The following is a 72089-nucleotide window of genomic DNA, read 5'->3' on the forward strand; positions in this document are numbered from 1 at the left end:
AGCATGATAGTCCCACTGCTCTCTCTTTACTATATAAATGGACAAAACCGGATGAGGTAAAAAGCATAATCATTTGTCTTAAATTTTGCAGACCAAAAATGCTCGCAGGAATATTACTAATCTTTCTTTGATTGTATTTTGATTCAAAGATTTCAGTCAATTTGAAGATGAACAAACACAAGGGTGTGTATCTGTAAATAGGAATCTCCTGATATGACTTTCCAGACAAAACTTTAAAATGGGAAACTTTAGATTCAAGAAATACATTTGAAAAGGCTTAAAAACAAAGAATTGCTTAATTTTTAGTAGTAAGAATTTGCTTAATGTTTAGTCATAATATATGCCTGGACATTGGATTGTATCAAAAATGAGTAGGATCTGGCTTTGACTGAGCTTTCCAAATGTTTTGGGCTAGGGTGATCTAGTCGGCATTTTATCTATGAAATCTTATAGGACTCGGGGTTTTCTATGCATCAGATGTCTAAACTTAATTTTTAGTAGTAAGAATTTGCTTAATGTTTAGTCATAATATATGCCTGGACATTGGATTGTATCAAAAATGAGTAGGATCTGGCTTTGACTGAGCATTCCAAATGTTTTGGGCTAGGGTGATCTAGTCAGCATTTTATCTATGAAATCTTATAGGACTCTGGGTTTTCTATGCATCAGATGTCTAAACTAACTTCTAGACAATATCATCCCCTGAAGTTCCGGTCCATGAGAGTATCATCAAATGTGTACAAATACAGTTTCTTTCTAAATACCATATCAGAGTGGAATAACCTCCCATCATCTGTTCTAGAGTCTTAATTGTAGCATTAAAAACTGCACTATGTAATAATGTAACTTAATGTTTAATCTGTATTCACATATAAATATTTGTGTTTTCATCATAGAGGAGCTAGGATTCCACCTGGAAAAGAGGTGAAGCAGGAGAGTTGTACCGGTGGTGGTGACAGACTTTGATTTTGCTGACGACATTGCACTGTTGTCTGAGGAAAACAACAAGAACTACTTCACAGAGTTGAGACTTCAGCTGCAATAGTGGGCCTGAAGATGAATGGAAGTAAAACAAAGTTCATATCTTACAATAACAAGAGAGAAAGCATCACAAGAAATGACGGTGTAGTACTAGAGGAGTCGATTATTTCAAATACCTAGGAGATCTTCCAAAAATAAGCCACAAGATCAGTAGAAGTGAGGAGCCCGCATTAAAAATGGTTCATTGGATACCCAAGCATGGGAGGCAGAAACCTGGAAGACCCACTATAACCTATGTAGACATTCTGAATGATGACGCCTTCGATTGGAAGCAGCAGACTTCAGGATAGCAATGGAGAACAAAAAGTTTGAGGACACCACTCGACATAAGTCAAGTAAGTAAGTTAAGGGATCTGGAATGAGCGTTTTGAGCGTTTCGAAAGTATTTCTTATGGGTCATGAGAGCACATCAGACATATCGAATTGCATTCTAAATACGAAGAATGTCTTTCTGATATCAAATAATTTTCTTTTTTTTGAAATTAGCGATATAATACAAATTTTATGACAAATTATAAAAATTTGATATTTTTCACATTTTTGATATATAACAGTCCTCGAAGTAAATTTTATAAATGTAATGATATATTCTTAAAGTGTATGTAGCTGGGAGGAAAAGCCGATGATCAATTGAAAATTTTGACCTTTCATATTGAAGAAAACAAGTTGTTTAATTGTGTACTCATAACTAAGCCAATGATGCATGTTCTTTACGTGTACAATAATTATGAGCCATGGGTCGTTAAAATTGGGGATCTTTAGGCAGGCTGAGAGGGGTTTCTGGCAGGCCCATAGGGGGTATAACAGTATACAGATATGCCTTTGATTTGATATGACTTTGGTTGGGTTGCATGCCTGATGTTGAACCATGTCATTCCAATAAATCTAATGAGATTTTAAAAGTTGAATGGAAAGATATATTCAAATGGTAAAACTTTTGACAATTGCTTTTTTACAAAAATGAGCAGCAGGTGTTAAATGAATTTTAATGTTCTTTTCTATGTAGACTGTGGAGGTACATGTGAAAACTGAGAATGGCTATTGATGGAAGCGAAGAGGAGCTAGGATTCCACCTGGAAAAGAGGTGAAGCAGGAGAGTTGTACTGGTGGTGGTGACAGACTTTGATTTTGCTGACGACATTGCACTGTTGTCTAAGGAAAACAACAAGAACTGCTTCACAGAGTTGAGACTTCAGCGGCAATAGTGGGCCTGAAGATGAATGGAAGTAAAACAAAGTTCATGTCTTACAATAACAAGAGAAAAGCATCACAACAAATGACGTGTAGTACTAGAGGGGTCGATGATTTCAAATACCTAGGCGCAAGTAACATATGACAAATGCAGACCTATATGGAGATCTTCCAAAAATAAGCCACAAGATCAGTAGAAGTGAGGAGCCGCATCAAAAATGGTTCATTGGATACCCAAGCATGGGGGCGGAAATCTGGAAGACCCACTATAACCTATGTAGACATTCTGAATGATGACGCTTTCGATTGGAAGCAGCAGACTTCAGGATAGCAATGGAGAACAAAAAGTCAAGTAAGTAAGTTAAGTGGAAGATATTTCCAAAATCTTTCACAGGAGGTTTGGATTTTAAATGGAATAGCCCATTGCATGCTTTTACTTTCAACAAAGTGGAGTCTACCACTGATCATGGTTCATGATTACACTCTTGAACCAGTCAGTGAGTGTAGAGGTTTGTTGATCATATTTGTGGCATTGTGTTCATGGACAAATAATTTGTAGAAAAAATAGCAAATTGTGTGGAGCTTTTACACATAAAACACACATGAAACACACAGGAAGAATTCTTTTAACATTATGATACCTAAATCACACAATTTGTGGCAATTTTTTTAGGCATTTTGGTCGCCATTTTGAAAAAGCGCCCTCTATTTGGAGTGTCCCTACATTTGACAAGGTTGCATACAGAATCACTATTTTCACCCCTACTGTACATCCCCAAATAGTATTAAATGCACTTGTGTGCTGTTCCAACAGATCAAAGTTTTCTTCATACATGTGAAGACAAACATTATTTTGGCATGATGATTCATTAATATGCAAAACTATAAGAATTAGCAAATGATTGGCATGGCTGTGGCGCTTCAAAAAAGTACCGTTTTCATTAACATTTCATAGAAATTGCATGGAAAACCTCAAATTTGTGAAATTAAATTATACGCGGGGAAAGGAAAATTTTGTGGTGAACGAATAGCAAGTTTTGCATGCACATAGCTTCCTCATCCATGGAGAAATATGGAGAAAGCCATGCACCTCTAGCAAACTTTGGAATGTTTACATATTTACATACTCAGTGGCAACAACACCACATAATTATATTGGAATCATCAGCCTGTCTTGTATTAAATGTACTTCTATATGGCTACTGACAAACTTTGTATTTTTTTGCCTTGCAGCATTCTTCTACCTGAGAAATTCCATGGGTTCCTATTTTTTGTGTCAAAGTTAATCAAGGCATTATCTATGTATTAGGCCATATATTCCATTCAATATCCACACTACCCCTGTGGAAGATTTTGGAAATATCTACCACAAGGGGGTTATGAATTTCAAATGCCAGAAACATGTACATTAGCAGCTCTATTTGAAACTCATCCTCCTTCAGTGGAAGATTAGTCTACAATCAAAGTGACACTATTTCTATAGCTAACACCAGTACTGATGACAATTTGTGCAATTTGAGACATGGTTATGCCATGTATTCTGACACTGACAATTTATCATTTAGATACAGTCGTGAACAACTTATGGGACTTCGGAAAAAAACAAGAATTTCTGAAGAAACATTTAGTATTGTGCAATGTTTGGGTATACTGCGGCGGGTACGTAGTCGTAGAGGTGGTCAGCATATCAGGAAAAAAATCACTGTTGTATGCGGAGATCGTCATCCCCCACTTCTAGCTCATAATGCTTATGGTTGTGAAGAAACTCGCCCATCATCACTTATTCATATCCCCTGTACACTCAAGTCAACCCCAATCCCAACCAGTCACATCTGAACACAAAACATTACTCCCATCCATCTTTTTAACAAATGCACAGTCATTGGTGAAAAAATTGAAGCAGAAATAATCTTTGATCAACAAGAGGTGGACATTGGTGTTGTAACTGAATCGTGGTTTTCCTCGAACATTCCTGATGAACAGCTGAGCATATAAGTGGTTACAATTTGTTCTCACAATGCCGGGACAGAAGACGAGGCGGCGGAGTTGCTATCTACGTGAGAAATGAGTTACCTGCCAAAGAGATTGATGTTCCTGTTCCTAATGAACTTGAATGCCTCTGGGTCAACATTCGCCCTAATAGACTGCCCGTGGAATTTCTTCTTTAGCAATTTATGCAGTTTATATTGTAACTGACTCCCCTAAGTATCCTGATATTGGTATAGTTATCTTAGGTGACTTTAACAGAATGAATATACAGCAAATTGTTAATGGCAATGACTTATATCAGCTTATTGACTTTCCAACTAGAGGGGATGCAATCCTTGACCTTTTACTCATAAACCACATGCTCAAGACTCACTACAAAAAAACCTGTTCCTTTGTCACCAATTGGTAAGAGTGACCATCTGTGTGTCCTATGGAAGCCAAGTGTTCACACAACAGGTTGAAACACAAAAAAGAGATCCGTGTTTCTCGTCCATTACCCGAGTCTGGTTTACGAGCGTTTGGGGTGTGGGTTCAAGATCAGGATTGGCATGAAATCTTACAGTCTTGTGATACTCAAGAAAAATGCAATGTGTTCTATGAAATGCTTGAACAGGCTAATTTGACTTGTGTTTTCCTCTTGTTAAATCTAAAATGCACTCTAATGATAAGCCATGGCTTACAAGCCGCATTAAAAGTTTGATTTCTCAACGACAAGATGCATTTGCATCAGGTAACCATGAGCTGAGGCGTAAGTTGAGAAATCAGGTTCAACGTGAAATAAAAAAGGCCAAGGAGTCTTACCATGCTAATAGGATCAGGAATTTACAGAAAACTGAACCTAAAAAATGGCACCAGCAAATAAAGGTTGTTACCAACTGCAGTAAAACTAAGCTCAGCATGGACATCCCAGGTATTGACGATTCTGACTTGAAAGGTAAAGCTAATGCCATCAATGCCAAGTTTGCTCAGGTATCTGAGGACCTTGACCCTTTAAATTTTAGTCATCTGCCTGCTTACTTACCTGCTGAAAAACCTCCTGAGGTTTTTGCTGAGCTTGGTAAACTAAAACCTGCCAAAGCAGCGGGGCCTGATCAAATTCCTCCCCGGTTAGTAAAAGAGTTTGCATATGAAATGAGTGTGCCCCTGACTGATATATTAAATAGTTCTTACTCAGAAGGTAAAGTTCCAAAACAATGGAAACAAGCAATAGTTGTGCCTATTCCTAAGCAACTACCCCCACTATTGAAAAACTGAGACCAGTGTCACTCACCTCTGTTTTTGCTTAAGTTGCCGAAGGTTTTGTTGTGGGGTGGGTCCTCGAGGATATTCAGCATAAAATTGATGAGCGCCAATTTGGCAATGTTAAAGGTGTTTCAACATCCCATTACCTTGTTAGCCTTCTTCACCATCTGCATCAAGGCACAGAAGGAAGTCACAATGTTGGAACGGTGGTCCTAACGGATTTTTCCAAAGCGTTTGGACTTGGTCGACCATACCATCCTTGTTGATAAGATAATACGCTTGGGAGTCCGTGGGTCCATCGTTCCATGGATTTGTGATTTCCTTCATGATGGGCAGCAATGTGTTCGCTTTAATGACACTCTTTCAGACTGTTCCACTTCATGGGGAGTACCTCAGGCACGAAACTTCGGTCCCATTGGTTTTCAGATTCTCATAAACGATGCTGCTCAAAATTCCACTTCTAGTTGTTGGAAATACGTGGATGACCTGACATTTGCAGAGAATGTAAATGGATCGCAACCCTCCAGCTTTTACAATCTGATCTTGATCAGTTTACTGAGTGGTCCAAGGGTAATTTGCTAAAACAAAATCACACCAAATGGCAGGCCCTCCAAGTATGCTTCAGTAAAAATAAGCCCCAGGCTGGCGACTTGAGAATCGGCGCAGAACCACTGTCATACGTCACGGAAGCTAAGGTTCTTGGTATTTATCTTCAGGACAACCTCAAGTGGGACACCCAGGTTAATAACATGCTTAAAAAAGCCAATAAGAGGCTGTTTATGCTAAGGTCCCTCAAGAGGTTTGGCTTTGATAGTGAAGAGCTGAGTGTTGTTTACAGTGGTTATGTTAGACCGATTCTCGAGTACGCCAGTGTTGTGTGGCATTCTAGCATTTCAATTAAACAATCCAAAGACCTTGAGTCCCGGGGGTTCTTCAAAAATTTTGTACGGGGGTGCCACGCAGACTTTCGGATGCTGACTTTCTCTATACCTACTTTTTGCTGTTTTTGCTACCCATCAGTATACCAATTTTCAAGAAAAAGCACCCAAAAAGCACCCAAATTTGCCATAATTGGGCGCTTTAATGGCATTTTTGCCAAATCGCCCAATTAGGCGCATTGGTATCCACTGAAAACCCACCCATCGATATACCAAAATCGCTGAAAAGGTACCCCAAAACCGTGGCACATCCCCGTATACCTTCAACCAGGAAGAACCCCGGCTTGAGTCTATTCAAAAAGAGCCTGTAGAACAATCCTGGGAGGAGATTACAGTTCATATCATGATGCGCTGCTCAACTGTAAACTTGACTCCCTGTCTGATAGGAGGGTGCAACACTGTCGTAGGTTTGCTGAAGGGCTGCCTAACAATAAACGAACACAGTCGTTAATCCCTCCTACCAGACTTCAGAGCCATGGTCGCGATTTGCGTAATTCCCACAATTTTAACAAATTCCGTGCCAGGACCGAGCGCTTTCGGCTGAGTCCTATCCCATTTTTTGTTGATCTTTTAAATCAGTAATCTCCTCTTGGGATTGTTCTTCAGTGCCATGAATGCTCATTTTATGGTCTGGTGCAGCTGCTATAATATTTGTAATTCTTTAATGTCAATATTTATTATAATTGTTTTGAAATTTAGTATATTTTGATGTTTTCTAAAAAGATGTGCAATATTTGGTAAAAAGTAATATTTTGTGTGCAATTTTGTTTTTGATGCCTTTGAAGTGTTTAATCTTTTTAATGTTTTAACTGCTTTGTAATTTTACATGTAATTTGGCCATTTGGCCACGATATGTGATATAATAAAATACCGATAAAATAGATTAAATCTTTCTCAGAGGGTGTATGGAATCCAAATGGAGCTGCTGCCGAATGTGTTCATTTCATTTGAAATTCATATCCCCTGTGGAAGATATTTGCAAAATCTAACAGGGGTGGTGTGGATTTGGGTTACTCCTTCATGTAATTATAAACAAAATTAGGGTTAGGGTTAGTTTAGGGTTAGGATTAGGGTTTGGGTTAGGATTAGTGTTAGGATTAGTTTACACGAAATAATTACATGAAGGATCTACCTGGATTTGGATAAAGGTTGCTTTCCAAGTGACTAACATGCAAACTATACCTAATACATAGTACATGCATAAACTTGCTTAATATATTCAGTTTAGCGCTGATGGAGTAAAATATATCAATTCTAAATCATTCCATCCAAACTAAAATCAGAACACTGAATACATTTTTAATTTGTTGAAATATCCAACAAATCAGTTAATGAGGCAAGTGATAATTTATAAATTAAAGTGAAACAATGTCTTCCCCATGGCCAGTCCCTTCAATAAATGAAAAACAAAACCCACAAGAATCATGCAGTTGGTTTTCAAATCCAAGCAATATTTTAAAATTACTTTGTATTATTCAATACATAAGAAAAACATTTGTAAATAAAGCGAAAAAATGCAGTAATGCATCAAGCTAGTGTGGTGTAATTTGTCATTGCTATCAGCAGTAGATAGCAAAAAATACTGCAAATGATACCATGTTAATTAGCTGTTTGCAAAGTCAAAATAGTTTTAAAATGGAAACAAAACAGTTATTATAGCAACTAGTACAAGGATCCAAATTTATGATATATGATACAAAATAAAAATTGTTGATGTCTCCAGAGTGCATCTCTTGATACCTTCCAAGCAAACAAGAATTTTTAAAATGAAAAAGTGGCAAGATTCTTAAAGAAATACATTAGAAAAGGCTAGAAACAGAAAATATATGGTCTTGATTATTGATCCTTATACAAATATGAACTGGATCTGACTTTTTAAAATAAAAATTTGACTAAGCTTTTAAAATGTGTTTTATTTCAGAGATGCCTGGCGTATAGGGTGATCTACATTGTATATAGTTGGCAATTTTCTGCAAACTTCTCTGTTTTTTCTATCATGCATAAGGTGCCTTCACACTGAAAACATTATTTCGTAAGTTCTACTAAATAAAAGTTAGTAAAAACGATGTCTCGTTCTACTAATTAGTGATTTGTAAGGCATGTTTAGCGATGCTATTATATTGGTTGGGTATGCCGAACAAGTCTGCTTTACCAATGAAACTGTTCGTGCGGCATACGCTTTACAATTTCAAACCTGCCGTACTAACGTTATAAGATCGTAAAAACGATGTCTCTTTCTACTAATCTTGGTTAGTTCGACAGGCTCAACAAAGTTTAGAACTCGTTTGTCTGGTCGAACAAATCAATTGTACAAATGTGATATGCTAACAGGTAATATTTCAAGTTATTTCTCTCAAAATGAGCACTAAATATTGTATTGATGGTGTAAGCTTCTTTTCTGTATGATCAGAAATGCTGTGCCACATGTGCAGTGTGCAAAGTCACAACTGCGTCACATCGCATGTAAGCTTACAGCTTTAAGCTTACATGCGATGTGACACAGCATCATGACTTTTAGTCTTTATGACCACACTGTACATGTGGCACAGCATTTCTGATCATACAAAAAGAAGCTTAAACCATCAATACAATATCTAGTGCTCATTTTGAGGGAAATAACTTGAAATATTATCTGTTAGCATAGTTTTCCACTTTCAAGTTTGTCGCTGCACAACCGCTACTCGATCAGTCGTCTGCAAGCACGAGCACATGATCGAAACAGCGGGAATGTTTAAAACATTGTAAAACCACCAGAGATTTGTAAAACCAAATGGTACAACGAGTTCGTTAACGCCGCGATGACAGCGTTTACGAACCATCGATGCTGTACTAAATGTTGCATTGTCGTAGAACTTCCAAATCCAATTGGTAGGACCTACTCCACAACTATTATTCCTTCATTTACGAGTCTCGCATACGTCTGCTTAGTATACATATATCGTAAGACATCGTAAACCTGGTAGCATGCGCTCAAGCAGTTTATTTTACTAATTTAAATTAGTAGAACACAACGAAAAACAAGCTTTTGTTTTCAGTGCACCTGACCTTCATCATTGCAAAAAGTGGAAAGTGAAGTTCTGAAGTGCTGAGAAAGTTAGTCATTGTACGAGTTGTCTGAGTCAGTGCACAAGGTTGAACAACACAAAATAAAAAGGAAATGGTAAGACTGCATGGGAAAAATGCAAATATTTAGGCACTCATCTGGACACATCAGATGATATAAGAGGAGAAAGAGACTGGCCATATGGCAGCAAATGGAGTGAAATAAACAAAACAAGAGACCAAAGTGGTTTGAACATCTAACGAGACTACCCAAAAGAAGCAAATCAAGTCAAGTCAAGTTTTGATTGATCAAAGCAGATGACAAAAGCATTGATCTTTTGACCTCTGACCTAACTGCCAAGAGAGTTGTCATTGGCTGGGATGCCAAGTTGAGTGTAATTGATGATGATTATAGTTGACATTCATGAAAATGAAAGATTTTGAAATAAAGGGTTCATCAGTTCCCTCATAATTGTTTTACCAAATTACCAAATTATTAATTATCATAAGCATTTTTGTCCACACATTGTTTGGTCACAACGGCTCACGTAAGAAAAGTAGCAGTTTTGAAAGTTATACTTTGGTCTGACATAGTGTAGAATACATTCTGCATGCTTTGTGAGATTCAAATGTTCCAAACTTTGATGCAATGTTTGACATTGTGAATTGGACCATTAGCACGTAAAATTCATCATGCCTGGAACTTTTGCGTAACATGGAGGTAGCAGCCAGCTAAACATTACCACTTTGTTCTTATTGCTATAATATCAACTGATTGAGTGGCAATGACAAGCTGACATTCAGAGTGAAAGAATCATGTGAATTTAATGATCTTTAGCTTGTTTTCGTTGTTGAAACTGTTTCGCCGTTGTTCAGGACAGATTAACAACTCACGTCCGCCGCGACTGTGTGGTTTACTATGAGCTAAAGCTGGCCTCGCGAAGTTAACCATGCGGATTCATCATTGTTAATCGGTGATGAACAACAGTGAAACATGATTGAATCCCGCTTTAAATGTATAGTAAACTAGAATTGGTATTCAAGCATTTTAGTATATTTGAAGTAGTTTGGAACATATTTTTGTTAGTTCCTACAACTGACATTAATATCAAAGCCATATTTGTACAATCTTTTAAAATGAATTGGCTAATTTTTTTCAAACCTGATATTTCAGCAGAATTTGTAATGCTAATTGGATTTTGCCAATTTCATTGGACTAGTAGGAAAACAGCCCCTTTTTTGACATGAAAAATTATGGGTCAACCCCATAGAAAAGCATAAACTCAATTTTTCCAGGAAAATTTGTGATCAATTTTTTCAGGCCCCCCTTAGGAGGGTCAAAAATTTTCAGGGCCCCCCTTTTTGCATCAGGCCCCCCCCCTTACAAGTGTTTGTGAACGGTCCCTTACTTGAAATGACCTCTTCAAATGGGTCTGGTATTTATTCCTAGACATTACGATAAAGTCCACGTTATGTCAAGAAATGTCCAATTTCTTGACTTTTTTACTTGATTTTGTCTTGAATTTCCTGCAGAATTTAAGATTTAAGATTGAAGTCAAAAGTCAAGTAATCGACCGTTTCTTGGCAAAAAGGTGGATTTTCTGACTTGCTAGTGGTGGCAGCCAAAAAGTGCATCCCTTTGATATAATTGCAAATTCAAATTGAATAGCCAAGTATGTTCCGATCTATTAAAGTCAGTGGCGCACGTGTGCCATAGAATGATTCCTGATCATGCTGATCTTTCCATTTTGGAGGAGCATTTTGCATTGTCAAAACGTATCCTTTTACACGGCAAATGATGCTGCAACTTTTTGAATCAACCCAAATGTCATTCACGCTTTAATTTCTCAGCGATTCCGATTTCTTTTTAAACATATGTGATATCATGTTGCAACTGACAAAAGTGTGGACTGTTTTAATGTGGTTGTTTTAAAAATACATATGGTTTTAACAAAAGTTGTTAAAGAAAAAGGTTTGTCTCAAAGCTTGCGCGCGCATTTGTAAAACCCAGAGATTTGAAAAAAAAAAAATTATGAAAAAAAAACCAAACATTTTTTAAACATTTTTCCGGAAAAACTTGGCGAAAATCAGACTATTTTTCTCAAAATACCATCAAAATACCGAGTCGGGAATAGTAATAATAATAATTTTAAAGAAAGAAATCACATTTGGCATTTGTTTTCAAACAACTTGTGAGCTTGGAGACAAACCTTTTTGGGCGAAAATCGCGAAGCAATTTTCGACCATATTGCGCTGGGTTTTGTACTACTTACTTCTTCACGGCATTTCAGAATAAAAATGAAATATTCGTGCTGTCTATGTAATCAGGAAACTACAGAGGCGATAGTGTCCATTTAAATTTGTCATTACTATACTTCATGTTGATATTCAAACAGTGCTATAAAGTTGTCTTACCAAGGAATATGTTTGTATTAAAAGAAATAATTGTTTTACAACTTCCATGAACTAGCATTACTTTTATGCAAATCAGAAAATTGCAACAGATATTTTCATTTCTCTCAGACTGAGCGGTATTGCCAGATTATACGCACAGTTGGGCTACATTAATAGCTTCATTATAGTTTTATTGATACTGGCAAAATACTTGCTTGCATGTGCTTGTTGTTTTACTATAGCGTATAGAATATGTTAATGATACTTGGCCTTCACTTGGCTCTGATGCTGATGTAACATCAGTAACGCCCTCACTCAGGCTTGCTGGTTTAACGAGAATCCTTTAATCGGTGTAAATGAATAAGTGGAGCTAAAAGGCAAGGTACCATTCGAAGTAAATTATTATACATGTACCGTGCCAATTGGACTTTCTGAAGGGGGGGTAAGATGAGCTGTAAATCTGTGTATATACTAGATTGAGAGACCTGATACTGCTAATAGGCCTAATATCTGGGTAAACGTGGAAGTTAACTAAAGAACGTCATTTATATTATGACACATTTAAAGCTATAAAGACAAAAATGACATGTGAAAATGTTATTCTGATGAAATTTATTGTTAGAACACAGAGATAAAATAGCATTGAATTGTTAGAAGATTTATGCACTTCTCACAACACACGCAAGTCATTATCATGGTCATCATGATATCAGGTAAATTACACGATTTGATCACGCACTTCTCAATTACAAAAACTTCACACTGTGGAGAGGACATACAACCATGCATGACTCATAGATGGATCGATATGAATATTTAGTAGGTACCGAGATTACCCAATCAGCGCACAATGCCAGTAATTGATCACGCAGCAAGTACCACTGATAATGCACTACTGGTGGTTACATCATGCGTGATTTTCAGTGATAGAGCACGGTGGTTTCCGGTAAATGATAGACACCTAAATATGGTAATTTTGCAAACATCTATTGATTTTTATTGGTTGAAATTGCACATGTGTTGTTTTGTTTAAATGGCCTTTAAAATGAGACAAAATATTTGAGCATGGGAAAGGAATATAGCGGGTTCATTAAAAATATTGGTTCCCAGTGTTGCACAGTGGCTAGGTGACCGTGTTATGGCTATATGTAATTACCAGTTGCTCGGGCTTAATATCAGTTGGAAGATGAGTTAGTAAAATAGTAATATTGCACAGTAATTTCTTATAAAAATTTTAAATACACCTAGTTTTGAGAAGCTGAAGGGTAGAGGTAAAACCTGAATGTGGTGCTGAAGATATACCATAGAGCTAAGTGTGTTAAATCGGGTGAAGTTTTTGGGTCCCTATACGTGCTCTGTGTGTTGCTGTGTGAGTGGGCCAAACATGGCTGAGGCAATTAGTGGAAGATGTCCGCCTAGTTTTCGTAACATGACTTGACTTTCACTTACCTGTGTTTTCATTGGTCAATAATCTAATGACATTCATATTTTGTTATGGATATGACTGATGCACATAAACTTATTTACATAATAATGTCAACGTAATAACTACTGTGTTATGATGGTGCTTTTATGTTATCTCGATCTTTATAAGATTCTTTTTCCAGTATTATTAAAATTACAAAACTACATTGCATGTGTCTGTAGTAATTATTTGTGTTTCTTTTGAACCACCTTTTGACAACAATTGCCTATCAAGAATTATGCAGTGTGTTTTTACTACATGCCCTACTTGTCATTTGACAAACGTACAAACGTGCTTATTATGAACAATCCCATTTATAAAAACAGTTCAGTCGAATAAAATAACTACACCTTTATCTTGGCACTTCCTCAGTGGCTCGCCCTATTCCTTTTTAAAGGAATTTTTATTTGGCCTTATCTGAAAATATTGTTGCATTAATTACAGTTAGGCCTATTATCAACTTCAACAACTAAAAAGATCAACTTTAGTATATAGATTTTTGAGATTATCACCATAATATGTGAAAGGTTTAGAAAGAATAGCTATAATCCGTTTCATTTAGCGTGTTTATATTGAGCACCTTGCATTTCCTCGCTTTCACCGTCACCCGCATTTTAATCCTCTCGCCTTCATCGAGTTGTTTCTACTGCGCTGTAAATGTAGGGTAACAATTCAGTACCCACATATTTAGGGATATTTAAATCTAATACATGATTGGTCCCTAATCACAATCCCTTAAGTCAGTATGCACAAAATAACTTTAAGACCTGATCTAATTATGGAGGTTAGTTCTACGGAGAAGGAACTTTTTGGTACTTACATACCTTATTCCATATTATTGTTCTGTGGAGAAGTAACTTTTTGGTATTTACATACCTTATTCCATATTATTTCTTGTTAAGGGCAAATACATGCAGTTTAATATCAAATGGCTACAGTTTTAATTTTTGGACTTGGTTAGAAAAGAAAAGATTAAAGGGATCCTTCCCCAAGTCTAACCTCCATAGTTTGTTCAGGTCTAAAGTAAGACTTATTTTGTGCATACGGACATTAGGATTTATTTTAAATCCTTGAAATTTAAGAGTATAAACCCTGTTCAATGCGCCTGACCGACCCAGATTTCACATTTTCTGGATTTTTTTTATTCAAGACAGTATTTTTTTTTGCCGAAACAAAACAAACACACAATTTGCATGCTCACAACTTCTATATATTTTGTACATTCCACTGTCAGCTATTCATTTTTTAAAGAGAAAATTAAAGGTAAAGTTAAAATTGTAGTTTTCTTAAATACAGTAATATTGTACAGATGGAATCAAATAAATCAAATAAGTGACTTTTATGAATGAGTTTAATGACTTTAATAAGGTTTTTAGGGTATTATGAAAATTAGAAACAATTTGCTTGGACCTTGGAATATCCTTCGGGCTGTGCCCATCGGGATATTCTTCGGTTCCAAAAGCAAATTTTAGAGTTTTCATAATACCCGCAAAACAAATGATGCACAGTCATTAACGTCTAACATTGTTATAACATCTAAGTAATGAAACCCCAAATTTTATATATTACATGTCCTATACTAATAAAATTGATACTAAGGTATAGCTGTAGGTATCTTCTATCCAGTGATACCAAAATAAGTACAAGCATTCCCCACATGATATTGCTGTGTTTTAATAATGTGAGTGCAATCCTGTGAAATTGGGAAATCATACGCAAAATATAGGCCAATATTGTTATTTTTGCTTTAAAATTCTTGAGTTTATGCTAAACATTACAGAGATGACTATTTTACTTATATAGCAAGTTAAGTCTACATAGCCTTAGGACAACCAGTACTTTCTACACAAAAGCCCCAAATCAAAAATGTGTGCTATGGTTTACACATAGTTGAATGCGTATTCGACCTATCTCTGCGCAGTGGTAGAGACATTTTGGGTACAGCATAAAGCCGAATAGCTGTTAAAACACGTTTTGAGGGATATATCGATTATTTCAGAAATTTTTAGAAGGACCAATGGAATGGTACCGAGATTTTCAAACGCCGTTTACTCGGAACAGCAATTTTGAGTATTCGGCACTCTGCCGTGTTCATAACGAGTTGGGAGTGAATTGTACAAAATAATGCATACATACTGAGATGTTGATGCGTCTAATGTAGGAGTCCCGAAGGTGGGCGTGCATTAAACCCATCACCATCTTCGTACAAGTGCATTGTTTCTTGATTGAGGTGTCATAATGCACAGAAATAAATTCCGCTTCTCTCAAATTTGGCATACAATCAACCGTTTTGGAATAATGGTAATTCATGGTGGGTAATTACTCTTTGGTAGATGTTTATATGATGACTTTTAACTGTAGATAGTAGATACGGCTACTATAATAGAAGTTCATTATGTAAAATCATGTTTCTCCACACATTTCTTGCTTCACATAATAGTACCATACCAAATAGGAAACAAAGCTTCAAAAAGTTTTCCTAAACATATCCATATTTGTATGTAAATGTTTCAAATGCTAACTATCAATATTGCTTGTGTTTATAAATGTTTTATGTAATAAAAATATTCTTGTAAACTTGGCATAATATCCTATTGTGATTCTTATGTAATAAAAATATTCATGTAAACTTGGCATAATATCCTATTGTGATTCTTATGTAATAAAATATTCTTGTAAACTTGGCATAATATCCTATTGTGATTCTTGTCTCGTACGGTGTTGCCTCCAATTTGGAATAATATGCATTTAATATGCATTAAATATGGATAGGTTATCTTCAGTGTTTGAAAAATAAAACAATAATGCAGATTTCTAGGCCCAGTTGGCATAGTTATGTTAATTTCTGCTCATTTTAATGCTTAATTTTTTATTAAATTTTATGCCGATTTTTAGTAATTCGTATGCGTACACCATTCGTATGCAGATTTCTAGGCCCATAATTTTATAAATTTATGCATGAGTGTGCCAATTTTTGCTCATTTTAATGGTTAATTTAATAATAATAAGCCGATTTTGAATAATTTTGTATGCGTACACCATTCGTATTCAGATTTATTGGCCCTTAATTATGTAAATTGATCCATAATTCTGTAAATTTTATCCATAAACATTTAATTTGTACATCATTCATACAGATTTCTATCCCCATAAGTAAATTTATGCATGACTATGCTCATTTCTGCTCATTTTAATGCTTAATTTTAATTGAAATTTTAGGCTGATTTTTAATAATTTGTATGCATACATTCATATACAAATTTCTATCCCCATAATTATGTAAATGTATGCACAATTATGCAAATTTCTGCTCATTTAAATGGTTAATTAAATTGAAATTTTAGGCCGATTTGAATAATTTTGTAAAGTACACCATTCATATTCAGATTTATTGGCCCTTAATTATGTAAATTGATCCATAATTCTGTAAATTTTATCCATAAACATTTAATTTGTACATCATTCATACAGATTTCTATCCCCATAAGTAAATTTATGCATGATTATGCTAATTTCTGCTCATTTTAATGCTTAATTTTAATTGAAATATTAGGCTGATTTTTAATAATTTGTATGCATACATCATTCATATACAAATTTCTATCCCCATAATTATGTAAATGTATGCACAATTATGCAAATTTCTGCTCATTTAAATGGTTAATTAAATTGAAATTTTAGGCCGATTTGAATAATTTTGTGTGCGTACACCATTCATATTCAGATTTATTGGCCCTTAATTATGTAAATTGATCCATAATTCTGTAAATTTTATCCATTAACATTTAATTTGTACATCATTCATACAGATTTCTATCCCCATAAGTAAATTTATGCATGATTATGCTAATTTCTGCTCATTTTAATGCTTAATTTTAATTGAAATTTTAGGCTGATTTTTAATAATTTGTATGCATACATCATTCATATACAAATTTCTATCCCCATAATTATGTAAATGTATGCACAATTATGCAAATTTCTGCTCATTTAAATGGTTAATTAAATTGAAATTTTAGGCCGATTTGAATAATTTTGTGTGCGTACACCATTCATATGCAGATTTCTAGGCCCATAATTATGTAAATTTATGCATGAGTATGCTTATTTCTGTTTATTTTAATTGAAAATTGAATAATTTTTATGCATATATCATTCATACAGATTTCTATCCCCATAACTATGTAAATTTATGCACAATTATGCAAATTTGTACATGATTATGCCAATTTCTACTCATTTTAATGCTTAATCTTCAATTGAAATTTTGGGGTGATTTTTAGAAATGTAAATTTATGCACAATTTGTACATCATTTCTGCTCATTTTAGTAGTTAATTGAAATTTTAGGCCGATTTGGAATAATTTTGTATGTGTACATCATATGCAGATTTCTAGGACAATAATTATGTAAATTTATCTTAAAGGGGCATTTCGTGATCCACAGCCTCATCCCCCCACTTTTCTCAAAAAAAGTTGAGATTTTTATATCACTGGAAACCTCTGGCAGGGCTTCAACTGGCCCTATATTTCCTATATTTTTGAACTTTTCCTATATTTCCCTATATAGTTGCAAAATGCCCTATAATTCCTATATTTCTTTTATCAAAATGTACGTATATGTTTTAACATGCACTGATTTGACCAAATCATTCTTTCTGCTTTATAATATTGTGTCCCAATGAAGACAACTGAGCATGTGCTCTTTTGTACTTTGGCTATTTATGAAATATTTAATTGATATGAAGCTTTGAAACACCACATAACTTGGTATATAGATGGAGAAATATAATTTACTGATATTTTATTTTAAAAATCACTATGATTTTAATTGACTTCCCATCAAATCCTTATTCAGTTTGTGTGTCTTGTCAAGAATACACACAATTTGATTGGTTTCAGCTATTCATTATGACACAACACACAATGCGCACACTGCCACACAATGGAGGCATGCTTGTAGATCTTCAATGATTGCATGATAATGTGTTCGCATAATGTAAGTGTGCGAACTATAAGAACATGTTTCAGCAGCTTAGATGTAGGCAGATTTGGTGAGTTAGTTCATGTCCACATTGTCCATCTGTGATCGTGTTGGTGAGCATCTGGTTGTGGCAGGAATAGTCATTATGGACAAACTGAGCTGCACACCTCTGAATTTAATTGTCATGGGTGTCAATATTGTTTCTCTGGTGAGGATCCCATTATTGTCTGACAATATTCCAACAATTGACAGACAAGTGCTTTTTACTCCATCTCCTTTGTTGACTTGTCATAAGAGGATACGTTTCTTTGAAGAAGTCCCAAAGTTCTGTTTGCTTTTATGGTGATCTGATTTATGTGTCTGTTCCAGGTAAGGGTAATAATCAACTTCGTCAAGCAGACCATATTATACTTGTTGCTCTGGTTTACAATTTGCTTGTTTTTATGAGTGACTCTCATTAAAAAGCATTTGGAGTGATTGAAACCCATTTTCCAATTGGTTTTCCAGTTGCACACTAATATGGTTTATTTCATTTTGAAGAATCCTGAAATCTTCCCAGATTTGATTTCTTGATACATAATGCAGTCATTGGCAAATAATCTCTCTATCGAAGATTGTCAGGCATAAAACCAAATAGTCGTACTGCACTTCCATTATACATTAAGGTATGATTTGAAGATAGATAGATAGAAGGCATAGATCCCGGGGGGGGAGGGAGTGGGGGTAAATCTTCCAATATTTTGCGGGGGTGAGGATGGTCCATTCAATCATCCCCCCAATGTTGACACCCCGGGGTTGACACCTGTATGTGGGTTTCTGACCAAATTAACCTCATATTTGGCCATTTTAGCCCCAAACGTGCCAATTTTGTGTGCGCTTCACACGAATATTCCACTTTTGCACCATATTTCATCATTTTATAGCTTCAATATTTTTGGGCGCCCCATTTGTACCATAAACTTATTTGGTTGCCAAAAGGTACTGGATTCACTATACTTCAAGAAGTTTTTCCAACCCCATCCCCCCATGTCAAAAAGAAATCTACGCCACTGGAAGATACTGTGCAGCAAATTTATGTATCATTCCATACATCAATTTTACTGAAGTCATGTTTCTTCTACATTTTTGTCTTACATATGTACCAGTGTAAGGTCTTACTTTTGTGTGAAACAAAAACAATTTTATCAAAATTTATCCCCAATTCATTGCACATGATCATAGGCTTTCTGAGTGGTGGATAGGAATGGCTGAGGGGAAATGGAGGAGGCCATTACCTGCAAATTATGCGGGCCCGCTCTAGTAAGAAGAAACTGCTAAATACAGTAAATATTGTACAGTTTGTGTAAAAAACGCTGACGAAGTGACGTAATTAATTGGATTAACTACCATAGCAGTAGGTGAAAACAATTTTGAATATATTGCGCTGCACTACAAGCAGGTTGCACTTAACTCATCACCTGTGTACGTCTGCAATCATAGATTGAATACAATACTGGTCTTTTCAAAGATACTGATCTTACAGGTGCGAGTGATCAGCATTATATGGTTCAATGCGGTACTGTGTGAACGTACCAGTGCAGCGCGGTATATTCAAAAACTGTTTTCACCTATTGCTATGGTAGTTTATCTGATTATTACATAACTTTGCCAGCGTCTATTTAAAGGGGCATTTCGTGATCAACAGTCTCATCCCCCACTTTTCTCAAAAAAAGTTGAGATTTTTATATCACTGGAAACCTCTGGCTACATAATGTTTATGTACAAAATATTTCTTGCAGATTAATTTGTTTTGCAAAGATATCGTGAAATTTTAATTTCGTTCTGGTGCACCAGAACGAAATTACAACGCATTGTCTATGGAACAGTGTAATACACATAATCATGCATAACTCGCAAACGCAAAATCGGAATCAACTGAAATTTTGGGAATAGGCTTTTTTCGTGGATATGTACTGAAATATGTCATAAAAAGAGGATGCTAGGATCACGAAACACTCCTTTAAATATCCATCATTTAATTGTCCTATATTTTAACTATATTTTTCCTAAAATATTCCTATATTATCCCTATATTTTTTCCCAAAATGGTCCTATATTATCCCTATATTTTTGCAAGAGTTGGGTTGAAGCCCTGCTCTGGCTACATCATGTTTATGTACAAAATATTTCTTGCAGATTAATTCGTTTAGCAAAGATATTGTGAAATTTGAATTTCGTTCTGGTGCACCAGAACGAAATTACAACGCATTGTCTATGGAGCAGTGTAATACACATAGTCATGCATAACTCGCGAACGCAAACTCGGAAGCAACTGAAATTTTGGGAATAGGTTTTTTTCGTGGATATCTAATGAAAAATGACATAAATAGAGGAAGAGGATGCTAGGATCACGAAATACTCCTTTAAGCTTAAGGAACCCTTAAAAGGCTTTCTTGAGCTTAAGGTTGTACAACGATTCAAATGTTCTTTAGCTAAGGCCAAATTAAAAAAAAGGTTTGTCTCAAAGTTCCCGCTCGCATTAGTTTATTTTATTTTCAGTCACCCGCATTAGTAAAAAAAAAAAAAAATTGTTCTTTTCATTTATTTTTCTTCAGAAAAAGTGTAAAAAATACGATCGAATTGCCGTTTTTACAATTTCATACCCCTGCTATTAGATTGCTTCACTTCAATACAATAGCAGCATCACTTTATTGTTCAATACAACACTTCATACAGTAGAATATGGACTTAAGTTTTTTCACATTCAAAAAAAATCTTCGGTAAAAAAATTTTAAAAATAAAAACGCATTTTGCATTAATTTTTCAGAATTGGAGAGCTTTGAGACTAACCTTTCTTTTTATTTGGCCTAAGATAAAATATACAGCTTGAAGAACCTTTATGGAACCCTATAGTAAAGAACCTTTCAAGGGTTCTCAGTAGAACAGAAAAATACAGTTCCTTAGCCAAAGAAAATTGATTTTAGAACCAAAAGGGTTAAGAAACCTTTAAGGGGTGGTGCAATAATTATGTGTACCCCGGGTGGTGAATTCTCAAAATGGTCTGCCAAAAATCGCTTGACCCCCTTTCGACCTGCCAAAAATGCTTGCCCCCCTTTGGCCTGCCAAAAATCTTTCCCCTATAATTCACCACCCCGGGGTACACATAATTATTGCACTACCCCTAAGTAGGCATGTTCATCGCCACTTTTTCAATATCGCGATATTGCCAGCAAAATATATCGCGATAATCGATAATGGCGATAATGAGGGAAGTTAAATATCGTGGCCTGTCAAACTATTATCGTGATCGTGATAATGAAAATTTATCACGATAGACGATAATAACATGATCGTGAACATGCCTACCTTTAAGGACAGAGCATTAAGGTTCGTTCATACTACCACCGCATTTGCGATGCGTTGCTTTGCGATGCCGATATATCGATTACTTTTGCCGCAACTCAACGCAACTCGTCGCATTTCCAGGTTAAAATGTATTTAACTTTATTGCGATATCGCAATGCAGCAGATGCGGTGCGACAACGCACCGCATCGCAAAGCAACGCATCGCAAATGCGGTGATAGTATGAACGGTCCTTTAGGGTGCTACATACACAGGACATAAAATGGTTCTTCAAGCTTAAGGTTCTACAAAGAACTATTTTGGAATGTCACAACTTCCCATGTCCCATGCTCATATTTCTCATGCTATTGAGGCTAAGATTTAGCATATTCTTTAATATTCCAACAGAGCTGTCTCGCATATCTTAAGATTTAGCAAAGATTTCACGTTTTAACCCTTGTGGAGACCAAATTGTGACCGACAACCTTCCTGCTTATAACTCCAGAAGGGCAGAAGGTAAAAGTATACCTTTTCTCGATCCTTATAATGACAAATAGAATAATTTCTAGAATAACTTTTTAAGAACATTGGAGCCATTATGAATTGTGACCTCTGTATTGACACGCCACATCTCAAGTATCAAAATGCTCAATGCTGACAGACGGCCAGTAAACATACCGGCATTTTTGAAAGTGGTGGTCTTGAGAAGCAAAATCCATCAAAAACAGAACTATAGACACCAAATATAACCTTTCATGAACAAAAAAAACCCGATTCTACGGGCCCCTATCTACTGTTGATACTGGTATTGATTAAGTAGTTATCTTCTACTGATATTGATGAAGTAGCTATCTACTGCTGATATTGGTATTGATGAAGTACGGGTAGCTATACCTACCGATGATATTGGTATTGATGAAGTAGCTATCTACTGCTGATATTGGTATTGATGAAGTAGCTATCTACTGATGATATTGGTATTGATGAAATAGCTATCTACTGCTGTGATATTGGTATTGATGGAGTAGCTATCTACTGATGATATTGGTATTAATGAAGTAGATGATATTGATATTTAGGGTAATTTTTGCCGCCAGAAAAGAAACGTCCGACAGTCCAGCCCTACTTAGACTATGCCATAGTCGAATTTCATTAAAAATAATAATATGTTCTTATTAGTCATTATACTGATGTTTATTAGAATAAAATATTCAATAGTAAAATGGTCATAAAGAATTAAGAATATCAGATGATTAGTGACAATAAAAGTAATTGAATGCAACTTTATCTTGCATAATTATAATGGCTCACTTTAATACTGAACAATTCTGATTTTGGAATCTACCAGTTTATTGATAGCGAACCCCAAACACTTGGGAAGCTAACAAACAGAGGGAGTGCGGTGACTGAAAAGATCAGATGCAAATCAATATAAATCAGAGTTTTATGCTTAAATGTAATAGCCAGAGTATGCAAAATGGGCAAGTGGACTACTGGAAAGGTCTGTCCGCCCGTAGGGTTTTTTTTTCATCGCCTTAGTAACCGCATGCCGCACGCAGGAACGTTACACTGTTCTTGTTACCCACTTTTCAGCCGACAACTCCAAGACCTACAAGACTGCATACTGAACAGACCTTCCTGTGGCGTAGCGTGGGTCATCACATTGGGGAGCACCGACCATGATTGAGGGGGGGCACCGGGTCTGATGGTGGGGGCATAATCCGTTTTTCAGCAATTTTCATATGGGATTTTTACAAATTTCAGATCAATGTTTCAGCCACTGTCATAAATCATAAACCATCGATGGTCTGTTTAAATTGACTGATTGAAATATTTCATTCTTTTACTTTTAAGGGCTTTGGTATGAATGTATTTTTGTGGGACATGAAGCACATCAGACATATCGAATTGCATTCTAAATACGAGGAATGTCCTTCTGATATCAAATAGTTTTGATTTTTTGCAATTTGTGCTATAATATAAATTTTTTTTATATAAAATAGTCCTCAAAGTCAACTTTCTGGGATGAAAAGCCGACGATCAATTAAAAATGTTGACCTTTCGAATTGAAGATTTTTCCTCCAAAAAAAAAAAAAAGTCTGGGGGGGAACTGAATATCTTCAATATGAAAGGCCAAAATTTTCAATTGATCATCGCCTTTTCATCCCAGCTGCATACACTTTAAAAAGCCTTAATGTACGATTTCTGTCAAATTTTGATTTTGTTATTCTTTATAAAAAATGTTGAAATAATATTAGTAATAACTGACAGGAAGAGTTGCTGTCCATTTTAGGTTGAAATAACAAGGTAAAGTGAAAGAAATCCCACTGGTTATAGTGGCCATTTAACACACAGTTCTGTGGGAGGACATATTATCATAATTTTTAAATTATGATAATATGTCGAACTTTGCTCTGTTGACCTACAAAGACAACAAATTTGGCCAATTCCATTTAGCTGGAAGTTGGGACATGTGTAAACATTACAAATATGCAAAAAAAACAGGTTTGAAAAAAAAAAACCAATTTCATATTATAAGATCGTACATTACGGCTTTTAGTACATATCATTAGATATCGCGAATTTCAAAAAATCTAAATTATTTGATATCAGGACATTGTTCGTATTCAGCATGAAATTCGGTGTCTCATGCTCTCATGTCCCACAAAAAAATACTCTCCAAACCTTCATACTCCACCCCTTAAAGATTGAATTATAACTCCTTTTGACTGATTAAATTTTGACAATTCATATCGTTCGTCTTAATATTTAGTCAAACGATTTATCCATAAATGCAATTAGCAAAATATTGAAATCTTTTATAATGAATATTCAATACATATTTTTATCAAGGTTAAAAATAAACCGGCTACAGTGCCTACTATTAGCCCACAGACTGGTAGCAAAGCTCTTACTTTCACCCTTAATTTTTATTAAGATTAGGCCATCTTTTAAATTAAAATTCAATCCTGTCTCAAAAGCTTGTGAGAAATTGAAAACCTAATGCAAAATTTATTTTGTTATTGTATTTTTTTTATATTTATGTGTCAGTTTAGAATTTCGGACAAGAATTTTGTGCTAAAATGTTGCGAATAGTAAACAAATAAAGTCACTGCTACAAACTATTATTCTTTTCTTTTATTGTTTTCATGTCCAAAATTTGCAAAAAAATCTGACACTTTTATTTTAACAAGGCATAAAAAATTAATTTCTTTATTTTTAAAGAGGATTACTTGCACGATTTTACTAACGCGTGTGGCAGCTTTGAGACGCAGGATTTAATTAAGAAGATGACCTTACTATTCATTTTTTCTCAAGATCTGTCCAAATGACTCGGAAGTAAAAACACTAAAAGACATAATTAAATTTCAGCAACACAAATTTATTGGATTATGTAATCATAAGTTATATATAGAAACACATCAAACTAAAACTGTTTCTCTGTAATTTAACAGAAAAGGTTTACTTTTTGATGGAAATTGGGGTAACATATGCGGGAACATAAGATTTCTTTCACAGAACTGTTCGTAACTTTTTCTTTCAATGTACAAGCCATCAATATTACAAATTGTGAAACAATATAGCTTGTAGCCACAGCAGCTGAAGGGAGTATCCCATTATGCTTTGCGGTACCATAACAGAACTGTTTGTGCCATAGAAAATGTACGCAAAATCCCACACTTCAACTTTCAATTACTCCCTTAAATCAGGGAAGTTTGAAAAATATCACCCATAGAGTATTGTGAATCTATCAATAGCTCTCAATATCTAAGCGGCTCTTGTTTAAATTTTGTACACATTTGCTATGGAGCATGTAGATATACTGCAATGCATGATGGGATACTCCTTTGAGCAGCTGTGGCTTGTAGCCAAAAAGTTCTTGTCCTAGGAAAATGAGACTTATTAACCATCACAGATTCAAAAAGCGTAAAGAGTCCCATCTTTCTTTGGATCAATTTTGCTGGAGACGGGCTCCTGGCAGAAATATACATACTACAGTAGTTAGGGTTGCAGTAGTCTACATCAAAACAACATACACACCCCCTGTGGAAGACATGACCTTAATCTTTCACCAGTGTGTGTGAATTTCAAATGTTACCAGAATGGGTGACTCTCATGATTTCTGTATATTTCTGCAGAGGGGGTATACCTGTCAAATGTAACAGCTCATTCTATTGGTGTTGCTAAATATTGACACAACTGTTGATTTCTAAATTTGTTGCACTTCATTATAATAATACATTTTGTACCACAGAATTCAAATTGGAGAAACCCCGGCCCCACTGGCTACGCCAATGACTGTAGACCAGAGTCCCAAGTTTTCCCAGTCAAATTCTGTGATTAGTACACTATCAAACATGCATTTCCTATTGCAATACAATGCCACATCAGCAAGGCTGGTGGATAGTCTAGTATTTACATGTAGATACCACACAATTCAAGTAAAACAATGTCCATTGTTATAGATCAGGGAGGATAGTGGGGAGAGGGTGTCTTTGACCACCAGAAAGTTGCTAATCAGATATGCCAGTCAGTGTTGTCAACAAATCCCCAAAAATGTACTTTGCCTATACATTTTGTACAGGATCATCCAAGTAATATTTTCTGAAATCATGAAATTTCCTGAAGACTGGCAACACTGCTAATTCACTGCAGAGCCACTCAATTCTTGCAATTCACTATTCCAGTTCAAATACATACCTCTACGGAAGACACAATGTTAATCTTCCACACAGGAAGTGTGAATTTTAAATGGGGTTACCCTTGACTCCATTTGAAATCTACATCCCCTGTGTGGGAGATTAAGGTCATGTTTTCCATATGGCCATTAGGGGGTGTATGAATTTCAACTGGAACAGCCCAACTGAAGTGTGTAAATGCTGAATTCTCTCTGCATTTGCTGCATGTCTGTCTTTCTCTCTGCATTCTTAGGCTATCCACCAACCCTGCTATATTACATGTATGTTATGACGGCAAAACACAAACAAATTATACCACCCACCTTGTTCATTATTAGTTTCCTACACTGTGGGTTAAATCAGACTTCTTTAAATGCTTCTTACTGCTTTTAATGTATTTATTTTTGACATGCAACTTACAGGATCATTCTCTGGGATATCACAAACATTATTATCGGTTCCAACTCCAGTGACACCTCATGCATATTGTCCTGGGTAGGATTAGGCATATCTTTACTGGAAGGGCATGACAACTAGCACTGCAGACCTATTACATTGATTTTTTAAAAGTAAAATACCAATTACAATACATCCAAAGGTCCATGGGAATTAATGAGGTATCACCAGAGCTGGAATAAAAAATAACAACTATCATTTCATTTTTTACTTAGCTATAGTGTGTCATCTCAAGTTGAGAGTAACGCCATGCTGGATTTTACAGGTGCATGGATAATCCCACGACGCAACTGTGTGAACACACTATCTGACACTGCAAAATCCAACATGGCATTACTCTCAACTTGACGACACACTATAGATAAACCGGGATGCGACAACCAGAACACGGCAAAATGTTTTCTCCAGTAATTATCAATCAATTTCAAAACCGGTTGTAAATTTAAATATTAATTAAATCCAGTTTGACTACACAGTCAGTCGAAATACTAGATAATATTGTCTCATTCTCTGTACAAAGTTCAGTTGAATGCATAATATAATGTGTAGTAAGGTGAACTTGTTATCGGGTATTCCATTCTCTTCTCTCTGAATTTTCTTGCTGCACCTGATCTATGTATGGTTGAAGGTATGTCCTTTCCTGTAATACACAAAGAATCAAAGGGCAAACATTATTGTACTGTAAAGTCCGATCCTATAAAAACTGAAATCTGAGCCAGGTTTTTACAAGTTTGGCGGTGAAAATTTCGGTCCGCCATGGAGTTGGATTTTGTTCAACTTTATAGCATTGCGCTGCGATATCGCAGCCCTGCACGCTTGTCATTGGCTGCTGGAAAATCAAGGTTGGCAAAATGACCTTAAAAGGATATGCAGACCCCACATGCTTTTAAAACATTTATTGTATTTATTTGATATGGAAATAAATGATGAATGAATGAATGAATGACATTGCAACATCGCGTGCTGAAATTAAAATATACATTTTAATTTCATTGCGAGTTGCTGTGATGTTTTAAAAGCATCATATCGTCCTGCAATGTGGAGTAAGAATCGGAATTGATCATGGCAATTTTATTATTATGCAAGGTAAATGTACCCTTTTTTTTCATTTACAGCCCATGCTCCTATAAGAGCATGGGGGAGGGAGCACTCAAGTTTCAGTGTACACATGGGTGACCATTCAGAGAATGAACACGAAAAGCGTGAATTCCAGGGTCAAGAAATCTGACACAACATTCTTTTTTTACCATTCTTATCAAAAGAACTTGGAAGATATTTGTCTCGGTCCCAGCTGGTTTGTGTTCCTCCATCACTAAACAAACCGTTTGGCGACAACCCCGAAATGACGATCGCTGATTGGTTAATGAATTTCCAAATAAAACTGTTTTTAATTGGCTATAGGACGTGACTTGTGTAAGTGACCTGAAGTTACACTAAACATCATAGGCCCTCCACTATTCGTAGATACCGCAAATGCAAAATGTACGCTAGCTTACCAGCCACTGAGGCGCCGATCGTCTGATATCGCCTTTCATATACGCGACTCGCAGCGCGTACTCACGCACATTGTGTTGATTTATGTAACCGCATAGCTGTCCATCAACTGCTGCATGCGCTGAAGCCCAGCGTTGATTGACAGCAAAATTTAATGCCAGTATTTTGGGAGTTGATGTTCAGCCAATCAGAACAGACGTACTATGAGCTTGTCGCCAGACGGTTTGTTTAGTGACGAAGGAGCACAAATCGGCTGGGACCGAGACTAGGAAGACATCACTCATTGGGCTAATCCATTTAAAGTCCACACAACCCTGTACAGAGGGAGTATGAATTTCAAATGGAATTATCACTACTCTATTTGAAACTCTCCCTGTGGAAGATTCAGGTTGAATCTTTCTCAGAGGGTGTATGAAATTCAAATAGAGCTGCCTGATGTGTTCTTACCATTTGAAAATCATACTCCCCCTTCCACAGGGGATTTACAATGGAATAGCCTATTCACTGTTACCTCTTCAAATTTTGTCCACTGCTCCTGGGGCAATACCCGGTGCTTCAGCGACAAATCTAGCGCCCTCCTTATTCGAAAAACTCGGGCATTTTGCTCATCCTCTGGCAGTCTTTTGATTGCCTCTTCAACGACTGGTGTCACTCTAAATGTGTCCTCATAATATAGACCTAAAACGGATTAAAAGAAAATAAAACAATGGAAAGTCAGAAATTGTTCTACACCAGAAGAGTTTAAGCACCAGCCCTCGAATTAACCCACGGCACCCATGGCATTTTGCCGTGGGTGCCCATCCCCATTGCCGTAATGCCCTCAAAATATGTCCTTTACCCAAGGCAGTCACTTGCCGTGCCCTCTAATGAAGTTGCCGTCGGTGCCCCAGCCCTGCCCCTTCATTATAAAATCATGTTCGTGCATATTTTCTTCACTTTTGAGAAATTGCCTTGGTGCCCTTCTCAAATTTTCAACAGATGCCATGATGCCCTCTTGAAATATTACAAACCGTGCTGCCTTGCCTTTTCAGTGAAAATCCAAGGCAATTTTCAACTTGCCCTAAAAAAGTTGCTGTGCCCCTTCAGATCCTTAATTCAAGGGCTGTTAAGGGGGTACTACACCCCTGGCCAATTTTGTGCCTATTTTTGCACTTTTCTCAAAAATTATAGCGCATTGGTGACAGGTAAGATATGTATATTATAGGGGCAAAGACTACAACTACTGCACTGAAAATTCAGCAACTCAAGGCAAGTAGTTATTGATTTATTGATCAAATATTGGTTTTCCTCATTTTTGACTGTAACTCCACAACTGTTGTCTGTGCTGAAATAAAATTTCCAGTGCAGTAGTTGTAGTCCTTGCCCCAATAATATACATAGCTTACTTGTCACCAATGCACTATAATTTTTGAGAAAAATGCAAAAATAGGCAAAAAATTGGGCAGGGGTGTAGTACCCCCATAAGAATGGTCTTAACCCTGGAATTATGGAAACTTTAGGGCTTCATAACTGCTAAATTATTAGTCTAAAGAATATAAAAGTATACATTTTAGATTGGAAATGACTTGCTGAATTCATCTGTGAGGTCAATTTGGGCCAAAATGCTCATTTGGGAGAAAATCCCAAAAAGCGGGTTTTTGGCCCAAATTTTAGTCAGCGTAACAAAAAAAATTGTTTGGCCAAAAAAATTTTTATTAATTTTAAAACTAGATGAAAATATCTAGGACCGTTTTTTCATTTTTTGAATTTTGACCAACTTCACCAAAAATATTTGAAATTTGGTAAAATCATGCTTTTTATGATTTTTTGAAAATTTTGCATTTTTGACCATTTTTGGTGCAAATTTCTCAAAGTTGGTCAAAATTCAAAAAATAAAAAACGGTCCTAGATATTTTTATCTAGTTTTTAAAATTAATAAAAAAAATTTTTGGCCAAACAATTTTTTTGTTACGCTGCACTAAAATTTGGGGCCAAAAAACCTGCTTTTTGGGATTTTCTCCAAAATGAGCATTTTGGCCCAAATTGACCTCACAGATGAATTCATCAAGTCATTTCCATTCTAAAAATGTATACTTTTATATTGTTTAGACTAATAATTTAGCAGTTATGAGGCCCGAAAGTTTTCATAATTCCAGGGTTCAGACCAACCTTAAGCACCAAAAATTACCCTGTTCTATGGGCCCAACCTTCCCAGATGTTGCATTTTGGGAATTTTTTGCCATTTTTGGTTTGATTTTAAATGAAATTTCTTTCGGTAATTTTTTCCAGAAAAAAAAATCCAGCCCTACGGACCTTACTTGACAAGTATGTCTGCCTGTAGAACAAGTTTTTCATCACCTTATCCAGGATTTGAAAGTTGTCTAGGCTGACCAAGAGAGGGAGAGGGGAAGTGAGTGGGACCTTGATTAGTAATATCAACAAATGCAATATTTTTTGTGTGATTCTGTCAACAGTAGACTCAGTAGCAATAAAAACTGTTAAAAGTGGGCGTTTTCGAAATTTATTTTCACACTTTTCTCAAGGCACAAATATGTATACATCCCTTTTGTATAGGTCAATGTAAAGAATCGGGAATTAAATAGTGAAAAATTAATCACACACAAATTTTCACTTAAATTAACATGGGTTGATGCTGACAAAAAGTACCTCAATGAATACTAGAACATCCAGATCTTGCAAAAATGTATTTCTTGACTATCAACGCATGCTTAGCCAGTGTGTTCTCAACATGAAAAGAACAGGAACCTGTACAAAGTCAAGGAATGTCATTTGCTGTAATGAGATGAGCAATGTTGCAAAGGATTCTGGGAAGGGTGAGATATCTTCTCTAGCTATTTATGGTTCAAATCTCAACGAGTCCTCATGATACGTGTAACTCACCATATCTGTTATAGCGGCAGGCATTGAAGTACCACTTGCGTACCCCGGTCGGGAGCGCCTTAGCGAAACCTGTAACATAAAAATGAATAAACACCAATTACATACAGTCAGCGAAGATAACAAAGTACATGTAAAGGCTTTCATTCAAGCTCTTTTTAAATACCAGAAGATAATATTTTTTTACTTCTGTGGTCTGTGCTGTGCATCAACATAAACAACTAGGCTGTTAGTGTCAGATCCCCCTTTTGCCTGTTCGCCCTAGTGCAATGAGCCTTGCTTGGTGCATCGATGGCATTGCGCCTTGATTAGTGATCGATCGCTTATCGATGTATCAGGCCTTCGGTGATTGCCTAGATTTCAGCCAAGATGCCGGAGGTCAAACGAGTTTTTAACCTTCAAATAGCTTCATATAGAGTAATGTTATGGTGACATTAAAGATGTTTATGGAACCAGAAGCGTGTATTCTCAAGATTTCCTGGTCGTTGCTGAGTGAGTTTATGATTTAGGAAGGTTTGAACTCTTGAAGTTCGCCATGAAATAGAAAAGCTTAGAAACCTATCTGATAGGAGAGTGATTTGTAGCTCTCCTTAGTTGACCATTCTCTCCTTACATTCTATTGTAAATGCTCTAAGCTAAAAAAAAAACAGCTCTCCTTGAAGGCTCCAAGCGTTATTTAATGCTCTCCTGCAAAGACAGTCCCTGGCCTGAACATCACTTAGTTGATCGAGAAATCTATCTAATCCATATTCCATGACATGATGCTTACTGTGTGTATAGGGATACAGCATGGAACTTGAACTTCAGTGACCAAACTTTCATTCTTTGTGAAGTTTAATGTTACCGGAATTTATTTTAACGACTTTTATCTACCTCCCACGTACAGGTTAACAGACTAACCATGCTATAAATGCTTTTTCATGTACTATACCAGTTGTGATCGGCATTGTTTACTTTCAAATTTCCATTGCTTTGCCTAGCAATGCATGATAGTCACTTAAGTCACTGCTGGAGTCATGCTTCCAAGATTCCGACGTAATTTGAGAGAGCTCCAAGCTATCCTCATATATCCATCATCGGTTATCAGTGGCCTGGATTGAGGATAGACTTCTCAATCTATTAGTATTTTGGCGATCCTGACATTTAGACCACACAAGCTTATAAGAACTAAATTTTAACTTAGAGCATCAAAGTTTAGTTTTGCATCATGGTTAAAAAGTTGCCAAACACTTTGGAGTGAAGGTTTATTGTATTGGAAGAAGGGCAGGGCTTTGATGAGGGGCATTTTGGGGTAAATAACTAGATCAGAACTACATTAATCAAATCCATGGGTTCCTACAGTCGATGACACACATTCGATGGATGTAGGTCAGAACAACTTTTTGAAAACTAAGTGAAAATGGCCATTTTTTTCTAGGAAGTTTTTGTCTCGAAAAATAATTGTAAAATATCATTTACGCATGAAAAGTACCTTTATAAAATAAGCATCACTTGAAGAAAGTTGCAGAAAATTTGATAAATATGGGAATTTTCTCAGAAAATTACATCACATTTTTTGAGAATTCGCCATCTTGAATAATATGCAGAATTGCGTCACGCACTAAAAAGATGTCAAACACACTTGAAAATGCCTGATTCCTTGGCATAAATTATCGTCAAATCTCACATACATCATGCGTTTGTGCTACGTGAAAGCTTTGGCCCTGGTATCACTTGTTTTGCATCAAGCTCTTTTACATCAAAAATAGCTATAAAAACATGAATATTGGAACAAAAAAGCTTGTCTGATACAATAACTCTAAAAGGTATGTTTGTACCTGTACTGTAGTTGAACTTGAAAACAAGTTTAACCTTGTTGAGAAAGTTTTAATTTAAAATGAGCAATTTTTAGGTATACCAGGTGAATTTAAATTTGCCACCAAACTGCATCATTGAGTAAAGAAAGCCAAAACTGTTAACCTTTTTGTCATAGCACTTTCCGTGGCAAAGTTACATCTTTTCAAAGATCGACTTTCATCAAAAAGATTCTGCTAGCAAAATTCCCCAAAACAGCATTACGGGGGTGTTTCTAGATCTTATTCTTAGTCTCATGATGATAGCTTTTTTTAATGGAACTGCTATCAAAATCCCTGAAGACTAAAATTCCATGTGTGAGTGTCTCATCAGTTATCACCATAAAAAATCATATATTTGGGTCAAGTGAAGTATAGAAAACATTTACGTAGGTTTCCTTGACCGACCTGTTCCTGAAAAAAAATTGAAATTTCTATGTAAATATGTATTGTGTTTGGTCCCCGGTCTAGGCGAATTTCGATGACTAGCAAATGTGTTAACTAAGATAGACATGTCCACATTGCTTATTATAGAGGGCGACATTCACTGCCCATAGGGAAATACACAAATTTGAAATTTGGACACCAGAAACTTGACGACGTAGTCTAAAAAGTGCTGGTACTTTATCCTTGATACAGAAGTCAGCATGCAGTGAAAGTTAGATTTCATAAAATAAAATAAAATCGCCTTTGTGTAAAATGGATCATCGTGGTAAAAAATGATGCATTAATACAGTGCAGTTTTTAAAAAACAGACATTTGCCCATAACTTCGCTAATTTTTGACCTAAAGACATGGTTGACCCCTCATTTTTAAAGATAAATAATCACCTTTTTAAACAAAATAATTTCAATGTGAAATATCCTACTTGAAAATGTTGTGAACATGCCTAACTAAGATTTGCCTGGGCTAGCATACCTACAATTTTAACGTTTCTTGGGTAGTCAGAATCGCCAGTAATTTTTAGTACAATTGTTTAATAAAATTAAAATTTTTACGATGAAAAAATGGATGTTTTAAGCTTCTTTTCAAAAAATTGGTTTTAGCTTGTTAAAAAATGGGTAAACTAAAAAATCATAGTACCCCCTTAAAATGAGGTTACTTCAATTTTCACTCAATTCTTAAAATTTTTGAGTTAAAAAGAAAGGGAGAGGGGATCAAGATCAAAATTGTGTACCGTCATGACCGTAAAGATCACAGGATCATACATTATTTATACAAGGCGGTAGACGAAGCACATTCTCCCACTGTTCTCGTTGGATTATAATCTCCCAATCGATCCTGCGGTTGTTGATCAATAATCGTAGAAGTGTCGCTGCACGGAGCATGTGCTCTATGTGTCCAACGGAGCATGTGCTATGTATCAATGTTAAAAAAAAAGCAAATAAAAAAATTTAAAAAAATAAATAAATAAATAAACAAACAGACTTTTAATAGAAAGGAAAACGAGCAAGGTACACCAACTTGATGTGGGGAAACAAGTAAAATACAGACTAGACAATATGCAGGGGGGGGGGCAAAACCAGTCAATGTAGGCATAGGAAGTAAGCAAAGTTCGATAGCCAAAAATTACCAGTTCCAAGGCTCACAAAAGTGCTAAACCTGCAAAAACAACAAGGATCAATGGTAATACAAAACTGCACTAGAACAAGTGATGAAAATCACTGTGCATATAAACAGACACGCTAAACCAAACATCCAGAGTAGGCACAAAACAAGCAAAGTTCGATGGCCAAAAATTGCCAATTCCAGAGCCCACAAAAGTGTCAGGAAAACAGTAGGCCTACACTGGAAGTGATGAAAATCACTGTGTACATAGCAGTCAAACATTAAACAGACAAAAAACAACCGACGTTTCGAGCAGATAAACTGCTCTTCTTCAGGGACAGACAACAAAATATAAAAGCAAACAACGAAAACTACATGCTGTAATTTAAAAACAAATTCAAGTCAAAAACTGAAGGCAAGTTCAAATAGAACTCAGTAGCAAACAAGATAAGCTCAGAGCAAATAATAACTTTTATTAAAAGAAAGAAAGAAAGCCAAGAAAAAAAACCAAATAAAAATAAATAAATAAATAAACAAACAGACTTTTAATAACTTTTATTAAAAGAAAGAAAGAAAGCAAAAAAAAAAAACCAAATAAAAATAAATAAATAAACAAACAAACGGACTTTTAATAACTTTTATTAAAATAACTCGAGACTCAATCAGTTATAATTTGATTAAATGTTTTAATAAAGTATTATTAAAATAATATAAAATAATTATAAATACACGCATGTATGTGAAGCAACAGCAGCAGGACGGCAGTGTCACTGTAGTAGGCCTATAAGTACATCGATAATTCGATAGGGTGATTGAGTCATAATAATAATCCCTCTTATTATAGTCAGCGAGAACAGTGGGAGAATGTGCTTCGTCTACCGCCTTGTTTATTTATGAACCCTACATTTATTTTTGCTTCTCAGTGAGTGCTGAACATGCAGAATTCGTCTCCTTCGCATGTTCGATTTTGTCTCCCACACACAAATTTCGACTTCGCATCTTCGCACTTTACCGATAAGAAGTCTTATTAAAACTTGGCCAACATGGAGACAGTTAACATCTCTCTTATATGATCTGTTTGAATCATTAAAATAGCACGAGTAATAATGATTTTATCAAACTTACGTTGAGCTAAATTCGCCATTTCTCTATCTTGTAATCGGAAATTCGCCGGTAATTTTAGACCACCTAGACCCGTTGAAATTTGTACCGAGTAAAATAATGTTATGATTTTGTCACAAACTGCAGGAGTAAATTCCAATAAATTAAACAATATATTTAAAAAACTCTATTCAATGATTTTGACGTAAAATATATTTTAATGATAATCATAAATGATACAAAAATCCTATTATTTAGCGAATTCCTAATATGTGTCAGGCTAGAGGGCTTTTTAAGTGACCTTTGACCAAAAAGCAAAAGAGGTCGCACTTTTTATAAACATCCGCATCGCTGAGCTGAAAAGTGTGCACGTAAAAGTTTACATTTTGGTTATTTTAACGAGAAATAAAGATGTCACAAGCAATTACAACATCAAGGTAGGTTTTTAACATGTTTGAGTTTCATGTGATATCTTGCATTTTGTGTGTTTTTATTCCAATTTGTCAAATGCAGACTCGTGATTTGACTGGCCATTTAAACTTGTGCCCCTCCCCCATGCATGCATGTGCTGAGAAAGCTTACAGATTGCCAGCAATACTGTCATGACTATTTTTGCAGTATTCAGGTCACTTTGCATGAAATGTTTACAAATGATATTTTGCTGCGTTTTTTGCACAAGACAAACATGGAGCTAACTTGTTCTTAAATAATAAGCCTAAAATAGCAGCTTTCATATCTACATTTAGACAGTTTAAAAGCATAATATAAAGTAGGTATCCCAGGCATAATATTTAGGTAACCTAGGCAAACCTTAGTTAACACATTTACTAGTCAGCGAATTCACCGAGACCGGGGCCCCAACACAATGCATATTTACATAGAAATTTGAATTTTTTTCGAGAATAGGTGGGTGAAGGAAACCTACATAAATATGTTTTCTATACTTCACTTGACCCAAATATATGATTTTTTATGGTGATAATCAAGTCGCACATGGAATTTTAGATGGATTTTGATAGCAGTTCCATTAAAAAAAGCTGCCATCGCCATGAGACTAAGATCTAGAAACACCCCGAAATGCCGCTTTGGGGAATTTTGCTAGCTGAATCTTTTTGATGAAAGTCAATCTTTGACAAGATGTAACTTTGCTACGGAAAGTGCTATGAAAAAAAGGTTTTCAGTTTTGGCTTAGTTTACTCAAGGGCTTTAATTTGATATATAAAACGATGCAATTTGATGGCAAATTTGAATTCACCTAGGATACCTATAATATTTTGTGTTCTAAACTTGAGTGCATGGGAATCAACCCTGGTTGGTTTAGATCATATTTGTCCAACAGGCAACAACTTGTCTCGGTTGATGGCATTTCATCGGATTTCATGAAAATTACCTGTGGGGTTCCACAAGGTGTAGTAGTTTATTGGGTCCCCTGCTGTACCTTTGCTACAGCAACGACATGGTGTCCTCCGTGCAAAATAAACTATTACTTATGCCGACGACAGTGTCATCTTAGTTTCGGACAAAGATGACACTGTCGTTTCCCATGAACTCAACAAAGAACTTCAATCATGTAATCAGTGGCTAATCGACAATCAATTATCCCTGCATGTGGGTAAGACCGAGTGTATTTTATTTGGCTCTCATGTGAAATTAAAGAGAGCCACTGATTTTAACATCAATTATAACGGGCAAGTTATCTGCTCCCAAGATAGTATTAATTATCTTGGAATCACAATGGATCAAACACTCTCGGGTGACAACATGGTTGATGTTCTTGTCAGGAAAGTCATTGGGTGTCTTAAGTTTCTTTATAGGCATTCAAACTATCTCAATCAAACCCTTCGCAAAAATTTGTGTGCTGCTCTCATACAGTGTCACCTTGATTACTGCTGTTCAGCATGGTTTGTTGGTATCAGTACCAGAGCTAAACACAAATTACAGATCACCCAAAACAAAATAGTCCGCTTTATTCTAAATTTGTCTCCCAGGACCCACATTGATCAGTTGACTCAGTAACTCCATTAAACTTCTAAATTCTCAGGACCGTGCTAAACAATTAAGGCTTAACCACGTATTCAACATCTTCAATGATACTGGTGCACCATACCTCAGAAACAACTTCATTAGAATCTCAAGTGCTCATACCCATCGTACCAGATCTAGTAATTTTAATTTCTTTGTGCCCAGAGTCAAAGGTATTGCCAACAAGTCCTTCTACTATAATGCCATCTTAGATTGGAATGACTTGCCGCCTCAAATTCAGTCCATAAGCAACAGGATGGCATAAAAAAAGGCTGTCAAAAAACACCTGGCTGATAGTGCTTTGAAGCAGGAATCTGCAGAATTTATACGTATGTAGGCTTATGTCCAAATGTCTCTTTTTTTCTATTTTCCTCCACGTCCACAGCCATTTTTTGTTTTGGGACCCCATTGGAAATAAGCCTGCATACGTAGCCAGGCTTTTATGGGCTATCCTTGCCTTGCAACTTTTGGTGTTGTGGTGTGTATGCCGTTCCAATCTGGGATGGCATTTTGTGGTTTGTGCACATTTTATTATTGTTGTTAAATTTTGATGCATTGTACTTGATGTCTTAACATTTTTCTGTATTTTTGTATATGTTGCAATGCTAAATAAAAACTAAACTAAACTAAACTAAACCTTATGCTGGTTTCATACTACCCTGCCGCTTGCCGCTGAGCGGCGTGGCGCACGCGTATTGCAGAAAAACGGACACAATCAAGGCTTGTCATTGGTTGAAACGCCCTGCTGCTTGCCGCAGCGGCAAGCAGCAGTAAAGTATGCTGGAGGCTTTAGGTAACACATTTGCTAGTCAGCCAAATTCGCCGAAAATGTCAATGCATATTTACATAGAAATTTAAAACAACTGGCCGAAGAAGGAAACCTACATAAAAATGTTTTCTATACTTCACTTGACCCAAATATATGATTTTTTTATGGTGATAAGACAATCGCACATGGAATTTTAGAGGGATTTTGATAGAAGAAAAAAAAAAAAAAGCTGCTATCATAATGAGACTAGATCTAGAAACACCCCCGAAATGCTGTTTTGGGGAATTTTGCTAGCTGAATCTTTTTGATGAAAGTCTATCTTTGACAAGATGTAACTTTGCTACGGAAAGTGCTATGAAAAAAAGGTTTTCAGTTTTGGCTTTGTTTACTCAAGGGCTTTAATTTGATATATAAAATGATACAGTTTGATGGCAAATTTGAATTCACCTAACATACATGTAGGCCCCCCTTGCATTTAGGCTAATGAAAAGCTATGAAAGTCAATGTTATGTTTAGCGTAACATTTTTTTCATTATTCATTATTTTGCAGCATTTCCTTATTTACAAAATAACGGCCATTTTATCAACAAGCAGTGCACTCTATACCCGCCAATACTGTGTTTAAACAAATTCGATAGCAGGCAGGGAATTTCCCTTTGAGTCGATCGAAAAAATAATGTGTCATTTGTGCACAAAATAACTGATCAAAAACACTTTTTATAGCGTCATTATATTTCAAATTGATCTATAAAAAACTAAAAAATATATAAAATTATGTCCCAAATGTGATATTCACCGAAAACAGAATAGCTGTTCATAATCTATATAAATAAAAGGAAGTCGCTAAATCTTGTTCACGAGCAGGCTAGTTATTAATATTTTTAGCTAATTTATGCAAGCCAACCATTGTAATTTTATCATTCACATACTGTAAATGGTCTCATATTAAACTCGAGGACGCTAAAGACGTACTATGGGTCTCGCCCAAAGATTTGTACTAGATACGGTACAGCCACAAGCATGGATGTGAGACAAATGTTGTGTACCGCATATTTCAACGGCTCCAAATCACAAGATAGACCCATGCGTAAAACATATAGGGATCATCGACCACTGATGTTATTTATGATCTTTTTCGTTGATATAAACTTCTAAAAATCACTCATAAATGTTAGGAAAAAAGTGAAACCTTCATATTTTATACAAAATAATGAACTGTTTTGGGATTCTGGCTTCTCGAACGCGGCCAAAAATTCATAACGCGGGCCCGGGGGGGTATTCAGTACAAATGACCATACGGGGACGTGCCGCAAATATGGGTAGCATTTTCAGCCTTCTGGTATAGCAATGACCCCTTTTTCAAAGCCTATTTTGGTATATGAATGGGTCCTTTTTTCAAAATTTTCTCAATTTTTTCGGAAAATAGCCCAATTTTTCCTTAATCTAGCTAAAATTTTCAAAATTTTCCCAAAATTTTGGGAAAATTTGTAAAAATTAAGACAATTTGGGCTAAATTTGGCAAAATTTTGACTTTTGGTATATAAATGGGTCCAAATTTCTTGAAAAATTGGTATATTTATGGGTCCACTTTCAAATTCTCAGCGGCACGTCCCTACCAAAACCAAACTTGAGTACCCCCCCCCCCCGGGAACGCGGGCGGGTTACGCCAGGACCCTGACAGCAAGTTCAGAAGTGTGTTACTGTGTGGAAGCGGCCATTGACCCTGTCATCACGTATCAGGAAGTACCGCATAGGGCGCTTGTGCTGGTGACGCTGTTCGTTAGCACCCCCCCCCCTGTTGCCGTTAGCACCCTATGGCAGCTCCCACGTGTGATTAGCGGGATTTTATTTTCAGGTTCTGTAGCGTGCAAATTTGGCTGGTACGTTTTTTTTACAGTGGGGACCTGGTTACGCTAAACAAATAACATGCTGGAAATTATGAACAAAAACAAGCTATTCCCCTTTAATTTGGTTTAACTTATTTTGAACACTCACATAAAATAATCCAGTTTGTCAAAACATTTCATATAAACACATTTTACTCATGACCATTTTTGCCATCAATACAATCTTTCAATATTGCACATCAAATTCAATAAATGAAAAACATCCAAAATATGAAGTTAATCCATGCAAGATTTTATCAGTTTCTAAAAATGCATCACATTTCTATTTACCAAATTTCATTATCTTCTTGCAATGACAGAGACAACAATAAGCAATATTAAACATCCATTATTTTACCAATGTCCATAACATAAACAGAGAATGGTATACTCACTTCATTCCTTCAAAGAGTTGACTTCCAACTGATACATGATTGCATCACATCACACCACACCACAACCAATGGACTGCAAATGATGTTCAACACAAGATGACTGAAATATATTTATTATTTCAGCTCCCATTCTATAAACAAACTTTTTTGGTTATCACTACTGTCCTCCGCAGTGTAGAATGCCTTTTAAATTTCAGGTCTTACACCAGAATTAACTGTCCTCACAGGTGTAGATATTTCAATCTACAATGCCTCTAAAATTTGTAGGTCTTACACCAGTACCAAAAAGTTATTTTGATGATGCGATCAATTTTGCTAGCAACTACAGACCCATGTCTGCTCTCAAACCATAGCTATGTGAAAGTGCCTTGATTAAAAAAAAAAAAACACTGAAGAGATGTTGTACTTGAATCTCTTTGTTGAACTCACAAATATTTAATAGCGTTCTATTGTTATCCTCCCAAAATACAATACACACACAAAACAATCAATATAGGCATTCCATGCTAAAAACTGCAAGTGTTGCCAGTTGACAAAATTACAATTCCCAAGAATGAACTTCATAAAAATCCAGGATGAAAATTTAATTTTCACTATCTGTGCTGACAGTGCCCTTGTATGTATTTGTATTTCAGGGAGTTGCGTAACAAGGAGACTCGTATTGATTTGAGTGTACCAGACTTTCATGAGGTGTCTGGACTACTCAGCAGTGATGAGGTGTTTCACGTTATCGTCATATCAAGTCTGTCGTACTTCAAAACCATCAAGCATAAGAGGACGGATACTGTGCAGTTCATGGTAAATATTTGAGTCAAGTTGGGGACCAATCAATTTCTAGTATATTGGGCGATTTCAGAATGTTGTTAAATTTCATAGTCCCCCTGGTTTTCTCCCCAAATGTATTCCCCTAATTTCTCAAGTTTCTTCATATGTGACTAGAAGTGTGCTATGGATAATAAAAGTGGTCGTTTTGGCTTCTGTTTAGACACCCCGCCCGTACAATTTAAAGCAATGACAGATTCAAAATGGTGCACCAAATAGCTTCAATAAGGGGCTTTGACAGATTTCATGTAGAGTGTAATCCTAAACATGACATATAATGGGACTTTTCATCAAAATTCCAAAAAGCAAGATACATGGGATCTCATGGGCATGTAATCAGAAAATCAGGCCTACCTCTTTGGAGACTATAGAGGAGGCGAATATCATATCCCTAGCTTGAATATATATAGGCTACAAAGAATTTGATCGCTTTGTGAGAGTCTCGATATATCTCTTTTTCAAATCGAGCATGGCTGGGATATCCAGCCAAAATTCAACCCCCCCCCCCCCACACACACACACATGATATGGGGCCTGGGACATCTTCTGGTCAATTTTGGTCAAGCATTTGGCCCATAGTTTCTTCAAATTATCAAGGTGGGGGTTCCTGATAGGATTGGGTAGTGCTAAAAGTACTTCATATGAAAAAGATTACAAATTGATTATCATGAACAGTTACATAGAATTAATTTGATACCAAAAAGACATCAGTAGCCTAACTCATCATAATACCCGGGTCATAATACTAATAAAATGGTCAAAATAGTGATTTTTAGAATTTTTAAATGGAGGTTTATGGTAAAAAATGCATTTCTCACCTTTAAATTCATTAATTTCATGAGAAAAGAGACATATTCACAATCAGAAGGGTATTGTCGCTTAGGCTGACATACATAATTACATTAAAGATTTCAAAATATCTGAAAAAAAAAATTAATAAAAATTGGTAAAAAAGCATGATTTTGCCCAAATTTGGTATTTTTAACACTAAAAACACTTCAAATGAAAAAGATAACAAATTTATGGTCATGAACAGTTACTTAGCTTGAATTTGACACCAGGAAAACATCAATAGCTCACCAAATACTGATGAAATGGCCAAAACATTGTTTTTTAGAATTTTCCATGATCCAATCAAGCCAAAGTCGGCAATAATGAAACTGAGATGTAGACAAAAAGAGAGGAGAAATAACAATAAAAAAACACAAGAATATGGACATACAGGGTGAGTCAAAAAAAGTGCAATAGAACAAAGAATCGATAATTATGCAAGAACCAAGTCAAACTTTCCCATTATTGAATGTTTTTATAAATGACACACTCAAAAGACACCTTTTGTGAAAATATGAAGTGAATCGCGAGTACAGTTTAATTTTTATAAGTCATTTTGCTGCGATACCCAATTATGTTTTTTGTCCACGAGATACCATGTTTTTTGAATGAGAGCACACTATGCACGGTAAAGGCATTAGCTCTGAAACTGACATCAACTTAAAAAACGGTGATTTTTACGTTATTTTAATTTCTTTTTTCTGTTCAAACAAACTTTCTAACATTACATTAAGTCCTTCATACCTCACTCGACTCCAACTCCAGTTTTTTAATCCCAATATGTCCAACTTACTGGATATTTTGTAATTCACTCCACTCAATTTGCGCGCATTTTATTTTGACATTTGAAAAAACTCGCCTACAATTTGTATGTTTTTGATTGAGAATAAACTTCTTTAAAGTAAAGGTAAAATGAAAATAACAACAAATAATGTTTCTTTTCCTTAAAAAAGACCAAGGGCAATAACACTTTGGGTGCTCCATTTAATTTCAATGCCAATGAGGTTAAGAAAATGGCAGTTGTTCCAAATCTACCACACAGAGTTCGCTGACATTCAAATTTTAGATGTCTCTTGGGCAAACATTAAAATTGGGTATCGCTATAAAATGTGTCATAAAAACAAAACGGTAAATGATATTTCCTTTATTTCTTCACACAAGGTTGCTGATGAATATATCATATATAAAATGTTTTCAAACCTAAAAGGTTCCACTCGGTTGATTAATAAAAATGGATTTTTTTCTCTATTGCACTTTTTTTTACTTTCCCTGTATAAACCACTTAGCACCAGATTATCTGAGCACTTGTCTCCATATTTATCACCCAACCCGTAATCTCAGATCCGTCAATGATTTTCTTCGCTTGATTATCCCAAGGCTCACCTTAGAGCAGGTGACAGGACATTTACTCTATGTGCTTCACGGAATGGAATAAACTTCCCATCACTATAAGACAATCCTCTTCTATCGCAAGTTTTAAAAAGTCGATTAAGACCTATCTTTTTCCATGATATGTTTCCGCTGATTTCCTCAGTTGACCTGTGTTATTTTATGCCTTGTATTATGTAAATTTAAGGTTTGTACTCTATAACATTATTTATTTAAGGCTTTTGTTTGTGTACTTTAAGATGTTTTTATTTTTACTTTGTAAGCGCTACGAGCTTGTCATAAGGAACAGCGCACCAAAAGTTTTCTGTTATGTTATGTTATGTTATGTTATAAAAGGTTCATAACTTTGCAACCAAGTATTCAAGAGACCTGGGGATCCAAAATAATGTAAATTTAAAAAGTTTTGCATGCTTCATGCGCAATTGTCATAGTAACACCGGGCAAAAATGATGCCAGCCTTTTGCAGTTCTAATCAAGATTGGTGAGGGCGTTTAACACCCAAACGATTTGGTATGATAAATCAGCCCTGTAACCCCCACCCCCCCCCCCCACCCAAAGTCCATTATTGCAGTTTTTCAAATTAGCCTAGTAACCACAAAATATTACCATTGTAATTATAGTGTACATTTTGAAATAAAAGCCGATGATCAATTGAAAATTTTGACCTTTCGTTTTGAAGATATGGATTTTTTCCCAAAACACCAAACAAAATTAGGTCTTTTGGGGGGAAAAAATCCATATCTTCAATATGATATTCATCATCTTTATATAACCTGCCATTAAAATATTTTTAAAATGTTTTGACCAAAACCGAAATATGCTCATTTATAACTTTTTAAAACATTTCGATATTTGGACAGGTAAAAATAAATGTTCACCATTGTTTTGGGCTAAAAAATAGTGTAAAATCAAAATTGTTTGCTCACTTCATATGCAATTTTCATGGTAACAAAATGATGCCCACAAGCAATTGTTTTATCTTTGCCCCCTCAGACAACTGACCTTAAACACCACTGAACATTTAAGATGCTTGGTCCTCCCCACCCCATAAAAATGGATTTCTACAAAGACCACACTGAGACACCTTTTGCATGTCTAATCAAAGCAGTGACCACATAAAGGAAATGATTGAGTAAACACATGTAGATAGGGATAGTCAAAGGAAGTATTAAGTTGCAAGTTAACATCATGTTACAATATTATCTCTCTTGTCAAGTTCACTTTGTCACTTCCTATAAAACACCATTGGAGATGGTGAGAGGAAGACCAGAAATGACCCCTTTTATAAATGTTCCGCTAATATTTTGATCATATGAATAAAATGATGGGATAATTCATTTAATTTAAAACATCTCAGATTGTGTCACACATACAGCAGCTAAAGTCTTCTTATTTGCAGGGTATGTTAGTTTATTCCAGTACATTAATTACAGTCATGTAAAAATCTGAATTTTGAAAAAAAAACATTGGTGGGTCCCCCTCAACAAATGTTACAATATGGCTTTCATGTGTAATGAAATAATAGCTTGACCCAAGCTACTATACCATTCACAATATTTAATGATAGGTCCCTAAATTTGAAAAATCATTACCGTTTGTGGGTTTTTCTTTCACTCTATAGGTAGAGAAGCGCTATGGTGAATTTGAAGCCTTGCATAAGGCCTTGAGTGATAAATTCCCTGCCACCGTGCTCCCGGAACTTCCACGCAAAGTACTCATGCTGAAAGACAGTACCCCACAGGAACGACGAGGTTCTTTTGATCATCTAATGAAAGCTGTGGCGTGTAACCCCAAAGTGGCTACATCCTCTCTTATGTTAGCATTCTTAGGTAAGATGATTCTCTGTGAAAAAATGATGTAACTTGTATAATCTTATGTTGTGAGACAGTGCTCCGGTATGGTGAGCATTGTCTAATCATCTGATGAAAGCTGTGGCGTGTAACCCCAAAGTGGCTACATCCTCTCTTATGTTAGCATTCTTAGGTAAGATGATTCTCTGTGAAAAAATGATGTAACTTGTATAATCTTGTATGTTGTAAGACAGTGCTCCGTAGGAACGGCGAGCATTGTCTAATCATCTGATGAAAGCTGTGGCGTGTAACCCTAAAGTGGCTACATCCTCTCTTATGTTAGCATTCTTAGGTAAGATGATTATCTGTGAAAAAATGATGTAACTTGTGTATAATCTTATGTTGTAAGACGGTGCTCCGTAGGAACGGCGAGTGTCATTTGAGCAGGTGATTATTATGTGGTGTGTAACCCCAAAGTGGCTACATCCCAGTGCTCCGTAGGAACGGCGAGAATTGTCTAATCATCTGATGAAAGCTGTGGCGTGTAACCCTAAAGTGGCTACATCCTCTCTTATGTTAGCATTCTTAGGTAAGACGATTCTCTGTGAAAAAATGATGTAACTTGTATAATCTTACGTTGAAAGACAGTGCTCCGTTAGGAATGATGATCTTCATTTGATCATCTGATGAAATATGTGGTGTGTAACCCCAATGTGGCTCATTCTTAGTTAATGTGATTCTAGCCAATTCTCAGTGCCCCTCAAAAAGTCTACATGTATGCTACTCCTTGTCTGGCAACTACTGTATCAAGTATTGTGAATTTTGAAGGTTTATATGTTTAAATTTGAAAAAGAACATTGCAAGTAAAACATTAATGCTGGTTTCATACTTTCGTGCTGCTTTGCCGCTCTGACGAAGATTTTGCTTCACTGCCCAGTCGCACCAGAAATGCTAGCGGTGACCAGCAGTAAGCCGATATATCGCTCACTTCACCGCTTTGACCAAAGCGGCAAATCACTAGCCAACTCGTGAGCAGCGTCACTCTGAGGTATAAGAACAGGAAACAATTTTTTGTGATGCTGAGTGACAACGTTGGCTTTCATAGTCAAGCCGCTGCTGCTTCGCTTGCAGAAAAGTACAAGTGGCATGATGAAGCGTCGCGCTGCTCAGTGACCAGCAGCAGAAAGTATGAAACCAGCATAAGTCAGGCAGGTGTATTTCTATGTGGACATGCCTGATTGATAAGTGGACATTTAAAACTTCTGCCTTTTGAGAAACTGATGTACAGACCTTTTTCATCTATAACTTACAAAATGCTTATTCTTTTCATACCCAAAAAGTCCCAAATTTGCAAGTTTATATCCCTCTGCATATGTAAGTTATATCGTGTTGACTTTGCTTGGCCTTCATTTTGACCTGACTTGTAGCAAGTTATATCATGCAGTGGCGATGCCAGGAATTTTTGTCGGGGGAGGCATGGGGGCAAAGTGAATTTCAGGGGGGGGGGCAAAATCAACAAATTTTGCACAAAATTGCTGCAAATAGTGGACATTTTTGCGATTTTGGGTTTTTACTGGGGGAAACAGGGGAAAAGAGTTCAAAGAGTTCTGACTGGGGGGCATTTATCCCCATGCCCCCATGGTGCCTCCACTGGTTGTATGATCTAACAAACATGTCTAACATGGTATATCTCCTTTGAATTACAGGAGTTAGAGCAGAGAAGATAAAGCAGGTTGAGCAGATGGCTCTTGATGAGGCAGAGGCAGCAAAACCAGACATACTCAAGAAAGATGAGGCTGATGGAGCAGAAAAACCAAAAAGGTTAGCAGAATATCTTATATGACTAAGCTTATATGACCCTTTTTTGTCTCTGGTCATGCTGGGTGAGGCAAGGGCCACTAAATCACAGATACTCAAGAAAAATGAGGTGATGGATGAACATGATGAAGCTATTGCAATCAAAATCCATACACCCTCAGGGGGCATGCCTATGCGAAAAAGGCATGGTTGAACTATGGTTAACCATGGTCAACCATGGTTCAACCATGGGTTTTGACCATGGTCAAACCATGGTCAACCATGCTTTGAAAAATGGCACCACGGCCAGAGACCATGGTCTATCATTTTGACCATGGTCTATCTAAAGTGACCATGGTCAACCATGGTTAAAACTTAGCATGTTTGACCATGGTTGAACCATTGTCAACCATAGTTCAACAACCAGGGTTTTGACCATGGTCAACCATGTTTTGACCATGGTCAACCATGTTTTGACCATGGTCAACCATGTTTTTGACCATGGTCAACCATGTTTTTCAAAAATGGCACCACAGCCAGAGACCATGGTCAACCATGGTCTATCTAAAGTGACCATGGTCAACCATGGTCAAAAAGTTGCATGTTTGACCATGGTTAACCATGGTCAACCATGGTTCAACAACCGTGGTCAACCATGGTCAACCATGTTTTTGACCATGGTCAACTATGGTCAACCATGTTTTTGAAAAATGGCACCACGGCCAGAGACCATGGTCAACCTTTTGACCATGGTCTATCCAAAATGACCATGGTCTATCCAAAGTGACCATGGTCAACCATGGTCAAAACTTTGCATGTTTGACCATGGTCTACCATGGTTGGCAGTGGTGCCATATTTCAAAAACACGGTCAACCATAGTCAATATGATCATGTTTAACCATGGTTGACCATGGTCAAATTGTCCATATTTGACCATGGTCAAGCATGGTTAACTTTTGACCATGGTCAACCATGGTCAAAACTGTTCATGTTTAACCATGGTTGGCAGTGGTGCCATTTTTCAAAAACATGGTCAACCATGGTCAAATTGTCCATGGTCAACCATGGATGACAATGGTGCCAACAACTCCTCCTATACCTTTGTACAGGAGCCAACCGTTGTTAATCCGTGATGAATCCACATGCACTTTTACTCAGTGTATAAGCGTATACGCCGAACGCGAGCGAGACTACGCGTTACGCGAGAGCGTGTAAAATTCGTCATGCCTGGAACCTTTGTGCGTATGCAAGCTTAGAAGTTGAATTCAGTGTCTTTTAGGTAGCGGCTAAACTTTGCCGTTTTATTCTGTAGCGTTATTGCTGATATTAACAGAGAAATCATCGAAGTTTTTGTAAGGCTTAGTGACAATGATTGGCTGACATTCCTCGTAAAATAATCGTGAATTATACGATCTTTAGCTTCTTGTCGTTGTTGAAAGGGATTCAATCATGTTTCACCGTTGTTCATCACCGCTTAACAACTCGCGTCCGGTGCGTCTACGTGGTTTACTTGATTTCAAAACCATAAAACACTAGTAACATTTATTTTGGGGTTAATTACATCATCAGGTGAGGCTTTAACCATGTTAACTGTAAACCGGCCTGCTTCACTAGTTATACTACACATACACAATCATATCATGATTAGCATAGAATAATAATATTAATATGTATCATTGACAGAGCCATCAATTTGTGGCATGAGATGTTCTAGAGTCATTATTATCCATGTTATCATGTCTTGATCTCTATCTGGTTTTTCCATGAAGAGTCAGCTGTAGCTTGTCGAACAGATAATGCATGCATGCAGCTCGCGTTTTTGTGCACAATACTCAAAAGTCATGTCATGACAGAAATACCACAGCTAGCTTTAACTTGCTTGAAGTCTACAGTTTTTACTCACTGCTTAAGCTTAACAGTTGTTTGGGATGTTTCCATACCAACTTCACCTCCAGTGGGTTCCTCAATAACTGATAAGTCTTTCAATTGAAACTCTTGCATTTATTCTGCAAATGTTAGATGTAAGAACGAAACAATCTCAGCACATGTGTGCCATCCGTTTTGCTCATGCAGGCTGCCATTTTGATCTCCTACTGTATCCAGCCTGTAGGCAATTAAGCCTGTCTCCCATGGTCAGGTGAGGTGATGACCATGGGTGACCATGCTCAGCCATGCTAAAGCATGGTTGACCATGGTATACTTGAAGTAACCATGGTCAACCATGGTCAGGTGAGGTGATGACCATGGCTGACCATGCTCACACATGCTAAAGCATGGTTGACCATGGTATACTTGAAGTGACCATGGTCAGGTGAGATGATGACCATGGCTGACCATGCTCACCCATGCTAAAGCATGATTGACCATGGTATACTTGAAGTGACCATGGTCAACCATGGTCAAGTGAGGTGATGAACATGGCTGACCATGCTCACCCATGATAAAGCATGGTCAACCATGGTCAACCATGGTCAAAACATGGTTGACCATGGTTAACTATGGTCGAGCGATGGTCATACCATGGTGACCATGGCAACCATGGTTGACCATGGTCAAGCCACCATGGCTGATCATCGCTGACCATAGTTAACCATGGTCAACCATGTTTTGACCATGGTTGACCATGGTTGACCATGCTAGCACGGTTGACATTTCGCCTAGGTGGGGGCAAAATGAAGTTCAGGGGAGCAAAATCAGGGGAGCAAAATCAACATATTTTGCTCAACATTGCTGCAAAAAGTGGAGATTTTCATAATATTGGGTTTTTATGGGGAGCAAGAGTTCTAACTGGGAGCATTTTCCCCCTCCATGCCCCCCTCCGGTGGTGCCATTGTACACCCTGTATGGAGAAATCTTCCACACACAGATTATAAATTTAGAATAGAGTCAACCATCAGTTCAGGTAACTCCATTTGAAATTCACACCCCCTCTGTACATGGTGTAGAAGATTAAGATCAAGTCTGTCATAGGGGTATACCGAATATGAATGTCAACTGGAATAGCCCATTGTGAATCTGAACTTGGCTTTTGGCTCTCTCTGCTTCCATTCGGGTGGCCCAAGGGCGTAGCGTGGGTCATCACATTGGGGTGGGGGTCACTATGATATTGGGGGGCACCGGATCTGATTGGGGGGCACAAGCCGTTTTGCGGCAATTAGCCTATGGGATTTTTACAAATTTCAGATCGTTGTAGGGGACACATGCCCTCCTGTGCCCCTATGACGCTACGTCACTGGGGTGGCACCATCTAACAATGCTGTTGTTCATTAGCAAAATATCTAGGTTTTTACACAATACCTTCCAAACAAACAATTCCTATTCATTTAAAAACATGATTAAGGTCTAACCATAGACTATACAGACTAATCACCAATGGGTAAAGTCCCAACATCACCTGTTAATGAGGGCCAATCGTACCATGCGTGAGACAAAAGTGCTATGCACATACCGGGTATATTTAGTCTTACGCGTTGACGCGCAATGCTCTATCATAGATCATGAAGGCGCATAACGCTGGCATGATTTTATGGACACACACAATCGAAACGATTGGCCTGCATATAATGTGAGAATTCACAGGATAAAAAGCATGGGGACCGTGCTGTGGCTGTATAGTCTGTATATTTTCTAGTCTGTGTCTATTACAAATGATCTCTCAACAATTTGATTGCATAGTCAACTTCCCAAGAAACAGAGTGTTGGACTTTTTGACGACCTGATTAGTGAAGATCTGGACTTATTCCAAGACAAGAACAACAAAGAAGAGGAACTTATGAAAGGCATCATTGAAGAAGACGATGGAGGACTATTCAGTGTCAGTACTACCAGCAAACTGCATTCAAGTAAAGGTAGGATTGACCCTTGACATTTAACCTTTGACATTATGACCCATGTATTTGACCTTTTTTCAGATGACACATTTTGAGATCAATTTTATAATTAGTATTTGTTGCTTATAATCTTTGTATTTATGCATGCTGTTTTTATTTCAACAACAAAACTGGTATTGGGACATGTCAAAGGTCAGCAGGTTCAGCAGGTTCAAGAGGAGTCAAGTAGGGTTGCTTTGTTCAATGCTGTTTTTATGTACTAACGGGGTCATATTGTTACTTGTGGTGTGACCCCTTGCACTTTGACCGTGCATCATGTTGTTTCATATTTTTATCAGAATCGGTACATTGTCTTCGCAATGCGATCTTATGAGTATTAATATAGCAGGAGTACTCTTTACTTATACCTTTGACCTATTGACCTTTGACATTGTGATTATAATTTGGGTTTAAGTCTCAGAATATGTGGGATTACCTTGACTTATAAATAAAATGCAATCAAAATATGAAAATCAAGCATCTACCATACACATTACTGGTAATCAATTGTATAATTTGTTCAAAAACATTGTAAACTTAAGATACACAAAATGAAAGTTGTAGAAATTAAGGATATTTGTATATTATGTAGTTTAGAAGCACTTAAAGCTGGGTATTTGGTGAAACTTTTAGCCTATGTATCAGAATGTGTACAAACAATAATATTTGTGAAATGCTGCATAATGGTGTTATATTTTGTGGGGTGGGAAAGTTTTAAATGTTTGTGGGAAGTTTATTGTTACATTTAGCAGGCTTAAGCAGACAGACTGTGTATAGGTGAAGGCTTCAGCAGACAGGCTATGTATAGATGAAGATGACCACCAGAGGAAGGGGACAAATCAAAATCATGATAAATACCTAAAAGGTGAGATTCCTGTATCAGGCAGAGCTCAAAGTAAAACAAATTAATTCTTTAGGTCAGCATATTTGATGAATTTCATATAAATGAATATATTCTACTTTCGTAAATATTTTTGTAAATTTATAATCCTGAAACCTTTTATAAACTTAAAATGTGTCACATGAAAGTGAACCAATCTGACATCATATGATTTCTTGTCATTATATTATAATGAACTTGAAATTTTTCATCAGGCGATGAGAGGCAGTATGATTATGATTATGTAATAATAATAATAATAATAATATTTATTTCTTATATAGCGCAATTACATCAAAAGAACTCAAGGCGCTTTACAAAACATGACATTAAAAGCACATACATTTGTAAAATATGAGAACAATATTTGAATTTACAATTTTAAAACATACAAATAGTTTGAGGAAACCAAAATATTAAAAACCAGTTTGAAAAAGACAAGCAAGATATTGCACAGCATGAGCCTAAAAAGGCAAGATCGAACAAAATGCAATTGACTGTGAAATATACATTATAAAACGACAAATAGCAAACAATGCACACAATACATATTGCACAACATAAATGCAACAGCAATTTCGAGATCAAGAAAAGCAAGAAGCCATGCAACATGCATTATGCAAAAATTGAATAAGAGAAATGTTACCGCAATACGCATTCACAAGTAAACACAGCGCACGGAAACAAAAAACCCTTGGAATGCGATTGCAATTACATTTCACAAAAATCATACAACAAGATATATGAACAATATTTAAATTTACAATCTTAAAACAATATATTAAAACAAGTTTAAAAAGACAAGCAATATATATATTGCACCGTGTTAGCCTAAAAAGGCACGATTGATCAATCTGCAATTAACCTACATTATAAAACACGCAAAATAGCAAACAATGCACACAATACATATTGCACAACATAAATGCAACAGTAATATCGAGAACAAAAGCAAGAAGCCATGCAATATGCATTATGCAAAAAATAATAAGAGAAATGTTACCGCAATACGCACTCACAAGTGAATAGGCTACAGCGCAAGGAAACAATAAATGCCTTGGAATGCGATTGCAATTACATTTCACAAATCATACAATAAGATTTATGAACAATATTTGAATTTACAATCTTAAAAACATACAAAAACCAAAATATTAAAACCAGTTTAAAAAGACAAGCAATATATATATATTGCACAGCGTAAGCCCAAAAAGGCGAGAATGATCAAAATGCAATTAACTGTAGTTCTAGTTTCTTCACTGAAGGAAAAAGTAAGCGAGCCCATGACTTTTTAAGCACCTTTTTATTTTTATGGAGTAAATATGGTGTTTAATTTGAAAGGCAAGCAACATGCACATTTCATGATACACTATGCATTTCTCAATCTCAACTTTCCTGTTTTGCATATTGTATTGTTTGCATTTTTCCAAAAGGGGGGTGTTTATTGGAAGTGAATTGTCAATGGGTTCAATTTCCCAATTGTGCTCCTGTAGAAAGGAGGGATTCACGACTATTTCTATGCTATTTCCATGGCGCCCACAAAAATCGAGTGGAAAATGACATTTTTTCATCAAGCAAGAACCTGGTGAAATTCTACCATAATTAGGCAATGAAATGGATGGAAGTTTGAGTCATAATAGGTTTTGTCCATGCAATTTAGCGATTGTCACTGCTTGACTGACATGACTGATGCAAGTTTTAAGCTTACTCACACGATATGACATGGAAACGTTTGCATTTTTTTCAATTTTTCACAGAAAGATTGGAGGGGGTGTTTATTAGAGGGGGAGTGTTTATTACAATTAATACGGTATTTACTAAGCAATTACTGTTTTCCTTTTTTAAAGGTATTCAGGATGGATTCAGTGCTATGTGGATTCAAATTACGGAGATTCTTGGATTCTTGGAAATTCGCGTTGGAGAAAGGAACAGCCATTGCTTGTAACAGGATAGTTTCCAAAATAGGATACGCGCAATAACCACCATAGGAACTTTTGTCTCTGCTACTATGAATAATGTATTTCAATACATACCGTGCATTGCAACCAATGCATGTCAAATAGAAATATGAATATTCATGGGTTTTTGGAGTTCATATTGGAGACTGAAAAAACCAGTCATTGTTTGCAAAAGGTTGACTGCTTTCAAATTGGAATGAGAAAACATGGTGCCAATGATGTATGAACTCTTATCCATTTACAGTACATCATACAAACTATGCATTGTGACTATCATGTGGCAAATGATACAATGTCTCTATGGGATGTCCTTCAAGGCACGTCCATTTTAGCAACATTTTACGGAATCAGAAAACTGAGATATAACATTTCAAGCATAATTATATTGTCTTGGAAATGATGCTATATTTGAACCTTGGATATGCGGACTCTGTCGCAGGATATTCTCTTAACACTGGACCTCATGCTTGGATATGTGGACAGGATGCATTTCTAAACCCTGTACCTTGGATGCTTGGACTCCGACACAGGAAAAGTTTCTTAGTCCAGGACCACTTTATTAGTCATAGCTATGTGGACTCAAACACAAAAGACACAATGTTCAAGAACATAATATGATATTCTATAACTTATGAAATGAAGACTAATTTGCTTATCACATGTATGTGAATGTCAGTGAATTCAAATGTGCTGAATTTGGAAATTGAACATAAGATCTCGGACTTCACACCTTAGACTCAAACACAGAATTGATTGCAGTCTGCTCAAAGTGACAGGTTCAGGAGTCTGGTAAGTATGCTTTTCTTTTGTTTGATTAATAGAGGCCGTCAGCCTTTCGCCATCTTGTGGGTACAAATGATACGCGTCGGACACTACGCGCAGGGTGCAGCTTGCCACGCAGCTGTTATCACTCATCATCACGCATGGAGATCGAACGACCATCGCAGCGTGTACCCACAAGATGGCAGCATATGACGTCATGCTGACGGCCTCTATTATGATTCTATTTATAATTTAAGGAGACTAGAGAGTTTACTCATATGTATATGTGACGTGTCATGTCAAAAGGAGATACTTTTGGGCAGGTTATCAATTTTGAGGTTTTTACATATCTTAAATATAGAGATATTTTGCTCCACAACACCATTTTCCCCAATGAAATCGGACATTCCCAAGCGAAGATATTGAATTCGTAAGTTCTGGTATTATAAAATTGGAAATTGAGATATTGGCTTTTAAAAATATTATTGACAATGTTGACAGTAGGAATTACCTTGAAAATGTCTAAAAAAATACAAGATGCCAGTTGTATTCCGGTCTGAAACTATCAGACAATATTTTAAACATAAATAACATCACAAATTCGCAACAAACTGTGAAAAAAATCACCCGGGCAGAATTTTGGCTATTTCTCCATTTACGATCCTGCCCAAAAGTGTCTCCTTTTGAAATGACACGTCACATATTAAGTGAAAATCTAACAAGTTATGATTCAGTTCCCCTACCGACTTAGCCGTCCATGTCACTTGTTGGTAGAAAAAGCAAAACATGCAGATACAAGAAAATATATGCGTACAATTTTTGTCGCGGACCATAGCACAACTTATTATACCGTAAAACCCCGTCTACAAGCATATATAGTGTTTTTGATGAAAGTTGAATTAATACGATACATACGTAAATATGCCAATACAATAGATTGGTCTTACAATAATAATTGTTTGTATGTACTTGGATCAATAGTTTATTTGCTCTAATTCCATAATGGCGCCTGGATTAATTTAGCTTTTATCAGAAGCACTCTATATGCTTGTAGACGAGGTTTTACGGTATACCAAAATACGCCAGTCTAGTCTTTTTCTAGTTTTCACACGGTTCTTACCAACAAAGACAGCTCACAAGAAGCGCACTTCTGTGTCTACACGGTATAATAAAGGAATGCCTGTTAACATCTATGGCATGTTACAGACCTAGAAAGACGTCTGCCTAGAATTCTGAATGCTTAGACTTGTGCCAAGTCTTTGAATTTTGTGATTGCAATTGAATAAAAAATGCACAAAAAATTTACCCTTTTCCTCGAAAAATTGTCAAATATAATAATTTGACATTTATTGCCAGCTAGGTCCAACTTAAGTTATTTTAAAATAATCCTTAACCCTAACAGGACCAAGTACTACAAAATACTACTTGATATGGTGTGATGACGTGGTGTGAGGACGCAATCGCCCCCAAAGTTATATGTAGGCACGGTTTCGCTGGCCAGCGAAGCCCAAGACCTGTGGCAAGGTGTCGCCGACCCAGTGCTTGGCATACAAGGGGTCTCGGGTTCGAATCCCACCCAGAGCAAACAACTTCTTTCTTTGTTTTCTCTCTTTATTCCTTCTTTCTTTCCCTTCCCGTCGCTAAAAAGCCCTGAGGGGTTAGGGTTAAAAGGATTATTTTGAGCAATAGGCATAGATGTTACATGTGGCAACATATAATACTTTTATCCTCCCCAAAAAAATCTGTATTTTTCTGGAATGGAGAGTAGTCTAGACTCAGGATTTTGTGCTACAAAATTATGGGGTTGGTAACACTGAATAAAACAGAGTCTGATGCACTGGAAATGTGTCAAAGTTTAAACAATCATGTTCTTCCTCAATAAATGATAGAGAAAACAAACTAGGGAAACATTACATCGTTGGGCAGGAAAAACCTCCTATGTGTCATTGGCCCTTGAACATGTTTAAAGCAAAACCTCTTACATTGTATGTAACCTGTTGGCAGTTTTGTTTTTAACATGTTCGGGGGCCAAAAGCACATACAAGGTTTTTCCTGCCCAAGGAATGATCCTGAAATTGATCTCATTTCCAGTGCAAAGTTCAATGACCTCTAGTTGACAATCATGGCTCAAAACCTGACCTCAAATTGTGGAGTATGAGTTTCTGTACGGAACATATTCAAAGGTCATCTTATAGATATTGAAAGGTCAAAGCATCAAGGTCAAAGAACTATGTCCTTTTAGATGAGCACATTTGGAATTTTAGTTCAAAAACCGGAAGTAGAATTATTATTAATATTATTTTATTTCTATCCATTTTTAACCCAAAATTGTTTATTTTGATGTGAAAATGGATATAATTGCATTGGGAAATACATTATGTGCAGCATGGATGCAAATAAACACTAAACCGCACCTTGGGGAATATTGCGTTGAACCTTCTGGGCAAGTGTTGCCGTCATAATAGCTGTTTTTGGCCTCTGTCATCTGTCTCAGGGAATGTATTGAAAGAGTGCCCTCTTGTGGTAATAATTTGGCGTATCTAAATGCATTTTCCAAATTGTGGCGGTGTCTTATCAACAGTGCTGTTGAGGTGATAATGGGCAATTCCATCTGAAATTCCATTTGAATTACTATATTATTACCTTATACAAACGTTACGCTATCATACTGAAAACACCAAAGCTCTAGCATACTTCGTACTAAAGTTCAGAAATTTTGTGACCTACCTATTTTCTTATTTACTCCATAATTTTACCTTTATCTCAATTTCAAATTTGCCCCCTTTGACCCTCATGGAGCAGATCTTGTCATAAATTATACCCTATGGAAGATATGACTTTAATCTCTTACACATGGAGTGTGAATTTCAAATGGGGTTACCTTAATTGTTGACTCAATTTGAAATCTACCCCCCCCCCTGTGTGGGAGATTAAGGCCACATATTGCATAGGGGGGGGTTTGGATTTCAACTGGAATAACAGATTCTCTTCCAAATACATCAGAGAATTCTAACTGGTTTCTACTAATGGAGTGCTCATCTATATAAGGGTGAAATAAGGCTCCGAAGGTGACTGCGCTGGTGCTCTACCAATGAATTACTTCTCTTCTCTCCCCCTGGTTCTCTCCTCATATAGCAGACTGCAGACTCTCTGTGTATATCAGTATCGTAGCCAGGAATGTGGTGTCATGTGTGAGGTGGCAAAGCCAGATTTTTGTCCCCATTTAGGCAGCAAAGCCAAATTTTTGTCCTTATTTTGTTAATTTTCAGGATAGTTTACTCTTCGCCATCCCCGTTTTATCCCTAAAAATTTTCTGGGGTGGAGGCTGTCTGCCTTCCCTGGCTCCGCCACTGGTGTAAGTGGTGTATATTTTATCTTAGTACTAAATGAATGATTAGGAGTGAGCTATGTTTCACTTTGCAGAACTTGCTAAAAATATTTGAATCCAAACAAATTTGTGCTGTATTTTTCTGGAATGGGGAGTAGTCATTGGAAAGGGATCGTGTTGGCTGTAGTACTTGATAGTCATGTGTAACTGCTCATGTAAATTGTTCTATGGCGACAAGGCTATGGCTGTTTACTCTTTGATTGCACTTTTATAACTAAGTTGTCCCGTTGTTCCTTAGGGGAAATCACCTTGCCTGGTGAAATTGTCTCGCTCGCATAAAAGCAGCAATCTTTACACCTCAACAACTTGTCCACACTATTCAGTGCTTGTTTTTGATGTAGTGAATTCTAATTGGTTTCTACGTTAAAGCACTAATGTACGATTTCCATAAAAAATAGATTTTTATTTGCTTTCCACAACAATGTTAGTTTTCACTATCACATAATGTCTCCTTTTAATTTTGAGCCAAAAAAGGATAAATGATATAAAACAAAGAAATCGCTATTCACTCCAGCACCTATAATTATTGTCAATACGTGTATTTATGCTATAATTATTGTCAATGAATGTATTAGAGCTTTGAATCTTCCGAGATCTAAAAAAAACATTAATTTTTTTATATTTTTTTATTTATTAACTCCCTGATCGTTATTGAGCAGAGCTTCATGCAGTGACGTATAAATTAGGGTCTGATTAGATTGAATATTAGTAGATAGCTAGTGTCAGCTTAGTACTATATATCTTCAGTAGATAGCTAGTGTGAGCTTAGTACTATCTTCAGTAGATAGCTAGTGTGAGTTTAGTGCTATCTTCATTATAGATAGCTAGTGTGAGTTTAGTGCTATCTTCAGTAGATAGCTAGTGTGAGTTTAGTGCTATCTTCAGTAGATAGCTAGTGTGAGTTTAGTGTTATCTTCAGTAGATAGCTAGTGTGAGCTTAGTACTATATATCTTCAGTAGATAGCTAGTGTGAGCTTAGTGCTATCTTCAGTAGATAGCTAGTGTGAGCTTAGTGCTATCTTCAGTAGATAGCTAATGTGAGCTTAGTGCTATCTTCATTAGATAGCTAGTGTGAGTTTAGTGTTATCTTCAGTAGATAGCTAGTGTGAGTTTAGTGTTATCTTCAGTAGATAGCTAGTGTGAGCTTAGTACTATATATCTTCAGTAGATAGCTAGTGTGAGCTTAGTGCTATCTTCAGTAGATAGCTAATGTGAGCTTAGTACTATCTTCAGTAGATAGCCAGTGTGGGCTTAGTGCTATCTTCAGTAGATAGCTAGTGTGAGCTTAGTACTATCTTCAATAGATAGCTAGTGTGAGTTTAGTACTATCTTCATTAAATAGCTAGTGTGAGCTTAGTACTATCTTCAGTAGATAGCAAGTGTGCGCTTAGTGCTATCTTCAGTAGATAGCTAGTGTGAGCTTAGTGCTATCTTCAGTAGATAGCTAGTGTGAGTGCAGTGCTATCTTCAGTAGATAGCTAGTGTGAGCTTAGTACTATCTTCAGTAGATAGCTAGTGTGAGCTTAGTGCTATCTTCATTAGATAGCTAGTGTGAGCTTAGTGCTATCTTCAGTAGATAGCTAGTGTGAGCTTAGTACTATCTTCATTAGATAGCTAGTGTGAGCTTAGTGCTATCTTCATTAGATAGCTAGTGTGAGCTTAGTGCTATCTTCAGAAGACAGCTGCTATGAGTTTAGTGCTATCTTCAGTAGATAGCTAATGTGAGCTTAGTGCTATCTTCATTAGATGGCTAGTGTGAGCTTAGTGCTATCTTCAGTAGATAGCTAGTGTGAGCTTAGTGCTATCTTCAGAAGACAGCTGCTATGAGTTTAGTGCTATCTTTAGTAGATAGCTAATGTGAGCTTAGTTCTATCTTCATTAGATAGCTAGTGTGAGCTTAGTGCTATCTTCAGTAGATAGCTAGTGTGAGTTCAGTGTTATCTTCAGTAGATAGCTACTGTGAGTTTAGTGCTATCTTCAGTAGATAGCTACTGTGAGTTTAGTGTTATCTTCATTAGATAGCTAGTGTGAGCTTAGTACTATCTTCAGTAGATAGCTAGTGTGAGCTTAGTGCTATCTTCAGTAGATAGCTAGTGTGCATGCAGTGCTATCTTCAGTAGATAGCTAGTGTGAGCTTAGTACTATCTTCAGTAGATAGCTAGTGTGAGCTTAGTGCTATCTTCATTAGATAGCTAGTGTGAGTTCAGTCTTATCTTCAGTAGATAGCTAGTGTGAGTTCAGTGTTATCTTCAGTAGATAGCTAGTGTGAGTTTAGTGCTATCTTCAGTAGATAGCTAGTGTGAGTTTAGTGCTATCTTCAGTAGATAGCTAGTGTGAGCTTAGTACTATCTTCAGTAGATAGCTAGTGTGAGCTTAGTACTATCTTCAGTAGATAGCTAGTGTGAGCTTAGTGCTATCTTCAGTAGATAGCTAGTGTGAGTTTAGTGCTATCTTCAGTAGATAGCTAGTGTGATCTTAGTACTATCTTCAGTAGATAGCTAGTGTGAGCTTAGTACTATCTTCAGTAGATAGCTAGTGTGAGCTTAGTGCTATCTTCAGTAGATAGCTAGTGTGAGCTTAGTGCTATCTTCAGTAGATAGTTAGTGTGGATGTGGAGGTATCTTCAGTAGATAGCTGGTGTGGCCATGGTGCTATCTTCATATTAATTGATAATTATCTTCTCAATGCTGTCACCATCTCATATAGAAATGTGGCTAAAATACTGCAATTTGAAGCCTTCTATTTTGGGGCACAGGGTAGCATGTTCTCCAATTTGGTTTCTAACAAATTCCTTGATCTTATGCTCCTTTCACAATATTCTCAGTATCTTCCGGCAGCACCACATTTCAAATCTGCCATTTCAACCGCCCACGTTCACAGCCATACAAGGCAATATAGTAAATATGACCAAACAGGGTAAATACAGAAAATATAAGTAAACATAAATGTGACATGATCAAGGGGAATGAGTCGGATGTCGCTAATATTGATTTTGAGATATTGGCAAAGAAAGTGTTAAAATTCTTTTGTATTATATTGTTTTCAGCGATTGACAAATTGACATAACTTTGCAAAGAAATGGTGTATCAACATGGGGTTTTCAGTTTCTTAAATGTCCTTTTTAGAAACATGTGTAAAACTCATTTTTGACCAGGGTCGACATGTGACTCATTCCCATTGATCATGTCACAGATATTACAATGTCATTGCAGATTCTTGCCCTATTTGAAAGTACAGGTAGTTTAAAAATGTGACGTGTCATGTCAAAAACAGACACTTTTTATCAATTTTAGATTTGTACACATATTTTGCTCCACAATGCTGTTATGGTATTATAAAATTGGAAATTGAGATATCAGCCTTTGAAAATATTATTGACAATGTTGAGAGTAGGAATTACCTTGAAAATGTCTCAAAAAATACAAGATGCCTGTTATATTCCAGTCTGAAACTATCAGACAATATTTTAAACGTTATTAGCATCACAAATTTGCAAAAAAAACAAATTGTGAACAAATCACCCCGGACAGATTTTTGGCTATTTCTCCATTTACGAAATTACGATACTGCCCAAAAGTGTCTGCTTTCGATATACCACGTCACAAATGGTCCTGTGAAATCTCAGTTATTTCTAACAGTCACTATGGACTACAATAGCCTCATCCCCATGGCATAGTCCAATAACCTTAATTACATAATCATAGTGCAAAATTTGACCTCAAGTTGCAGAGTATGAGTTTTTGTACCCAAATTTTCAAAGGTCATTTAATGAATGTACAAATGTATTGGGGTTTAAGAACTGTGCCCCTGTTAGATGAGCATGTTGTGGGTGTACATGTACTAAGATGGCGAGAGTGGCCACATTATAGCTTGGAGGTGTAGTAGCCATGATTGATTCACTAGATAATTACTATTGTACTGTTTTAGCTTGTCTGGGTCCTCAAGGGCACAATTGTCTACAGGATGTGAAATTGCGCTATGTTTAGTTTGCCACAATACTCCCACAATTTACCTTAAGGCAGGTGGTATTGTGGAAGTAGTCTCTCTCTCCCTCTCTCTCCCCTTCTCTCCCCCTTCCTATCCAACTACCACACACTCTCTCTCTCTCTCTCTCTCTCTCTCTCTCACTTCGCTACTCGCAAATTGGTTACAGTAGGGACATTTTACTATCTATACTAATAAAATAATAAGCGGTCTCTATCTGTCTGTCTATCTATCTATCTGTCTATCTGTCTGTCCAGCTATGCGTTTCGCCGCGCTTCGACGCATCGAGGCGAAATTTCGGATATGGATAGGTGGCGGGAAACGCCTGTTCACCGGTGGTTTTCTAAGGGCCCCCTCGAGGTCAAAGGTCATCTAGGGGGGAAAATACCCCAACTGGATAGCAAAAGCAGCAGCAAGTGGATACAAAGATGTGTAATGGGCAACTCTGGACAAGTTTCATTCAGCTTTTGGCTGTTTGCCCAAATTGAAATGCACTGTAATGTCTACCCAGAATGCATTGCTGCAAAGCTACAGGTGCACTAGCATTAATAAAATAATGAGCTCTGTGTGTCCGATGGCAATGCGTTTCTCCGCGCTTCGACGCATCATTCCGATATTTCGGACATTGATGGGTACCGGGCATGCGCTGTTTACCGGGTAGTTTTGAAGGTCATCGGAGGTCAAGGTCAAAGGTCACGGATTTCAAACTTTGTCCGATCGGGCCCAAACTTGGTGGGTGGGATCCTTGATAGGTCAACCGAGGTCTATTATGCCAGTGCTCTCACAGCATCTGGGCTCTCACAGCAGCAGGTGCACTAGTTTATGAAATAAGAACAGGGTTGCTTGATTTAAATCATGATTAAAATCACTGATTTAAATCTACTTTTTCATTTTTTTACCATTTGTGATAAATGTGAGTTAATTTGTTTCTTAAATTGACTGTTTTACTTCATTCCTAATGCTTTATCAACTTTTGGATACAATTAAAATCAAGGTGCACACACACTTAAAACTACGGGGTCAAAAAATGACCCAAACGGGGTCATTTTTGACCCCAGCATAGTTATCAACTAAACACCATACCACTAACGGGGTCATTTTGACCCCATTGGTCAGGGTCATTGCAATGACTACGTATTTGGGTCAAATAGTAACCCCATTGGGGTCAAAATATTACCACATTTCGGGGTCAAATGAAATGAACCCTTCAAAAGGGTTGCCTTATTGGGTTACTTAATGACCTCATTTCGGGGTCAAATGAAATGACCCATTTGAAAGGGTTGTTTTATAGGGTTACTCAATAACCACATTTAGGGGTTGTTGGATTTTTGTAGTAGGCCTATGGTCATGCTGGTCCCACCAGGACATAAGTGTGTTTCTGCACAGAGAAAGCATTACATAAACAGCAAACTGCAAAATGCATCTGTGTATCACACTCACACACATCAGTCAGTCATCGCCTATGACAGTTCACATATTATAAGCTTACATGATATAAGCTTATAACAACTGCAGCCAAGACACCAGCCACGACAGCATGAAATTGGAATGAATCTGCGTGCATAGACAAGGGTCTATGCATCCTTGCAGTCTCACTTTTCAACTAACTTTTCATATTCCATCATGCAGACAAGCACACACGACAATCCGCTGAGCTGCACAATCAGAACAAATATGGCGCTGATGTGACCACGTGAGCCGATGCACACCGTGTGTGCAAATAGTTCAAATGCAAGTCATTATAAAGTTGACAAATTGGGTAACTTCAGTCAAAAATTAGTTTTATTTATTAATCAACAAACATTAATTGCAGCTCATGTTTAAACTCATTTATGAATTGAGATTTTCAAAGCGGAAGATTGAAACTGATATCAATGCGCGATGGTATCGGCAAAATGACCACTAAGTTTTTGACCACGTTCGTCGTGGCTAAAATGACCTCGTGAATGTGGTCAAATTAAAAGAGTACAACCCCCTTGAAGGGTCAAAACAACCCCAAACGTGGTCAATTCAAAATGACCACGGAAAATATAACCCCGTAGTTTTTAGTGTGCAATTCAACAGGTTTTTCCCATGGTTTTACCAAGTTTTTTCTTTGAAATTTTCACATGTAAAAACATGTTTCAATTTTTACCAGATAGAATTCTGCATGTATGTCTAGTATGCCATTGGTCTGTTTTGACTTTATCATGGAGTGTAGCTTTTTTAGGAATAAAAAAAATAAAAAAATAAATGTAAATAAAAAAAATCCAACTGGTCAAAGTTTTTTCTTGCCCCCTGCTGACAAAAAGTTCAGGCTCACCACTGATTTCAACTCCTTACTATTCAGCATCGAAGTGGTTACGTAATTCTCTTGGTTACCGGATCACGCTACTTTGGTATGCCTTCGAGTGCCATATACTTTATGTGGTGATCATTTCGATCGTGGTTCATTACTCTAGCGCGTGATCCCGTTGACATAGTAACATTACGTAACTTCGATACTGAATTGGGGCCCAGGATATTTTGCTGACAGGGCCCTTTTCCTTTAATCCGTCACTGTGTATTTTACTGGAACCTGGAGTAATGCTTTCTCTAATCTATCAAGTTCCCCTCTGTATCCCTTCTCTATCTAACTCTCTATCTATACCTGTCTCCTTAAGCTTATTTTGATAAACTAGATGTCAAATTAAGCTGCTGATAATGGTGCTAATGTATTGAGCCAATGCTGCAGGTCCAGTCAACTTATATTATTGAAAGCCATGCATGCTGGCTATCTAGGTTTAATATCAAGAGCTATCGCCTCTCTGAACATAACTCAACTAAGACACTAATATCTTTTGAAAAAAGGACATTCTCATACACAGCTCCTCGCATCTGGAACAGTCTACCTGTCATCATCAGAGAGTCTACCACATTACCTGCTTTTAAGAAATCATTGAAAACACATTTGTTTCCTGCTTAAGACAGTGTTCAAGCTTTGACTTACGTTTGGCGGACAAAAGTGTGAAAAAATTATTTAGGGGTGAAAACAATACAAATTCTTGATTGTTTATATGTTTCCAAGGGTAAAATATCATGTAGTCTCAGATTTTGGCACTTAAAACTCCCTATCTTTTATAGATTTCAAGAAAAATTCAATTTTATGTCCGATTTTGGCCGAAAATAGCCGTTTTGGGGTGACAAAAAAATTGACTTTGTGTATGAACATGAACACTATTAAATAGAGCCTAATTTTCTATACTAATTGTGTAACAAGGGTACAATTGTGATATTAAAAGCATTGAATGGGATCAACATCTTTCTTTATTTTCGTAGCAGCAGTAGAAACTTGAGTGTTCGGGTGACAATTGATTTGGAAAAAAGTACGATATTCGCCTCATTTTCTATTTGAAAAGGCCATATCTCCTCATTCGTATGAGCTATAGGGATGCTTTAAGTGTCTTTTTGCTCAGTATTTCAATAGCTAAATGGTAATATAATAAATAAGTAAGCTTCATTTACAGAAAAGAAAATAACTTGCAATATGCTACCCCCACCCCTAAGAATTTTGAGGGCATGAAAAAATTAATGGATTCTCTAAAAAAAATAAGTCCTTCAAAACTAGGAGGTTTAAGGCTAAACAAACACAAACTTGCTCTTGCCAATACCTCCCTCTAGAGCAAGTTTATGTTTATTTAGCCCTAAGTATCCCCATTTTGAAGGACTTATTTTTTTTAGAGCAAATGTTCATGATATTTGAGGATTTCGGGCAGAAATATGCCTGTACAGTGCTATGGGGAAAATTTTCAAGTTGATAATTATGCATTTTTTATGTCAGATTCAGTTTCTACACAAAATTTCACCCTAGAAAATGTTCCTTTAAGTAGGATATCTTTCACTTTATGTTTTCACCATTCTGTCCACAAAATGTAAGTCAAAGCTTGAATGCTGTCTTAACTGACTTTGTTTGTCTTTTATACATGCCTGTAGTTTCTCATATTTGTAGTTTTATTATGGTTCTTCTTGTTCAGCGCTGCGTTCTTTATGTAGCAGCGCTATAAGCATTCTGTATGTATGTATGTATGTATGTATCTCAACAACCACTGAACCAATACTAGGCTTGTTTGTACTCATTTTAATTCATTTTTCATCTGTTTTTGACTAAATTCCACTATCATATTCCAGTGCGATTCTCTTAAGTTTTGTTTTTGGTTGTAGCCCGGCTGTAGAACATTCAACCACAACAAGATGTTTTAATGCACAAAGATCTTTGGTGTTGCTACCGTTCTGCTTGAATTGTGCCTTCAAGATACCCTGGCACATGTTGGTTGTAGGTTTTACATACATAGAAGGTATGTGAATGTCCTAGTCTCCTGTTGCCTTGCGTTGGTATATAGAAGGCATAATCTTCTCCCGAAATCTTCTCTCTTCAAAAACTATCAATTTTGATTAATTGTATATGTTTCTATTTTAAAAGCTCAGTGAGTGTACCTTTATGCTAAATATATTTTCATAAATAATTTGAGAATGCCCCTTTAAGTAAAGAGTATACTATACTGCTTTCCAATGACATCGCCTTGCTACATATGTGCAACATTCCTTGGGACACTTGATGTTTTGAAGATACTTGCTCACTCCCCCTCCCACTGGAAACAGTGTTGCAACGGACATTAAACGCAAACCGCTTTCACTAGTGTTCAGCATTCAACATTGATTAAGAGGAGCATGGATGTGTGAAATCAGGGTTGCCAAAAATTTCAGCATGAATCGCAGGTCAAATAATCGAAAAGTCACCTAATTTTTCTTCTAACCATTGGTTTCCATGGGGCAGGAAACTATCAGAAGTCGCGGGAGCCAATGTTGAAAAGTCTCCCAACTTTTTTCTTAACCATTGATTTCTATAGGACAGGAAATTGTCATAAGTTGCTGGGAAAATCTTCAAAAGTCGCCCAATTGGGCTACCAAATCGTAGGTTTGGCAACCCTGTGTGAAATAAACAGAGTGTCCCCACTTTATCACACATGATTGTAGGTATACTAAATTACTAATTTAATATAACATAGTGCATATGTATGCCTTTGCTCCAAAGAGCTACTTACCAGCCGACACTTACCAGCAATAAATGCATGCCTGAGAGATCATACACCAATACATTATGTCTTAAGGTGGGGCATGTTCACACACAACACCAGATCTGCACTATAGTCTTTATATACTGCGCCAATAAAGTGTCCTTACACTTGAAAAAATAATCACAATTCCCAAACTGAACAATATTTGGGTAAGTTTGTTTTTTTAATAGATGCACTATCTAATCCTGCACATTATGACACCACATTGAATCCAATGTGACTTCAAGAAAGTAAGTTACAAGCATTTGGTTAGATGAGGGTCCAGTTTTAAAAGTGACAAACTAGCCTATTCAAACTCTACAGACTATACATCTGGTTTGAGAGTGGTGAATGGCTAATGTATGCATTTGGCTTTAATTTAAAACAAAAGGAACAAAAGAAAACTGAAACAAAAGAACTGACAAATAAAATGAAAGTTATGAAAAGTACTGAGAAGTAAAACTGAAATAAAAACTGCTTTAAATAACGCTTCATTGAAGAAACTGTGTTGTCTCTTTGTTGGGCTTGTTGGAATCTTTTTGCGCCTTGTATAGGCCAGTTTGTCACTTTTAAAACTGGACCTTCGTCTATTCAATTGCTTGTAACTTTACTTCTTGAGGTCGCATTGGATTCAATGTGGTGTCATAATGTACAGGATTAGATAGTGCATCTATTAAAAGAACAAATTTACCCCAATATTGTTCAGTTTTGAAATTGTGATTATTTTTCCAAGTGTAAGGATATTTTATTGGCGCAGTATATCTACCTCTAGTCACCCACACTAGCTTTGAAGTTCAGCGTGTTCTGCATTAGCTTAGCACTTGGTGTGTGTACATACTTTTTATCAATGTGCCGCATATGTACACACAAGAAACCACGCTAAGCCAATGCAGCACAGGCTGAACTTCAAAGCTAGTGCCGGTGACTCGAGGTAGATATATAGTTATAAATGTGCACCATTTGGGTAGTCCTATCATATACAGTACAAGAGCTTGATATAATGCAATTCCCATACCCATAATGATGTATACTGTACCTCTGCTGTAAACATTTTATAAACTATTTATGAAATAAGAACAGGGTTGCTTGATTTAAATCATGATTAAAATCACTGATTTAAATCTACTTTTTCATTTTTTTACCATTTGTGATAAATGTGAGTTAATTTGTTTCTTAAATTGACTGTTTTACTTCATTCCTAATGCTTTATCAACTTTTGGATACAATTAAAATTAAGGTGCACAATTCAACAGGTTTTTCCCATGGTTTTACCAAGTTTTTTCTTTGAAATTTTCACATGTAAAAACATGTTTCAATTTTTACCGGATAGGATTCCACATGTATGTCTAATATGCCATTGGTCTCTAATGACTTTATCATGGAGTGTAGCATTTTTAGGAATAAAATAAATAAACAAAATAAATTTAAATAAAAAAAATCCAACTGGTCAAAGTTTTTTCTTGCCCCCTGCTGACAAAAAGTTCAGGCTTACCACTGATTTCAACTCCTTACTATTGGGGCCCAGGATATTTTGCTGACAGGGCCCTTTTCCTTTAATCCGTCACTGTGTATTTTACTGGAACCTGGAGTAATGCTTTCTCTAATCTATCAAGTTCCCCTCTGTATCCCTTCTCTATCTAACTCTATCTATACCTGTCTCCTTAAGCTTATTTTGATAAACTAGATGTCAAATTAAGCTGCTGATAATAGTGCTAATGTATTGAGCCAATGCTGCAGGCCCAGTCAACTGATATTATTGAAAACCATGCATGCTGGCTATCTAGGCTTAATATCAAGAGCTATCTCAACCATGGAACCAATACTAGGCCTGTTTGTACTCATTTTAATTCATTTTTCATCTGTTTTTTCCACTTCCAGTGCGATTCTCTTAAGTTTTGTTTTTGTTTGTAGCCCGGCTGTAGAACATTCAACCACAACAAGATGTTTTAATGCACAAAGATCTTTGGTGTTGCTACCGTTCTGCTTGAATTGTGCCTTCAAGATACCCTGGCACATGTTGGTTGTAGGTTTTACATACATAGAAGGTATGTGAATGGGGATTTGCCATTTGGTCTAATACCATTTGGTCTAATATCCATTTCGTCTACATCCATTTCGTCTAAACCCATTAGGTCTATATCCACTACGTCCAATAATCATTTGGTCCTTTAACCATTTGGCCCGATAACCATTTGGTCCGATAACCATTTAGTCTAATAACCAATAAGTCTAAAACCATTTAGTCTAACAACCATTTAGTCTAATACCCATTTAGTCTATAACCAATAGGTCTAATAACCATTTGGTCTAATACTCATTTGGTCTACACACCATTTAGTCTTGCAAGCATTTAGTTTATTAATAAATAGACGAAATGGTATTAGACTAACTGGTCATTAGACCATACGAGTATTAGACCAAACGGTTATTAGACCAAACGGTTATTAGACCAAATGGTTATTAAAGAAATATTAGACCAAATGGTTATTAGACTATATGGTTAGTAGACATACCGGTTATTAGACCAAACAATATTAGACTAAATGGACATTAGACTATATGATTATTAGACTGAGTGGCAATTAGCCTTTCTGGTAATAGACCAATTGAATATAGATTAAACGGGAATTAGACGAAATGGTATTAGACCAAATGGCAATAGACCATGTGAATGTCCGAGTCTCCTGTTGCCTTGCGTTGGTATGTAGAAGGCATAATCTTCTCCCGAAATCTTCTCTCTTCAAAAACTATCAATTTTGATTAATTGTATATGTTTCTATTTTAAAAGCTCAGTGAGTGTAGGGGAGAGCGGGGAGTGTTCGCCCTATTTTTTTCTGACCAGCCTAGCGATGTCAATTTTAAGGTTAGGGATGACCTGATTAGCCCACGTGAAAGCCCTATGTCTTAGCTATATACGACCACAATCCCAGAACTATAGGCATTACAATAGCAACAGGATAGAGCAAACAAAAAAGTTTTGCAAAGTGGCGAACTTGCCCCAATATGGGGGGGGGGGTAAGTTCACCCGAATCACAAAAAAGGTGTAAACATTAGTAACAATAACATATTCAATGCAAACATTTAGCAAGAGTATACAGGGCATTCATTCTCTTCTGGGGAATCACTAAATTTGTTGCAGGGGTCGGGTCAGGGTAAAATGCAGGGGTCCAAAGTGAGCTTAAACGTATCATGTGTACAACCTCAGGGGATTATGGATTAGGACATAAACGGTGGTATGAGTAATACTGACACCACATAACTTTAAAAAACATGATTTTCAGTAGTTTTACCTTGTATAATGGTATAATTATTAATATTTTGCATAATACGCTGATGGGGCAGGTCCGCCCTGCAGTTTGGGGTAAGTCCGCCCGGGGAAGATAGAGGGCGAACATGCCCCATTCTCAAAAGGGCGAACGTGCCCCTTGTGCACATTTTTGTTTTTTCTTCAGGGTATGCAAAATACAAATAGAATAAGGAGTTTGTAACTGCATTTAATCTTTAACAAATCCCATATGTTCCAAATACAGATTTCCATTAAAACCATCTGTATTTATGTATCAATGATAATACAACATTATTAATGCAAGAAAAAATTACTTTTTTGTGTAATTTTTTTGTTTTGGCTGCAGTTCGATGAACACGTCCCTATATGTCGCGTAGCTAATATGAGAAGTTTATAATGACCTATGTCACCTAATTTTGCCATCACCAAATCCCCCGATAGCCGAAGTGCTGAGAAACAAGGGGTGGGCGAACCTGCCCCTAGGGCGAACACTCCCCGCTCTCCCCTACCTTTATGCTAAATATATTTTCATAAATAATTTGAGAATGCCCCTTTAATTTAAGAGTAATATACTGCATTCCAATTACACCACCTTTTTGCTACATGCCATCATGTGCAAAAATCTTTGGGATACTGGATGTTTTGAAGATACTTGTTCACTCCCCTTTCCTCCCACTGGAAACAGTGTTGCAACGGACATTAAACACAAACCGCTTTCACTAGTGTTCAGCATTCAACATTGATTAAGAGGAGCATGGATGTGTGAAATCAGGGTTGCCAAAAAATTTCAGCACGAATCGCAGGTCAAATAATCGAAAAGTCACCTAATTTTTCTTCTACCATTGGCTTTATGGGGCAGGAAACTATCAGAAGTCGCGGGAGCCAATGTTGAAAAGTCTCCGAATTTTTTTCTTAACCATTGATTTCTATAGGACAGGAAATTGTCATAAGTTGCTGGGAAAATCTTCAAAAGTCGCCCAATTGGGCTACCAAATCGTAGGTTTGGCAACCCTGTGTGAAATAAACAGAGTGTCCCCACTTTATCACACATGATTGTAGGTATACTAAATTACTAATTTAATATAACATAGTGCATATGTATGCCTTTGCTCCAAAGAGCTACTTACCAGCCGACACTTGCCAGCAATAAATGCATGCCTGAGAGATCATACACCAATACATTATGTCTTAAGGTGGGGCATGTTCACACACAACACCAGATCTGCACTATAGTCTTTATATACTGCGCCAATAAAGTGTCCTTACACTTGAAAAAATAATCACAATTCCCAAACTGAACAATATTTGGGTAAGTTTTTGTTTTAATAGATGCACTATCTAATCCTGCACATTATGACACCACATTGAATCCAATGTGACTTCAAGAAAGTAAGTTACAAGCATGTTAGACGAGGGTCCAGTTTTAAAAGTGACAAACTAGCCTATTCAAACTCTACAGACTATACATCTGGTTTGAGAGTGGTGAATGGCTAATGTATGCGTTATTTTAATTTAAAACAAAAGGAACAAAAGAAAACTGAAACAAAAGAACTGACAAATAAAATGAAAGTTATGAAAAGTACTGAGAAGTAAA

The 72089-nt window shown here is 36.6% G+C and overlaps 2 protein-coding genes and 1 long non-coding RNA gene across 4 annotated transcripts in view; 2 read left to right on the forward strand and 1 right to left on the reverse strand.

Moving 5' to 3' along the window:
• Window positions 1-2317, forward strand: part of LOC140162446 (uncharacterized) — a 7032-nt gene extending 4715 nt beyond the window's left edge. The window contains exons 5-7 of one of the 2 annotated variants that reach the window (XR_011860287.1): window positions 1-56; window positions 897-1376; window positions 2048-2317. The exon at window positions 1-56 is cut by the window's left edge and continues 96 nt beyond it. This is a non-coding gene — a long non-coding RNA (uncharacterized lncRNA). The remainder of the gene's footprint in view (window positions 57-896; window positions 1377-2047) is intronic. The other variant, XR_011860286.1, reaches the window with a different exon arrangement.
• A 22651-nt stretch (window positions 2318-24968) lies between these two features.
• On the reverse strand, window positions 24969-35766 carry LOC140162448 (cytochrome b-c1 complex subunit 7-like). The gene is made up of 4 exons (XM_072185688.1): window positions 35619-35766; window positions 31117-31185; window positions 28748-28914; window positions 24969-27382 (listed from the first exon to the last, which is right to left on the reverse strand). The coding sequence occupies exons 1-4, from the start codon at window positions 35635-35637 to the stop codon at window positions 27305-27307; spliced, it is 333 nt and encodes a 110-aa protein (XP_072041789.1). The 5' UTR covers window positions 35638-35766; the 3' UTR covers window positions 24969-27304.
• A 150-nt stretch (window positions 35767-35916) lies between these two features.
• Window positions 35917-51215, forward strand: LOC140162447 (HCLS1-binding protein 3-like). Its single transcript, XM_072185686.1, has 5 exons — window positions 35917-36031; window positions 41302-41464; window positions 45330-45537; window positions 47205-47319; window positions 50972-51215. Exons 1-5 carry the CDS (start codon window positions 36006-36008, stop codon window positions 51159-51161), a joined length of 702 nt encoding a protein of 233 aa, XP_072041787.1. The 5' UTR covers window positions 35917-36005; the 3' UTR covers window positions 51162-51215.
• Window positions 51216-72089: the final 20874 nt, after the last annotated feature.

Source organism: Amphiura filiformis, chromosome 10, assembly GCF_039555335.1.
Source record: "Amphiura filiformis chromosome 10, Afil_fr2py, whole genome shotgun sequence".
Taxonomy (NCBI): domain Eukaryota; kingdom Metazoa; phylum Echinodermata; class Ophiuroidea; order Amphilepidida; family Amphiuridae; genus Amphiura; species Amphiura filiformis.

Bases quoted from the DNA above. Each gene is read 5' to 3' on its own strand.
- LOC140162447 (XM_072185686.1), top strand. From the start codon at position 36,006: ATGTCACAAGCAATTACAACATCAAG. The intron at 36,032-41,301 runs GTAGGTTTTTAA...TTTGTATTTCAG, and splicing joins CAAGCAATTACAACATCAAG to GGAGTTGCGTAACAAGGAGA. The intron at 41,465-45,329 runs GTAAATATTTGA...TTCACTCTATAG, and splicing joins CGGATACTGTGCAGTTCATG to GTAGAGAAGCGCTATGGTGA.
- LOC140162448 (XM_072185688.1), bottom strand. The intron at 28,915-31,116 runs GTGAGTTACACG...AATCCGTTTTAG, and splicing joins CTGCCGCTATAACAGATATG to GTCTATATTATGAGGACACA. The intron at 27,383-28,747 runs GTAACAGTGAAT...TGTGTATTACAG, and splicing joins AGTGGACAAAATTTGAAGAG to GAAAGGACATACCTTCAACC.